The 72,089-nt window shown below is 32.4% G+C and overlaps 1 protein-coding gene across 3 annotated transcripts; it reads left to right on the plus strand.

The window, feature by feature from the left end:
- Positions 1-15,545: 15,545 nt before the first annotated feature.
- LOC105788062 (ras-related protein Rab7) lies at positions 15,546-18,492 on the plus strand. Of its 3 annotated transcripts, none has more exons than XR_001131856.2 (8): positions 15,547-15,831; positions 15,973-15,999; positions 16,088-16,187; positions 16,427-16,573; positions 16,653-16,733; positions 16,867-17,012; positions 17,789-17,925; positions 18,183-18,492. XR_001131856.2 is itself a non-coding variant. In XM_012614764.2 (7 exons), exons 1-7 carry the CDS (start codon positions 15,779-15,781, stop codon positions 17,856-17,858), a joined length of 624 nt encoding a protein of 207 aa, XP_012470218.1. In that variant the 5' UTR covers positions 15,546-15,778; the 3' UTR covers positions 17,859-18,164. The 3 variants fall into 3 exon arrangements, 1 of the variants encoding a protein (XP_012470218.1); XR_008192471.1 differs by having other exon boundaries at positions 15,548-15,808; XM_012614764.2 differs by lacking the exon at positions 18,183-18,492 and having other exon boundaries at positions 15,546-15,831; positions 17,789-18,164.
- The last annotated feature ends 53,597 nt before the right edge of the window (positions 18,493-72,089 follow it).

The raw sequence follows: 72,089 nt of genomic DNA on the forward strand, positions 1-72,089 counted from the left end.
AACAAAACATAACATTTCTGTTCAGTTAAACCATAAGAAAAATAAGCTAATTTCGTATGGCTATTAATTATATATATATATAGTACATTAAAGTATGACTCCCAAAATATTATCTAGCTTATACATGCCATAAGTTAAAATTTAAACATTTCAATACCGAGACAGTAGATAGAGTGATGATCTTCGCTAATGATCACCGAGTCTGCAGCTTGATTTTTATCTATAAAACAAATCGACAAAAACAATCAAAGTAAGCTTTTATAGCTTAGTAAGTTCATAGCATATTTAAAATACATATAAACTAACATATGTATAAACATTATATGCTATAAATCAAGTTACAAACATAATCATTAATTGCATATACTTGATTGCTAGTATACTTATCATTTGCATTTCATCGAATGCATATCTATGATCTTTCAAATACATATGTCAAAAGCTTATATTGGTACTTATCAACTACATGAGCCAAATGCACATCTATACTTATAATCCACATATGCCGAATGCATCATATATTCAACAATTTTCATAACAACCAATATATGTTCCTACTAACTAAACACAAAGATCCAAATGTTTATATGCTCATCAAATACATATAAACAAATGTTCATATACTTGTCCATTACATATAACCAAAATCATATATATATATCAAATGCATATAATCACTTAATTTAACAGATTCACCGGCACTTAGCCTGCTAGGCTTCTAGCCTGATTCAGATCACCAGCACTTAGCCTGCTAGGCTTCTAGCCTGATTCAGATCACCAGCACTTAGCCTGCAAGGTTTATAACCTGATTTAGATCACCGGCACTTAGCCTGCTAGGTTTATAACCTGATTCAGATCACTGGCACTTAGCCTGCTAGACGTATTGTCTGAATAATTTCACTGGCAATAAATCGATTGGTACTGACCTTTAACAAAAGAATCTCAATTCACAGAAGTTGTATCTCATATTTGTATATAAAATCCACATAAAATTCAGCTCAATATTCATAACTTATATCATTAAAACACATGGATATATATAAATCCAAATCATCAAATCTAACTTAAATAATTCAATAATTCAACCGAAACACATTTATATATATATAACCTCATACTTTAGATTCCACTACTAATATCATAAGATTTAACTTATAATATACTATGTACTTTTAACATTTGAATTCCATATATATATCTATATAATTTCATATACCAGTTCAATACAAGATCTTATACATGTACATATATACATATTCGAATCTAACAAATATATATTACTCTATGCTTATATTCAAACAAGAACATATACCTATATACTCATACATATTCAAATTTAACACATATATATGTATAAATATAATTTCATACTTATACTCAATATAAATATTTATTCATAAGTATACATGCTTATTTGCTCCAACTTATACAAATATTTTATACTAAATTCACACCTTATTCACACATACATGCATACGTTCAATATATCTCATACCTTTGTAATTTCATACCTAAATTCAATACAACAAAATTTACCGTTATACACATTTATATTCGAATATAATTTATACATACATATATGTTCATACCTAAATTTATTACAAGGACATTTATATGCATATTTGCATATTCATAGTCATTCGAACCTATCACACATATATATATAATTTCATACTTTCAATTCGAATTTTATACTTTTAAATTTAACTCAACAAAAATAAAATTGATATACATACACATATACTAATTTAATAAAATAAAATAGCTAATAGACTTACCTCGGATATCAGCGGACACGATCGACTATTCAACTACTTTCGTTTTTCCCCGATCCAAATCCGTTTTCTTTGTTTCTCGATCTAAACATATTCAAATTTAACCTTTTTATTCATCAAAACATTCAATTAAATCCAAAAATACATAAATGGACAAATTACCATTTTGCCCCTGACATTTTACAATTTTTACAATTTAGTCCTTTTTGCACAAAACACAAAATAAACAAAATTTTCCCACACTAAGCTAGGGCCGAATGTTCCTATACTTCATACAAGTCCACACATTTCTTTTATTTCACATTTTAGTCCCTCAAAAATTTATTTTCACAATTTAACCCTATATATTCAATTTCATCAAAAATTCAAAGACAAAACATATTAATCTAACATCTATATTTCATATTTCATCAACTAATATCATAAAATTCAAACATTCATCAATGGCATATTCCAAAATCATCATCAATTTACAAAATTGAAACATGGGTTTTGAAGTACACAAAGCAACGATTCCAAAAACGTAAAAATTATCAAAAATCGAACAAAGAACTAACCTCAATTAAGCTTCAATATTACCGAATAGAACTATGTTTTCTTTATTTTTCTCTTGTTTAGTTTTGGCTAAGGAAAAAAATAATAACCATGGCTTTGTTTAATTTTATTATAACATATATATTAACAATTTATTAGTTTACTAACTTAACCTTTAATATAAAATATATATAACATATAATTCAAGGTCTTTCTTGATCATTGTCACCCACTACCAATAAAATGGTCTAATTGCCACATAAAGCCTCCATTTTATAAAGTCAACAACAATTAAGTACTTTCTTATTTAACCATCAAATTTTCATTTTACACGATTAAGCCGTTTTTATCGAATTGAACATTCAAACGATTAAATTTCCACACGAATTTTTCACACCTATAACTTAACATATAATAAACACTAAAATAATATTAAAATATTTTTCTGATTCGAATTTGTGGTCCGGAAACCACTATTCCAATTAGGGTCAAAACCGAGTTGTTACACTTAATGTCATGACATTTGTATCCGATACATTCCTAATGTTTCAACGGGACTTTTTAACACTGATTCTCTATCATCTCATACTTGATTCAACATTAAATAATTTCATAAAATAAGTACATAATTGATGGAAAATAACAACATTAATAATAATTATTGAAATATTGCATTTATTTAACGTAAACTTACCTCGGTACAAAATACGATCAAATCTAGCAACTTAGTCCTCAACCTTTTTCTTTCCCCGGTCTAACTCCGAATTTCGTTCCTCTTGATCTATAATAGCAAATTTAGCTTATTTAAAACTCACAATCATCAAAACAGTCCTTGACTCGAACTTTGGAAAAATTATGATTTTGCCCCTAAACTTTTGCATATTTACACTTTTTCCCCAAAGCTCAGAATTTAAACTTCATTCCTTATTCTTATGTTTTATGACATGTTGAACATCTTTACCTTCTATGGCAACATCAAATTCCCACTCTAACATTTACTTATGAACATTAGGTATTTTTACCGATTATGTCGTTTTACTCGTTTTCACTTAAAATCGCCTAGCAAAAGTTATTTAACATAACTTTAAGCTTCATATTCTATCATAAAACATCAAAATAAACACATTTCACCTATGGGTATTTTTCCAAATATGAACCCTAACATGAATTAATGGTAGAATAAGCTAAATCGAGCTACGAGGACTCAAAAACGTAAAAAAAAACATTAAAAACGGGGCTTGGATGCACTTACTATGAGCTTGATAAAGTGAAGAAACCCTAGCTATGGAGTCTCTTGAAATTTCGACCCTTATGGAGAAGATGAGCACATTTTTCCATCTCTTTCCCTTTTAATTCTTTTTATTACCAAATGACTAAAATGCCCTTCATTAAAACTTCAATTATTTTTATCTATGCATGCCCATTTTTGCCCATGAAATCTAATGGTGTAATTACCATTCAAGGACCTCTACTTCAATTATGCACTTCTATTAAATCATTTATCATCTAAAGCTCATATTTACCCACTTTTGCAATTAAACCCTAATATGCAATTCAGACATGCAATCGTTGAAATTTCTTTTCGGTATTCTAACACATGCACCCTATCAATCGGTAAATCATAAAAATTAATCATAATAAAATTTTCTATCTCGAATTCATGGTTTCGCAACCACTGTTCCATGTAGGCCCTATTTCGGGATGTTACATTGGCTATGCAAAAGCGGTGTTGCAACATCCAACTCTAGTGTTGCAACATCGATTCAGTGTAGCGACACCCATGACAGTTTTGTTTTAGGACTTTTTATTTTTGCTTTTGTGTTCGCTGTCACGACATTAGTGTCCTGAAATTGAGACATTAACATCGGTTTCAACCTGAATGTGCACTGTTAGCTCTTGATCCTTCCTACATAGCCACATAACTTTATTTAGATATCAAAATATTGTAAAAACTATATAGAAACATAATTTAATAAATCAAATGATAAAAACATAAATAGATACTAAAGTATCTTGATTTAGCTTATGAAACATGCTAAATTTAGTGAAAAGAGATGTCAATAATAGCCTCGATCATGGCAGATCAACAAACACTTTAGGCTTATGTGAGACTAGTTGAACTCAGAGTTCATCTCAAATTATTCAAAGGAAATTCTTGCAACTCTCTTCTTTAGTTGGCACTAACTTGAGAGAGTACTTGCTAAGTCATAAGAATTCTTGTTCATAGTCGACTACTAGCAAATCAGCTTCAGCATCATAAATTCTTCCTTTCAATCCCCCATATAAAATTCACCAACATACTTTATTTGAAACTCAGACTGGAAGAAAGTCCAAGTAATCTGATCAGTTGGAACATGTTTGGTGATTGTTAACCACCATTGATATGCTTGTTTATTTAAAAGAGATATCGCACAAGTTGTTGGAGAACTCGTTCTGTTGAATCCACCCATATTTCAGATGAGCAAGGATAAACACCTTTCAACCCTTCGAATTCAATTGCTACATACTTTTAGTTTCTATTATTGGGGCTTGTTGAGCTATAGTTATTGGTGCAGCTTACGGAGTAGCTCCCGCTAATCTTTAAAATACTTCCACTATTGTGTAGAGTAAATTCTCATCACCCAACCCTCTCGACAAGGCCTATTGACTTTTTTTTCAGGCACAAACTTGATCAACAACTTGTTTCTTAATCTCTACTCGATTCTCCCCCTCAATAGATTGATCATTACTGTTAATTTCTTCTTCAATAGCATTTCTCGATTCCTCAAACTTTTTGTCTATAAAATAGAATAATTCACAATCAGCATCCAAATCTTGACTCAAACTTGACTTGACCTTAGCATGTACCTCTAAACTCAATTTTAAGCACAATTTAGTCTGAGAATCAGCTAAACATATAACTCTAATACCACTAAATGTAACACCCTATAACTAACCCAAGCTAAGGGGTCACATTCATTGTCAGAACAACTAAGATCAATTACAATTAGATTAAACAGTTCATTCATGCTAATAAATTCAATACACAATCACAACATGTTATATAATCAACTCCAATGTTTAAACAAGCTTATGAAAGCTCTTTCGATAACCCGAGACTAGTTGAGGATTAATATGTAACATTATCAAAATTATTAGGTTGACGTCGCGACATCAGAGGTCTATGGTCGTGACGCCAGTCTTTGAAGATTTCTAGTTGCAACTTTAAGGGTTTGTCGCCATGATGTGATATTGTGTTTTTACAGTTCTTGTTAACATAATATCACAACAACCTATTTACAAGATACTTGAACTTATCTAAGTTCATATAGTGTACAATGTTCCATTTATATGCATAAAGGAAAGAAAGAAACAACCATCAAGCTAGTAACCATGCATCCGACCATTCAAATTTCTTAAAGTAACTAAGTTATTTTCTTGAAGTTTATAGATTTATTATCATGGGAGCTTGATTTAGCTAGCCTATATATCAATTTCTTCAATTGTTAATTATTTACCAACTTTTCATTAGAACGAACTTGATGATTTTAAGCTTGATTTGAAGAAATTGGTAGCTAATAAGTTTAGATTTTGATAAGGACTAAGTTAGAAATTAAGTTAACCTTGTTAGATAACTTTGTGGCATTAAAGACTAAATTGAATAAATTAAAACTATTATGAAATTAAGTTATGGATAGAAAGTATAGGGTCCCTAATGAAAGAATGTGAAATCGGATTTTGATATGATGTTAGATATTGAAAAATTATGAGTATCTCAAATTTAGGGACTAAAATGAAAAATATGTTGGTTATGTGATTTAATGTGATTGGGATGTTAACTGAATTTGTTATATATTTAAATTATTGAACGTAGCTAAAGATGATAGCGAGCCATCTCGAGAGAAAGAAAAGATGAATCATAGACGAGTGACAAAAATTATGGTTCGTACTTTTATGATTTGATTGGAATAAATACATACATACATGATTGTTGTATATTATTTGTTCAGTGAGATTATTACTTGTCTTATGAATTGAATTATGTTCGATGATATTAAATGCCAAGAATTGAATTTTTCTAAACATAGTAGAAACAAGCATGATATGAATTAATAAATGATAAATGACATGAATTGATAAATGATATATGGTATGAATTGATGATGAAATGGTATAAGATCATGATATGTGAATCAGTTTATAATATGCAATTGAAACATTGATTACCCTATTAGTTGTTCGGAAAGATTCGATTATAATTGCCATGCCACATGGTAATTGAAATAGTGAATTTAAGCCACCATTGTTGTTGGGCAACCCGGGATGGTAGAATATGCAAATAGTGAAAGTCATTGTTTTCGAAAAACTCGAAATGGTAGAATATGCAAATTCCAAATGTCATCGTTGTTAGGCAACCAGGGGTGACATAATGAAATAGGTAGTGTCATTCAAATGTAGGAAGGTTATATATTTTTAGCACACTAAATCTAAGTTGTTCAAGCGACTCCATGTAACACACCAATTCATCTCATCATCCGATACGAATGAGAGATGCAATTGAAACATGTATTGATAAGAAATCTTCAAATATAATTTTGGACTTAAATTTTTTTTATAAAAATCAATAAACTAGTTTAAGGAATTTTAAAAGCTTTAGAATCAATTTAAAATCATTTAAGAGTGATTCTGGGAAAAACAGAGGTGTTCGAGACTCAAAACAACCAAGACAATGCAGTAGGGGACAATATGGTGCACAATGTAATGACATTATGTGAGGTCATGATGGTACAATTGACATGGTGACATCACATACTACTTGTGTAATCCCGGGACGGTACGAGGGGCGACGTCTTGACGTCATAGGTGAATGCCGCGATGCTACAAAAGATGATGTTGCGACTTCACTTTCTAAGTTACAATGTCACAATGTTGTGAAGGGCAATTTCATGACTTTGTAGCATAGTGACCCCAAAACACACAATAGTATCCCCAAATAACGTCCAAACATGACATACCTAAAACATGCTTAAAGATTATATAAATAAATATTAAAGTTATCCCCATAAAAAGCTCAACCATACATTACAACAAGAAATATTTGAAATGATACTGAAAACATAATAAAGCTACATGAATTCATTCAAAACAAGTTTAATCTTCATCCAAACGTAGCCAATATCAAAAGAGAGATATATGCATACATGCATGCCTGGAAAATATTCAAACATCCCAAGTTTAAACTATCCAAATGACCCTATCTCAATGAGTCACAACCAAATATTCAAGTATTAAATGACATATGATACTAACATATATAAATGCTTGGCACCTTAAGTATTTGTCGCAATTACATATGCACAAATTTCATACTCTTAGTAGTCTTGATGATAGTGTGATGATTTGAGGTTGAGTTGGGCTTTAAGAATGCAAAGGTGAATCTACATGCATGAATAATAGCACGAAAGTATAAAATGCTTAATAAGTTCAAAGAGAAAGACTATACTTACCTTGCCTTGAAGTGAAAAACCAACCACAAAGCTCAACAAGATTATCACTCATTTTAACATAATAGCATGACAAGATAAAAGCATATAATTTACCCAATCCTAGAGGCATGTAAATATGCTACATGTGTACCCATTAAGCATTCATGTGTCAACTTAGTTCACATCTCCATGATTTATAACTAATATTCTTTCAACTTCAAAGTAAAGACAAAATTATAAGTCATTAAGGTCATGTACTTTATAACCACACTTCCATTTTGTTATTAATTTTTTTATCAAATTTGGGATCAACGCCCACTGTAATCTTAGTAAAATAGGACTTAGATACTACGAGAAATCTATATACACCAAATGAGCACTAAGGAGCTATGCTCGAAGGCAACAAAACTCTAGATATATCATGAGAGCCTCTAAAGAGGTAATATATGCCTAATGGTCAGCATAACATTCCCGACCTAGGGGTAATACATTAGAATTCCAGGTAAAATCACATAACTCCAGAACCCCCTCATAAAACCAGTATAAAACTCTACTAAAATATACACATGAGACTTTAATTGGCATGCCATCGTATGCTAACCTTTCTAGTTCACATAGACTTTAAGGCAATTTAAATATAAATGCTATAATTTTCCTATGTCCCTATCAACCCAAAGGAAATCACATCAATTCAATTTATAACCAAAATGGGAGTCATTAAACCTCATATTTCTCATTTTCATATCTTATTATAACAAATTCATGCTTTTTGCTAATGTCTCATACATAACTCATCATACTCATAATTAAATTTTATTTATTACATTATAGTTATGCCCATTAGGCTTAGTAATATAATCAATCAATTCACTAGCAAGCATACCATATTAAAATTTGCCATGAAACATATTTCACATAGTGTTAAACATATTTAACACATTTAAAACCATATTAAAACACACAAGCAATGAAGTATAGTACATTTCATAGAAACTTACCTTTCAAAATGAGAAAATAGGAGAATAGCTTCTCCAATAGCTTTTAGTTTACAATCTTTTCTTTTCCTTTGCTAGAGCCCTCTCTAGAAACCACTTTCTCTTTACCAACTATACAAAACATCATAAATACACGTATTCAAAACATGATATCAACATTTAATGATCATTTTAATGGCTTAACAACAAAATAATATCATATATATAAAAAAATTAGATGACAAGATGCTAAAATGACAAGAGCTCTTACCTTGCTCACATTTTCTCACACTAGATTAATATTCTCACGCTAGAGCTCAAACCTTAGGTGACTGGATGATGGAATTGATGATGATGATGATTATTAGTGGATCGGATATGGTTTCCATGAGTAGATTTTACAAGAGAAAGAAGAAAATTATTGAAGGTTTGAAGAAAAAATGAGTAGAAAATGGTAAGGAATGAAGATGGAGAGATTTTTCCCACTCTTCTTGTTATAGTATGCCCAAAGATCAATCATGAGATGGTTGTAATAACATACTTTATTTATCATGTTTATTAATATAAGACGTTACCATTATTATTTCAGTTTCTTTTCTGTGTGTATAAATAAACTGTTTTATAATAATGTCCTAAGAATAATATGATTATTCTTAAAAGATCCTTAGTCAAGTATTATTGTTGGATAGGACAATGATAATGCATTAAGACTAACATGCAGTTGATTGATGATAAAGAGTTGTCATTGATATGGAATGTCAGAATCGATGCATGAATATGTGTGTTAGAGAACAACATATTGGACTGACCCATTATGAGTATGTTTCTTGGATTATTATGTAATTGTCACGACATTACTCGTTGTGATTAATATGTATATGATCCTCAGACTTGAGATCATCATAATCCCAACATCGTGAGTAGTATATCTTGATACAGTCAAACATACACCGTAACTGGTTGTTCTATAAAGGCTGATGTTGGATATACCACAATCGATGTAGAGGGATATGGTTGGTCGATATAGAATAAGTCACTCCTACATAATGGGATAGTATCTTAGGCCACTTGATTAAGTGAGAATAGAAATGCATGGCCATGCTCAAATAAGTTGATTTGAGATGTCATACTTATTTGTATATCGTAGTCTGCTTAAGATATCAAGAAACATGGACTGGACTATGCAAGTGTGACTATTCCATGCCTTGTGTCCAATCCAGAGATAAAAGACTTAAGGATTATTGCATAAAAGGTTAATCATAAAAAGGTTATGTCGAATCATGATCTCTTGTGACTTAGGTAGCAATGATGCATTGCTAGATGCCACTCATTGTTTGTAACATTGGAATCGTTCTAGTATTATCGCTAACGTTACAGAACCTGTGGTCACACCCTATAGTTGAAATGAACGGAATAAGACATAGTTGGTATTGTTTTTGGGGGTCGCTTGAATTAAATTAATTATAGAATTAATTTAATTCGATAATCAAATTTCCAACACATTATGTACAAGGTTGTTGTACGATAATGAGGACATGAATTTGGTTAGCATATGAATTCAAATAAAATATGGTTTATCAAATTATATTATAATTAATGTAATTATAATTTTCGATTTAAAATATTATTATATTTATTTAATTCCTAAAAAAACCCTAAAAATAAAAGATTTATAAGGATCCCGTTTTTCCTTGGCTTGGGTCTAGTAGCCGTCAAAGAAAATCACTTTCAAAACTGTTCTGGGGATTTCTTCCGTTCGTAGTCAACTGGGTGGATTACGTAGAGGCCGAGATCACGATAGATTGTGGCTTGGTTCGACAGTAGATCAGACTACTCATTGTTGAGGCGTTACTGTCAACTCTAAATAAACATTAGGTAATTTCGCAACCTTTTCACCCCGATTCGTTCCTCACACATGGATTCCTGGTTGGGATCGTCGAATTTTTATTTTTCCGCTGCGCCATAGGGGTGCTGGCGATCCAACACTTCTATGGTGGCCAACTAGTTATAGAGAAATATGGGGGGTTATTCCATCCATTTTATCATTTTAAAATACATCATACGGTCAAAAACTTATAGTTTGTGGCCAAAATTAATTTTTATGAACATGAATGGAGTCTAAAAGTCAAATCATCATCCAATCATCACTCTCACATATAACCTAATATTTAATCATAATTTTGTCCTAATTGACTAAAATAATCTTGATGTAAAAATTACCATTTTGCCCTTTAGCTCATATTTTTATTCAATTGAGCCCAAAATTCATAAAATGACTTAAAACACTTACTCCAAAATTTTCAATAATTAAAATATAAATAAGTCAATAAAAACCATAATTTTATATCAAAATGTTGGCTAAATTTTAAGGAAAAGCATTGTATGGTAAATAAAGAATTTTGGGGTCGTTACACTCAATCGAAAGTCTAACGACTCAACTTTTACCAGTGTCAAAAAATGCAGTTTCAAAACCTCATTTCCATATAATGAGTCTATATGGAAGAAATATAAAGATTAACGAAGTTAATATGAAAAGATATTGAAGATCAGTTGAGCAATTTAACCAAGAAAATTGTTAATTAAAGCTTAGGGACTAAATCATAAAAGTCCAATTGCTAATGTTAGTGCATACAGACTCAATTGTAGAATTAGCAAAATTTGAGGAATCAAGTGGATAATTAAGCATAGCTCTTAGGTGCAATTAGCCCAACATTTAAATTAAGGTAGTAGGAAGCTTTAACCAACTTCATTAATATCCACTAACTTTTCTCATAAGTGATTATAGCCATTAGATGAGATAATTTAAATAATTTTTATTTGATTATTAAAGGAAAAACATAAAGGAAATATGAAAGAGAGTTGGTTCATTCATATTTTCCCAATGACAGAAAAAGAAAGGAAAGAAAAATTCTCAAGTCTTCTTCTCCATTGTTGTCGGTTTCAATTCAAAAGGTTAGTATTCTTTTCTTTAAAATTATTTTTAGATTAATGCTTAAAATGATAGATATGAGTGAACTCGTTCAAGTGAATGCAGGATTTGATAAGAAAACGCTTAGAAAGTCTAAAGAGATAAAGCTTTGGTTATGAATGTTTAGTAGTTTTAAACTTTGTTCATGATAGGAATGAGTTTTGAGTAAAGAAAGTAAACTAAAAATGAAGTTAAAACAAAATTATGTTAAGGTTGTTTTAATGGCCATTATTGAGCTTAAGGGAGCTTAGTGAGAGAATGAAAAGAACGTTGAGCAATGAACATGTTTTTGGATAGCTTGAAGTCCTTAGATTATATTTTTAAAGTCGGAATTAGATGGGAGAATTTTGAGTTATGTGAAAATTAGACATTAGGATTTTAGATAGTCAAGTTAAACTAATATGTGTCATGTTTGATTTTAATGATGTTTTCGTATAAATTTGTTACTAACTTTGTTTTAATATTTGAAATATCAAGTAACTAAAGACGTAGCTGAGACCTCAAAAAATAAAGGAAAGGAAAAGGCGATTTATGAGTAACGATTATAGTTTGTGCTAACGTAATTTGCTTTTCTTACATGATCTTAATAAGTAGTTAAACTAAGGAATTAGTAGTGATGATTGTTGGTATAAAATGTATGACTATGCTTAATGACCTTGGAAATGGTTGGTGTTATGTTAAGCATGAATATATTTGTGATTATAATACCATGATGAAAACTATAATGAAATTTGTTTTGATGATAAATTATATTGAGAATGTTCTATTATACGATGTCAGATAGAGTTTTGGATATAGTTGGCATGTCATAAGATTCGTTTGTGTCAAATAAAGCTTTAGTGCTTGTGCGCATTTTATTAAAATCTCATATAATACTCTAAGAGTAGGAGTGATCTCATATAATACCCTAAGGGTCGAGAATATATTACTCTTATTTAATATTGTTATACCAAGCTTTATTTGATAATTTTTATATAAAAATTAAAATGTTTGTGAATAAAAGCTAAAGTTGAACCAAAATTGGCAAAATTGTATTTCAAATGTTTCTAAGAGATATAATTTTGAACTTACTAATTTGAACTCTTAGAAAACTTTTTGAATCAACTTTTAATCAAGTTAAAATGGTTTCAATCGAGTTAAAACTATTTTAAAACAATTCAATATTGCTCGACTTTTTGGCCTGCATCAATAGTTTCTAAAATATCAATACCTCTCCAAAAATTGATACTAAATTGACATTCTAGTTCTCAAAGATTTTAGCCAAGTATCGATCCATTATCGATACTTTTCATGTGGTATCAATAAAAGTTTACCGCTGTTGATATTTCTAGCTCCAACTATCACTGAATTTTGCATTAAATGCTAAAAATATTGATACATTTTTTAGCAAGTATCGATACTCATGGTTGCAAGTGAATTAAATGCATTGGTTATTTCATCCCCAACAACTCTATTAATTTCTCTAACAACTACAACGGTTGAAAATCAATTGGAGGGTATAAATATCATCTTTCAAAGGCCCTACAACAACAAGAAAGATTATCAAGCTTAAAGATAAATCAAAACATCCTTGTGCTTTCAATTCTCAACAGTTTTCTTTATACACACTTGTGAGCTTACGTTGTATTCATTCAAATCAAGTGTTTCTCTTTGTATTTGTGCTTAATTTACAAACACTCTGATCTTGTAAGGATTACTTCTTAGTTTGTTATTTGTATTCACTCTTTGAGAGGGTTTTGTCTAAAGGTTTGGGTAGAAACCTTAAGAGATTTTGTAAGGTTCAACCTTATCCTCAAAGGTTGTCAAATTAGAGAATTTGGAAAAATCCCTAGTTGTGGAAAACTAAGGTAGTGGAATAGGCCATTCTGGCCAAACTATTATATACCATAATGTTCATCGTCTCTATTTATTCTCTTAGCTACCAAAAATTTTTAAAAGGCTAACTCACCCCTTATTGGCAATTTCGAGTTGATTAATCGAGCTAACAAATACCTTGAGGGTCAAGAGAATATATTTGGTGTGTTGGTGGATAAATCTGTGTATCCATTCTTAAGTCTTTATTCGGTTAATAAGGACTAAGATATGACAATGAAATGTGGCAAAACAAAATAGTTCAATGATATAATGATTTGTGATATGAATTTTTTAATGACATTGAAATATGATGTGTGTATATGTGTGTATAAAAGCTAATTGACAATGTTTGAATACCTTGAAGATGAATTCATAGATGTTATTCAATTATGTGTTCATATGATGAACTTTGGGAAAAGTGATATGTGAAAGATCATGGATAGTGCAAGTTCAAATACATTAAGGGTGACATGATATAATGATATGTTACCATGTGTTTATGGTTGGATATTATGAAACTTGATTTTATGATATATTATAATGTTATGTTGGTATGCTTTAGTTGTTAATACTTTTATGTTTTGAAATCAAATTATATTAACATTACTGAGCTTTCAATGCTCAATGTGTTAATATGTTTGTTTCGTGTGTAGGTGTTGAGTAGACTTTTTGAATTTCTCATGATGTTCCACGGCATCCAATGGCTCATGTCTCAGTTCAACCATATGATTGTAAAGTCTAGTTTCAAAATTCTTAGTAAATGACATGTACCTATGTTTATGGAACTATATGAGTCTTATAAGATGCTTTTAATTGCTGGAATGGTATTTTCATATGGCATAAATGAAGGTTATGCTTTGTGTATGTAAATGTCTATATGATGAGCATGTTTGAGATAAAAGATGGTTCAATTTAAGTAGGTTTCATGAAGGAATTTTCCTTGTAATTGGTTGTTCTTTAGCATGTTTTATGTTCATTTTGTTTAAAGGTATTCTGGTTGGTGTATTTTATGTTTTAAACTTAATTTTTGAGTCCTTTAAGTTCATATTTTAGCATTAAGCTCCTAGGTATCAGAACAAGTGGGTTTTAAGGCAATTTTTGGCTCCAGGGATAGAGGTGTTGATACTAGTCCCTTGTTTTGAGTATTCTTGACATTTCCAGACTCGTTTTTGGTTTTGAACACTTTCAAACCCTAATAACTTGATTTTAAATGGTTTCAACATTATTTTAAAGTTCTATAATTGAATTTATTAATTTTTATGTTTTTATAAAAATATTTTAAAATTAATTACTAAACTTGATGAAATGGATGATCATCGTCTAAGTTGCTTCGATAATAAATGTGACATCTTACATTCAAATTTATCATTAGTGTTGAGTTTGGGGTAGAACACATAATTTTGTACCTCAACTTTTATAATCTAAATATTTTATTTTAATTAAAAGGTTTAAGTATACATGTCCAAATACATAGTGTTTGTTTCTTCTTTTTAGATTAAATAATAATGGTCAATTTTCAAATTTAGTCCCTATGCTATGTTCAAATTTGAAATTTTATCTTTATACTTATTTTTTTACATAATTTGATATTCAACTTTTCTAGCTAGTCTAAATACTTTATTTTGATTAAAATATATTGATGTGAATTTTAAGAATTGACAACACTATAAAACTTCTTTATTAAATTTAAGCCTATTACAATATCAACTTTTTTTTATATGGTTGTCAATTGAGTAATATTTTTTTAGTTTTTAATATGTTACACCAACGAGTTTAACAAAAAACTTGTAGCGGTGTTAACAAATGGACTAAAATTTTAAATCCAAAAATTAAAATACTAAATTTCTAGAAAATGAAACTATTGAGATTAAATTTAAAATGTAATCAAAACATATTTTTACCTTTAAATATTCGGTCTATAATTTGGTAAAAAGAATCAATCCATCCAACATGAAGGTTACTGAAACCATACTAGTTTTTTAAGCGAATGCAAATTAGATTTCAAATAGGGGCATTTTTGGAAAAGAATCGAGTTTGGGTGGCAGAAAACTGAAGAACTTGTAACTGTTTGCAACAGAATTTGGATTTTTTTTGGAGGAAAAGATCACTCGAATTTTCAGTTCCTCTTAAGTTTCTCTGAAATTATAGATGTTATTAAAAATATATATAAAATACTAAGCTTAATAATCAAAGTCGAAATTGAATCCCATGGCTTCTTGTCGGCGTATGCTTCTAAAGGTCATAATTCTCGGTAACAGTGGGTAAATCTTATTATCATCTCACTTTAAGTCTTAGATTTATTGTTTACATTAGAATTTAACTTTTTATTAAATTTTCATTGATTTCCATTTTGATTTTGATTTTTGTTGACAAGCCTTTTCTTTTGATTTTTAAATTTCTAGGGTTGGAAAGACATCTCTCATGAATCAGTAATCTTTAAAACTTTTTCTTAGGTTTTTGAAATTTAAAATTGTTCGTTCTAGTGTTCTAGTTATTATTATTTTTTATTTGAATTAGGTATGTTAATCGTAAGTTTAGTAATCAGTACAAAGCGACGATCGGAGCCGATTTTTTGACAAAAGAGGTTCAATATGAAGATAGACTGTTTACATTGCAGGTAAAATGTTGTTCTTTTCGAAATAGAAACAACTTATTTTCTTGTTTTTACAAATAAATAAGCTATAAATATGTTTGAGTGACATTCACGATAGACACTCACTTCTAAGTTCATATAACACCGGTAGTAACCAAGCCAACCTTTATCTCTTCTTTGTGAAGATTTTTATTTTGATTGGAAGTATTGAGAATAAGCCTTCTTTACATTTGTTGGCATTGATTCTCTATTTGTGTGTGTAGATATGGGATACTGCTGGGCAGGAAAGATTTCAAAGTTTAGGTGTGGCCTTCTATCGAGGTGCCGATTGCTGTGTACTCGTGTATGACGTAAATGTAATGAAGTCCTTTGATAATCTTAATAATTGGCGTGAAGAGTTTCTGATTCAGGTAACTTTCTACTACATGACGTGTAGAATATTTTAATTGGAAGAATGAAGTAATAATGTTGAGAATGTTAAATGTTCAGGCCAGTCCATCTGACCCCGAAAATTTTCCGTTTGTTGTGCTGGGAAATAAGGTTGATGTTGATGGTGGCAATAGTCGAGTGGTAAGCTGTCATGCGCCCTCCCCATATGCATTTCTCCTCTCGGCTTGCACCTAAACCTTTCATAGTGTCAAATAGGAGTGTGTGACTTAGTTTTCTGACAGTTTAAGAATGTGATTATTTCTTTCTGGTTTAGGTTTCTGAAAAGAAAGTAAAAGCATGGTGTGCTTCAAAGGGAAACATACCGTATTTTGAGACCTCTGCAAAAGAAGGATTCAATGTTGATGCAGCATTTGAGTGCATAACTAAAAATGCTTTGAAAAATGAACCTGAAGAAGAAATGTAAGTATCATATGGGTCTGAATATTTTAGGCTTTGTTTTATTGGTGTTTTTTTTCTTTTTCTTTTTCTTTTGTAAATAGAAAAATAGTGAATAGAAGGGAGTTCTGTTCTTGTACTTATGTTCTTTGTCTTACTAAGAGATGTTTGATTTTCGGAAGCAAATTTTGCAGAAATCAATGATGTTCCACAAAGAAACATGTATGCTTAATAAAATGTTAATGCTGATGAGTCAGTTTTCGGAGAAATAAAATAAAATATTAAAGTAGAAGAAGATGACAAATAGAGTAGACTTGCAAAAAATATGTGAACTGATTTTTCTATGATGTATCAATTTGTACTTCAATTACCGTTGAATGCTTTTTAGATGAAGACATTGCTCAGCAAATTATGTGGTAGATTCATCTTGCATTGTGACTTATCCACGCCATTAATTGAGTAGCTTAATTCCAGTTTTGAACTACTTTGTTGTCTAGATTCGTCCTCAGAGAGCTCTGATTTATGTGCATGAGATTCATTTGCTTCCCTGTACTCATGGATCATGGGTTGTTGTTAAAGTTGAATAACAAATTGAACCCTTTATAGTTCCGCGTGTAATATGCTGAAATAGGATATTTCAGTGACCAGTTTGATAAAACAGAGAAAAATGTGATGTTCATTTATATGTGCGATTAGTTTATAGAAAAACATTATGAATATAATATTAAGATGGGTAACCACTTTTTTTGTTGGATTTCTAATTGGTTGTGTTCCAATTGTTGTTTTGATCACGGCCAAAGATACATTCCTGAAACCATTGATGTTGCGGGTGGTGGACGGTCACGGAGATCAACAGGGTGTGAGTGTTAAGAGTCGTGGACGGGTCTCTTTTTTATTCGACTGCAAAAACAGCTGGAGTGGATATCTTCATTACCAGGTTAGTGGTGCAGTTTCTCATTACTAGCTTGTGTCCGGAGTGAAGGTCAAATGTCTACTTGCTGTTCGCTTGGTTATAGAAAGTTGCATTCATCCGGACGACTTTTTATTTCTATTTAAAGACAACAATTGATTGTTCATTACTAGTAGAAAGTAATTTTACCGCTGTTCCTACTTCCTCTGTCTTCATCGCTGATGTTCTATTGTGCTGTAATAAAATATAGTCTTTGTTGCATTCCTTATTATCTTTGTTCTCAGGTACCAAGTAATTGTATAGCCAAGTGGAGTTCAAGCTGCCCTGAAGCTTGGGTTGAGTCGATTGCGATAAAAAACCAAACTATTTGAGTGACCTCACTCAATTAGATTAAGATAGTTTTACCTAGGAAAATATTATTGGCTTTCTATCTCACTTCAAATTTAATTATCTATACTATTATTTAAATATATGACTGAGTTGAAATCACAAATTAATTTGTACTAAAAAAAACAATAACTCAATACCAACTCTTCTTTCCCTGTGTAAGTACAAGCTTAATTAGAAGATTATTGATAAATATCTTGAGACTGAGCACATCTATTATTCATTTGGAGATTATCCTCATAAAATCTATCAAAAAGAATTCTTGAATTTCTTTTTATCCAAATGGCTTGCCACCACATATTCTAACTTTGAAAAAAGATATGTTTTTTTGTCATGCTTTTGAGGAATATAGATCTAAAAGTTGTGATTTGTTTAGATAATGTGATAAATGTTTGACTCGACAATTGGGGGAGTTCAAGTTTTTTACATCATATCTCAGTAATGTTAATCTTCCATTTCGAATCAGTAGAAGGCAATTTCTCATGCGTTTGAGTTTTGCTCTTACAATAAATAAATTTTAAGAACAAACAATCCCAAATGTTGAAATTATGTTTTTAGTCATGTACAATTATATGTAGCATTGCTAAAAGGGATGTTGTGGAGATTTCAAAGTCTACAATAAAGAAATCTTTGGTTAAGAAGGGCATACAAAACGAAGAAAATATTTTCTTCTCAAAAAATATCGTGTACATAAATACAAATTAAGACTTGCATTATGGAGAGTAACTTGAAATTATTCACGATTCACTTTGAAAACCAAAAGTGATAACAAGAAAGATGAATATACATATTAATTGGACTTTTTGAATGTTTGGTGGGAGAGATTGGAATGCTGAATATATGATATTATGATAATCTAAATAAACAGAACTAAATCCGATATTATTATTACTAGCTTAAACTGCAAGTTAGCCTTCAATCCACACGTCTTTTAAGTTGTTGCTAGGTTCAAAAGCAAATTTGGATATTTTGTTGGTAAGCAATGCAATGCAATCCACTTTGTTTCTCTTTTAAATTCCAATCCAGGCTGTGAGTGGGTTCTCACAAACATTTCCCGAACTTCTATGGTCGCTAAGTGCTCCTCCGATTCTGTCTTGTTTCGCCATTTTGTTCTGACGGAGGCTCTCCGTCGGCTTCCGTGACAGAAAAGGGAGGTGATGATCGTCGGCACACTATTGGATTCTAGTCAAGCCTGATGTTCATTTTATTTTAGCAGCCGACTTCAGCTTCGGACTTATTTTGCTTGAGTTTAGCCCCTCAATTTGACATTTCTTCTTAGTTTCCTTTTACTACAGTAATTCCACTCTATAATAGTTATTCCCTTTTAACAACATTTCGTTATAACAATCAAGTTTTTAATAAAATCAACTTTTATATTTTATTTTAATCAACTGTAATAATTTTTTACTTATAATAACAACATATATAGTTATGAATTACATTCACGATTAAATTAGTTCTCTATAATAATATATTATTTAAAATTTTAAGTAAACTTATAGTTGTTTCATATAAACATACCTATTAAATATAATTTATTAAAAATAATTTTAATTAAAATATTATTTTATTAAAATGTTTAATTTTCAGATGAAAAATTCTATTAATAATATTTTATTAAATGAAAATAATCTTCAATGAGTGGAATTAAAATATCAATTTAAGAAAAGAGATTGTATGAAACTATTATTTCCTTTATCTCTTTTTAATGGGAGAATGATAAATAAGATTTTTCCTCTTGCTTTTCAGCTTTTTCTTCCCAAAAAATTCAAATCCAACTAAAACTACTAAAATTCAAATCTAATTTGTCATTCTCTCATTGGAAAATGATAAGGATGACGTGGAATCATAGTTTCATACAATTCTTTCTCATCAATTCAATAAACTATTATGTTTCCTAATTAAATATTCTATCATGAATTTGAAACATTATAAATTTATAAATTGATTACTTTAATTTAACAACTCGTGGTAAAATAAAATATGCATAATAGCAATAATGCATACATCTATTATAATCTTTCAATTTTATTGATTTGATTCTCACATTCTTTTCTTTTCTTTTCTTTAACATAATTCTCATTTCCTTTATTTGATGTAAATTCACAATACAAATTTTATAGTAGGTTTGCAACAATTATCTCTCTATAACAACATATTGTTATAGATGTGTAATATCTACCTCTTTATAACAGTAAAATTTTGACAAACAAATAAAACTATTATAGAGAGAGTTCATTATATATAAGTCAAATTATTATTTTGTTGTCAATTGGTTAAATTTTAGATTTATTCTTTACATTTTAATTTAATATAATATAAAAAATTTATTTTTGAAATGCCATCAGATAGCTAACTTAATCAATATAGAATTCTAAAGTGGAGTATTTTTTTTAAAAGTATCATCTATTTTTACACATCTTGCTAACATAAATTTTTTTATATTCAAATGATATTATAAATTTATTCAAATTATATTATAAAAGTAAAAAATTAAATTATACCAAAGTTTAAATATATACATTTAAATTTAAATTTGAGTATAAAAAAAAACAAAAAAAAAATAAAACCGTAGTTTTACCATCAAGTGAGCCCATGTTATAATGGTAAGTGAAATCAAGCCTTGATTGACACTATGTTTGGAGAATCCCCCTCCCCTCCCCTCCCCTTATTAAAAAAAAAAAAGACCTTAATTTCACTTAAATATTTTAAAATTTTCATACTCGTTAATATTTTTATTTTTAGATTATAAACCTAGAAACCTATAAATACATATGGTTTAATAATGACTATGTAATTTAATTTAATTTATTTTATTTTTGAGTAAGGTTAATTAAATTAAAACTTTCATATCCCTAGATTAAAAAGTAATTGCCAATAATTAATTAATTTTATAATCTCTAAAACTTAATTGATTTTGTTTGCATCATGAAAAGAAAACTATGAATACCTTGAAGATGGAATTGTAAAAATCTTTTGATATTATGCAGACTAAAACTTTAATATTGAATAAATAATTATTTTAAGATATTTAAAATAATATGATTTTTATAAGTCTAAAAATTATGTGATGTAATATTGAAGTTGGCTATTGAGCTTGACAAATAAGAAAATCACGATAAATTGATTTCTCTCTTAATTTACACAAACCCTAAGCGATGGAAACTATAATTTTTATGTGTTGTGTGTAACCCCTGATAAGTAGAGCAGGGATTAAATTATAATGATCAACATTTAATCCAATACGTCCATCAAGTAACTGAATGGACGGATAGAATTTAATTTCTATTAAAGTAAAATTCTTATTCCCTTTAAATTGGGCCACATGATTTTTAACTTAATTGGGTCCATATAATGGGCTAAAAATCTTATATTCTTCTACTTAGCCAATCTGATAAAAATAAACTTTAATAGAACAATCATCAAATTCTCATAGCAGAATAACACTAATCATTATTACCATATTATAGTGAATTGCAAATGTGAGTTATGATAGCTGTAAATTGTTTAAGGGCCCCTTCAGATGGCGTTTACCTCCAGTGCGATGCATTTAACTTTCTTTCTGTCTCACTCTATAGTATCTAATCTCACTGCTACCACTGTTTTTACACTAACCGTAGGTAAATGCATCGCCTATCCAAAGGGGCCCTAAGTTACATACCTCTTTTCATATACTATAACATTACAACTAATTAATAGGTTTTTAATTATCTAAGTATTTTCATATTTTAATTTATTTCAAAATTTTGTGCAGATAATCATAATAATTAAACAAGAAATATGTCAATTTTTTTTTTATTCTAGAAACACAATAATTGAGCTTAAAGTGTCACAATATCATAAAATTTTAGTCATCAAGACAACCAAGACCAATTCTATGTACATGTTCTTTAATTGTCTTTGGTTGTAATGTAACAACCTGAAATTCAGTGGTGTTGAAAAATGCTGTTTCAATCACTGGGTCCAAGCTACAGGATGTCACATTCGTTCCATAAGAAACTACAATCAACTATAACAAATTTTTTGTTGATTCAATACATTATAACCACTAACATGGTCATTAAATCATTATGTTATAATATATTACCCTATCTGGGGTTTATACGAGCTGACGAAAGCTCTTTTCAATAACTCAAGACTAATGAAGGACTAAACAACAAGGTATTAACACTTTTTAGGTCGATGTCGCAACTCCATGGTATGGTGTCCTGAACTTGAAGATAATAGACTAGCTTCACACTTTTGAAGACTAAAATGTAAAGTTTCTAAAACTTTATCGAGTTAATGTCATGACATCAAACAAGGGACGTCACAACAATAATGCTTGGTGTCGCGACTCCATAGGCAAAATACAAGAATCCGATTTCGCATTGCTTTCAACCTAACATATAACAACATATGAATTATACCAAGATTCAACTTGACAATTCAACACAACCAATAATTTCAGTATACAACTTAAACTACATAGGGACCCTTTCCATGCATGATACATTACCATTTTTATTCATTCAATACTCAAATACACAAATTGACCATTTTCTACTCAGTAACCATTTGAAATATATACATGATGGGCGTCGAAACCACAAAATATAAATTCCTAAGACAAATATAACAATAAATTGAAATATAGAGCAGTAGGGTCGAATCCACAGGGGCTGGTTTTCTAATTTCGCCTTTTCTTGTGACCAGATTCGCTGTCGCGGTCACAGTCGTGCCCACGACTTGTATGTAGTAGTGCTGAAAAAAAAGAAATAAAAATGGGGGTTTAAATTGATTAAGATAATAAAATAAAGAAATATGAAGTGTAATAAAATAAAATAGAAACAAATTCAAAAATGCAAAAATAAATTTAAGAAAATAAAATAAATTGGTAAATAAAATATTTTTAAGCTTACTATTTGCCTCGGTGTACTCCAATTTTGAATCGATCCTTGAAACAGGTTTTCCCTTCCAAGCGATAAGCTGGTTATAGCAATCGAAGATCCCTCAAACTGCCAACTCTTCCTCTCGTAGTTGATCTCGGTATCACTTGCAAATCAACCCTTTTCGAATTTCCAACCACGTGGAACGTACCCGTAATTTAAGACTTCGACAACCTTGTGATTTGAAAAGCCCAACTCAAATTAACGGCCTCAACTGTGTGGGTCATTTAAATCTGATCACTATCTCCCTCGACGGAATCCATTCCAATTGAACACGCCAATTTGTTCGCGGGATTTTGAATATAGCACTGTCGACTCAACTTCCCAACTGTACACCAAAGATTTCTACCCAACGCGTGCTTTTTGGATTGAAATCGAATCAACTTTGAGAGATGAATTTGTACTATCCTAAATACCGAAGAGAGCGAATACCGAATTGCAAAGTATTTAGTGTGGGTTCATATCTTACGATTACTTTGTCGGCGTGATAATCGAGCTAAGGCTAAAAAGGATTTAGCTAATCCTGAAAAGAATCATAATAAATGGTTTGAATGGAATTATGGAAAGTGGGAAGGAAAAGGGCCTTGGAAGGTAATTAAACCTAACGTTGAAAGTAAAAGAAAAAAAAATTGAAAGAATAGAATAGGGGTGACGAAAGAAAAAAAATAAAGAATTTATTAAATCCTAAGGTAAAAGTGTGTTCAATTGGCTGTAGCCACTAGGTATTTATACATACCTTTAATGCTAAAATTTAACTAGATTTTTCCTAAATATTATCACTAAATAATTCAAAATTTAAAAATCAAATTTAAATTAGAATTTAAACTAGTTACAGAGTTGTAACAATATAAAAAATCCTTCAATCTTTATCCAACCACTTTTTTAAAAAAAATCTTCAACCCTTCAATCTTTATCCAATCATCTTTGAATCTTCAATCTTTCAATCAAGCCCTCCTCTTTGCTTTTTGTTCCAATTTGACCCCTTTTTGTAAGAGTTTGAATTCAGCACACCAACTTCATTCTTGATAAAAAATCCAAATTTGATAGCATTTTATCCAATAATTAGCCAAAAATAAATACATTAAAAATACAAATTTATCTTGCTATCAAATTTCCCCTACTTAGTTGATGCTTGTCCTCAAACATGATATCCACTAAAAATAATTTGTCAATCCTTTTGAAAATCAAAACTCCCTTTCCTAGTCAAGTATACATCAAACAATTAGGTGAATAAAAAATAAACAATTGCTAAACTCAATCAATAAGCATTTTATAAAATCTCAAACAGCATGTCAAATTCAACTATTTCACCAAAATTTAGGCTCAATCAAACATGCGAAATGGTTATGCCCAATATATGCTTTTATTTATATCTATATACATTTTTTTTGTTTTTATGTTTTTTAAATGTAGTCAAGTGTTTTGACGCGAAGTGAGATGACAACCAAGCACCTCCCCCCGGTTACTCAACTCGACACTTTCTCTTTATTTATTTTTAACGAATTCGAGATATAATCAAACATTTTTACGCAAAATGAGATGACAACCCAAGCACCTCATGCCGGTTACTCAATTTTATATGTCCCTAATCGATTTATTTCAAGGCGAGCTTCAATGCGATGAAGTTGTTCGTCTACAGCTAAAGGTGGTTGCTCCTGGAAAATAATACGATCAAACGAATTAAAATAATATCTTATTTAATTCTCAAACTAAACTAGAATTCAAAATTAAATAAAATAAATGTAGGTTGCCTCCCACAAAATGCTTTTGTTTAACGTCGTTGGCTCGATGACCTGAGTGTTACTCGTTTGGTTTTTCAAGAATTATCTCTTCCATTATGTGTACTTTGAATTCCTCCATTATTGGTGGATTAAGGCATCTTTGAGCTTCTCTGTTCGGGTTTGTTTTTTCCTTTATCTGAATCCTTAAATGTTCTAGTAACGGTTTGAGTTCCAGTTCCGAAGCCTGCAAAATAGAAGGCAAGAGTTTAGTTTCAGAAGGAGAAAGTTTAAAATATTTACCTTGACTTCTAGGAAATTGTGGAGTCTCCAATAGAATAATGGTTTCACTAATCGGTTCTTTGAACGTCATTAACTCCTCCAATTTATCCATCATATCGAGGTCTAAACTCTTGTAAAGTATAGTTTGTAACCCGTCCTCTTTATGATACTCAAAGTGAAATTTCGTTAGTGGTTCAATAATATCGACACTAGAAATATTCGACATTGTACTGGGTTGACCCATCGCCTCATAAACATTAAATTTTACTACATCACTGTCAAATTCCATAATGAAGGTTCCACTTCAAACATCAATCTTTGTACGTGTGATACTTAGGAACGGTCTCCCGAGTAGAATATCAGAAGCATTTCTTGAATGGTCGTCCTCCATATCGATGATGTAAAAATCTATAGGGAAAATTAGTTCATTTACCTTTACGAGGAAATCTTCCAGCACTCCTTCTAGATATACGCATGACCTATCTACCAATTGAATAATCACCCATGTTTCTTTCAAAGGACTTGTGTTTAGCAATTTAAAAATAGATAAAGGCATTATATTAATAGATGCTCCCAAATCACACATGGCTTTCTTTATGCCAATATTACCTATTTTGCAGGATATAAAAAACATACCTTGGTCCTTACACTTAGGCAGGATTTTCCTTTGTAGCACTGTAGAAACATTTTCTCCCACATTTACCCATTTGTTTCCTTGGAGCTTCTTTTTGCCCGTACACATTTCTTTCAAAAATTTTGCATAGCGTGGAACCTGTTTAATTGCATCAAGTAAATGAATATTAATTTCAACCTTTCAGAATGTCTCAAGGAATTCTTTTTCCTCTTATTCCTTTTTAACTTGGGTGAGCCTTCTAGGGTATGGGGAGGTGCAACAAATGGTTTATGAGGCGCCAACTGAGTGGGAGCTGTTGGTTTGGCTTACTGTTCAATGTCGTGGTCATGGCTCATGCCTGACACTAGTTTTGACTCTTTTCCATCCTTTGCAGTCACAGCACTTGCATTTGGACATGGGTTCGGCTCGGTTTGAGATGTTAATTTTCCTTGTTTCTCCAAACGACTAACCGTAAGAGCTAACTTACTTATTTGTTGATCCATTTCTTGAAGATGCGCTTGAGTCTTTTGTTGGAAATTTTCAGTGCTAATGGATAACCTTTCTACTATGGTTTCGAGAGATGACTTTGGAGGTTGATACTGTTGAGGTGGAGGTGGTCTTGGTTGATAAGGTTGATTATATCGAGGGTTCGATCCTTAGCTTAGATTTGGGTAGTCCTTCCACCCTAAATTGTACGTGTTCGAATATAGATCATAACACCTTTGAGGAGGCCGTGGGAAGTTCTTAACAACATCTACTTGTGCAGTTGTGTCTTCAAGTAAAATCGGGTACGAGTCGGTAAGATGATCAGGCTTAGCACAAATCCCGTACAATCGAGCTAGGTTCATCTGTCCTGCAAGCATATTTTTAACCACATTAGTGAGTTCATCAATCTTATTTACTATAGAAGGAGTACTTAGCTCATGAACCCTTCTCGTAGGTTCTATAGGTGGTCGATTCTATTGAAAATTTGTAGCCATAGTCGAAATTAATCCCTAGCTCTTTAGGGAGCCATGTTCACAAAAGCCCCTCCACTAGCAGCATTAATCATCTTCATTTCCATTGGGAGTAACCCCTCGTAGAAATACTGTAAGAACGACTGTTCAAATAGGCCATGTTGTGGGCAACTTGAGCACAACTTCTTGTATTGCTCCCAATATTCATAGAGTGACTTTGTTTCCTTTTGTTGTATTTCGACTATACTCCTTAATTCAGCTGCTTGAGCCGCTGGGAAAAACCTTTCAAGAAATAATCGAGACATATCAGTCCAAGTATTAACAAACCCTGAAGGTAAATAAAACAACCATTCTCTAGAAGAGTCAGCTAATGAAAAAGGAAAAGCTCGTAGTTTTATTTGATCCTCAGTTACTCCTTCTGGTTTCATGCTTAGACAAACCATGTGGAACTCTTTCAGATGAGTATGACGATTCTCGTTTTTAAAATCGCAGAAAGTAGGCAATAAATGTATTAATCCTGACTTCAACTCGAACGGTGTTTTGTCCACTGGATAAGTTATGCATAGCGGTTGTTGTTCGTCCGGAGCAACTGCAAGTTGACATATAGTTTGATATGCCATGTCGTCTGGATCTTTGGATGAGTAAATATATTTTGTGTAAGATCCTTCTTCAAAGTTATTTTGTGGTTGTTTATTGTGCCGAATAACTTCTATTTGAAGTGTTTGAGCCAACTTTTCTATTTCTGGTTCAATGCTAGAGTCCTCAATTCTAACCTGGTCATAAAGAAAAACAAACAAAAATTACAATTTTTTACCAATCCCCGGCAACGGCGACAAAATTTGATGGGCGTCGAAACCATCAAATATAAATTCCTACAGCAAATATAACAGTAAATTGAAATATAGAGCAGTAGGGCCGAATCCACAGGGACTGGTTATCTAATTTCGCCTTTTCTTGTGACCAGATTCGCTGTCACGGTCATAGTCGTGCCCACGACTTGTGCGTAGTAGTGCTAAAAAAAAGAAATAAAAATAGGGGGTTTAAATTGATTAAGATAATAAAATAAGGAAATGTGAAGTGTAATAAAATAAAATAAAATAAAATAAAAACAAATTCAAAAATGCAAAAATAAATTTAAGAAAATAAAATAAATTGGTAAACAAAATATTTTTAAACTTAGCCTTAGCCTTGGTGTACTCCGATCTTGAATCAATCCTTGAAACAGATTTTCCTTTCCAAGCGATAAGCTGGTTATAGCAATCAAGGATCCCTCAAACCGCCAATTCTTCCTCTCGTAATCAATCCTGGTGTCACCTGCAAATCGATCCTTGTCGAATTTCCAACCACGTAGCATGTACCCGTAATTTAAGACTTCGACAGCCTTGTGATCTAAAAAGCTCAACTCGAATTAACGGCCTCAACCGTGTGGGTCGTTTAAATTCGATTAGTATCTCCCTTGACAGAATCCAACTAGCTTTTTCCAATTGAACATTCTAATTTGTTTGCGGGATTTTGAATACAGAATCGCCGACTCAACTTCCCAACTATACGCCAAATGATTCCAACCCAACGCGCGCTTTTTGAATTGAAATCGAATCAACTTTGAGGGAAGAATTTGTACTATCCCATATATTTGAGAGATAGCGAATACCGAATTGCAAAGTATTTAGTATGGGTTCATATCTCATGATTACTTTGTCGGAGTGGTAGCCGGGTTAAGGCTAAAAGGATTTAGTTAATCATGAAAAGAATCATAATAAATGGTTTAAATGGAATTTGTACTATCCCATATATTTGAGAGATAGCGAATACCGAATTGCAAAGTATTTAGTGTGGGTTCATATCTCATGATTACTTTGTCGGAGTGATAACCGGGTTAAGGCTAAAAAGGATTTAGTTAATCATGAAAAGAATCATAATAAATGGTTTAAATGGAATTATGGAAAGTGGGGAGGAAAAGCGCTTTGGAAGGTAATTAAACCTAAAGTTGAAAGTAAAAGAAAAAAAATTGAAAAAACATAATAGGGGTGACGCGGGAAGGGGAAAGAAAAAAAGAATAAAGAATTTATTAAAGTCTAAAGGCAAAAGTGTGTTCAATTGGTTGTAGCCACTAGGTATTTATACACACCTTTAGTGCTAAAATTTAGCTAGATTTTTCCTAAATATTATCACTAATAATTCTAAATATTATTACTAAATAATTCAAAATTTAAAAATCGAATTTAAACTAGTTACAGAGTTGTAACAATATAAAAAATCCTTAAATCTTTATCCAATCATCTTTGAATCTTCATTCTTTCAATCAAGCCCTCCTATTTGGTTTTTTGTTCCAGTTTGTCCCCTTTTTGTAAGAGTTTGAATTCAGCACGCCAACTTCATTTCTTATAAGAAAAATCCAAATTTAATAGCATTTAATTCGATAATTAGCCAAAAATTAATACATTAAAAATATGAATCTATCTTGCTATCAATACATATGTATATAAGTCATAAGTATTGCAACCTATCATGCGCTTCAACTATGTGCCAAACTCAATTATACGAACCAACCATTTGACCATTTCCAATTTACCATTTCTGATTTCAAATGTTGACATGTTCACACATTATGCAAAAACTGACTCAACTTAGGTACATGTCATATATTACACAAAAAAGGGCTATACAAACACTACAGAGTTGAGGACCAAGGACTGGATGCTGAAATCACTTCTCGAAACTTCAAGTTCCACCTATACATGAGCACAGAATAAACAAAGATACGTTAAGCGATAAAGCTCAGTGGTACTTTCATTATTTAAGATAATATAACTTTAGCATTAGTAAATCATAAGGAATTCATGCTTAATGTCTAACCCATTTACATCCTATCATGCCAAGTAATTCCATTATCATGTATGTGTGCATACATATAAAAAAATGGCAATACAAAACCATTCAACATTTGCAATAGAATTGACCAATTCATGTTATTTGTCAAGTGCCAAAATTTATGTCATTTAAACATTCAATACTAGTTATGAATCAAACATATATACCTTTGACATTAAGCCATCCAATTCCATGTTCAATCAACATCATTTAACCATTTAACTTACCATTTCAATTGAAATCATACATGATAATACCTTACCATAATTTGGTTTATATCATTTTCAGATTTCTAGATTTGATTTCAATGTTTCGCCTAGTAGAACCCTAGTAAAACGGAGTCAGGTACACAGGTAAACTACATCACACCAAGATTGCTCATATGAGCAAAACTATACCACACCAAAGCACCAAAATGCCAAGCCCGTAGGAATCAAATGCTTATTCATATGCAAATATATCCCTCCACTACACCAAGTTCTCCACAGAGAAATAATACTCGATAATCCACAATAGATCCTAGATCTTAATATAACCTATGATAATCTTCATATCATCAAATATCCCGTACAAGCGTGCATAGGACCTTATTGGCATTTATTAAGTTCATACGGGCATTGTATAATCATATTTGCATTATTATACCCTGTAATCATTTACATTTACCTGTCATACCTTGCAATCGATCACATTTTCATTTTCATACCTTGTACATTGTACTATCACATAACAACCATTTATCTCATTTCATTTTAATCCGATTCATATATATATTCACATTTAATTTCAAAATCACATTTCAATTCATCAGCAACCCACAATATCTCATATCATATAGCATGTTTCAATCCATTCTCACATTACAAATCATGTCTCACTAAATCATACTAATTTCCATTTTATTTGATTCAGTCCACTATCTCGATATTAAATATCAATCATAGTAAATCAATTTATACAATCATTATTAACTCACCTCAATACTTAATCATGCAAAATGACATGAATATGCAAAGAAATAAATTGATCTCGAATCATAAAAGACCAAATCGAGATCTTGTGTCACTCGTTGATAATTCACCCTTTTCCTTTCCCTCTAGACAACTCAAAATTTAGTGGTATTAGGGCTATAAGTTTCGCTGATTCTTGGACTAAAACGATCTCCGAGTTGAGTCTAGTGGTACAAGCCAAGGTCGAGTTGAGTCTAAGTAGATATTGGATGTTGATTATGAATTATTTTGTTATATAATTTATAATGTCAAGTGAATTGAGAAATGCTATTAAAGGAAAAGTTAACAGCAATGATCACCCCATTGATATACAGTGGTTTTGGAATTGCTTTACTAGAAACCCTATTTAATAAGTATATAGTGGTTTTGGGTGCATGCATTCATTATGATATAGGTAATGAGGAGCTACTCATCATACTTCTAACCATATCCAATAAAGTTTGATTATACCTTTATGTAACACCAATTTGTTAAGGTGCGTCTGGCATAGTATACTATGCACATATGCCATGACTTTCAAGGAATTTTGCAAATAGACCTGAATATTATCCGGATTCAGTAAATCTTTCAGAAAATTCACCATCTCTATTAGATCTCATTATTTTCACTTTTCTATCAAATTTTTCATAAAATAATTTTCTCTATTAAAAGATGGAACATCCAAAGGTCCACATATATCAATATGTATTATCTCAAGAAGTTGAGTGCTTTTTGTGGCACATTTCTTAGTATGATTGATTTGTTTTCCTTTAATACAATCTACACATACACCAAAACTGGTAAAATCTATATTTGGTAGAATCTCATTCTTTACTAATCTTTCTAGCCTTTCTTTGGATATATAACCCAAATGTTTATGACATAAGTAAGAAGAATTTTCATTTAGCATACTACACTTAATTCCAACATTGATATGATCAACAAGTAAGGATTCTACAAAACATTATCAAGTTTCAATTTATAGCAACCATTAGTGAGGTTTTTAGAACCTATAATAATGTTATTCTCAAAATATTGAAACAACCATATCCAAACTAAACATTAAACCCAAAAAGATAAAGTTTTGAAATAGATATAGGATTCTTAGAAACTGAAGGTAGATAAAGTGTCTGAAATAGGTCTAAGTGATATCTAGTATCCAAGACCAAATGACAAGTCCCTATGCCTTTAATCGAACCCTTCATATGGTTCCCAATGTATAGGAAATCTTTAATTGGGTTTGTGGGTTGGATCGAAAGGAATCTTTGCATCATGTTGGATACATTAGTAGTAGCACTAGAATCAAAGCACAAATTATTATTAGAAACTTCAATTAAGTTTCGATATGAAACTTAAAAAAGTATAAATTTACCTTTTTGATATGAAACTTAAAAAAGTATAAATTTACCTTTATTTTAGAACCAAGCTTTGCATTTTTTACAAGCTTTTTGATAATTTCCTATTTTCTTATAGAAGTGACACTTATCTGCCATTCATTCCTTTTTCTCACCATTAGAGGCATTGATAGGTTAAACTTCTTGGCTTTTTTCCTTAGGTCCTTTTCCACCTCCTTGACCCACAAGGTTAATGAAATTACTTTCTTGAATCTTTAATCTTGTTTCCTCCTGAACGAGCTCACTAGCCAGTTTATTAACATCTCACTTGTCTTTAATAGTGTAATAGTTAATTTGAAATGACTCATAATTTAAAGGTGGTGAGTTCAATATGAACTCTACTAAAAAGGAGTCATCCACCGTCATCCCTAAGGTCTTTAGCTTTGCTGCAATGTTAGTCATCTAGATGCTATGTTCTTGCATTCCCCTTAACCTGTCATACTTCATAGTCGTGAGTTGTGCTATTAAAGTACCAGTGAGTAACTTTTTGCTAAATGGCATCATTGTTTCTTCCATAAACATAAGATTTACTTTCACTTTGTGGAATTGTGGTCTTAGTGTTGTTGGTAACAGTCATTCATAAAAATATAAGGCTTAATTTGTTTGATCATTCCTATTTATTGTTTATGGTAAAACATCTCTTCCTCACTACTTAAGTCAATAGTAGCCGTGAGTTTATCTTCTAATATTGTCAAATTGATCGTCGCCAAATGCGCGCGAACGTTAGGACTGGAAATACTGTAGCAAAAAGATATATAATAAAGCAGTGATGTCCGCAAGTATACGGGTTAAATTGTAATATAGTATTGTACAACAAGGTACAATAAGTACTCCAAGGATCGCACCCAAGGGAGAATAGATTAAGTCCAAAATAATTTCGACAATAATAAGTCTAATCAGTATTCAACAAAAATCATATTACGATAAATAATAAAGAATATTAATATTATGAAATAAAATAAAATTACTATAAAGAAACTAATGAACAAAGAAATCTCGATTAACAGGAAAAAGATTAGCTCGCTTTAGTGGTTGTAATTAAATTCAAAACTTGGGTTTTAGTGAATTAACTAATAAGTAACCAATTATCACCTTTCGCCCTGTAACTGACTAATTAATCAATAAATACTCAATTATCTTTCAACCTCACTTTCTAAATCGAAATAAATACGATTTACTCGACAAACTTATCTTTCGACCTTGTTTTACCTAGATCACTTCCTAGGGTCGTCAATCCTAGGGTTAAAGCATACAAAATTTAAGCCAACTAATTCTATGGGGAACCCTATCTCTTTCATTAATTACTCCCACATCCGCTCGTTAACCTTCCTAAATAATTTAGCTAGTCATGAATCTAGAGACCATTTTTCTAAGAACTAATTTAATCATGCAAAAAAAAAAAAACTAAAACGAAAAGAAAATAGAAATTGATTCGTTTGATAAACTAGATGCGCTCGGTTCTGCAAAACCCTTTAACAGCTAGTGAGTATCGATGTTGACAAGAAAAAAGTGAAAGAAAAATATAAAACTACTTAATAACGAAGTCTTGGACTCAAATCGAATCCAAGTTAGAACAAGAAATAAAAACTATTTTGAAAAGAAAATAAAAACCTAATTAAAATCCGAATTAAAACTAAGACTATAACTAAAACCTAAAATCTTGCCTCATTTGCTCAGCATAAGCTTTGCTATTTATAGACAAAGTTAGCTGCTCAAATAGGTCAATTATAAGCCTTAATTATGCTAAATATGGATTGTGCGGATGAACTGACCGTTAATTAATTTTTGCCCACCGTCAGACGTGTTGGGACAAAGGCTTATGCGTGTCGTGTCACACAACTTCGAACTTGACTTTTGGATTTTGTTCAGGTCTGTCGCGAGCCCAGAAGCTAGTGTTGTGACCTAGTTGTTGTTCTTGATGCTTTTTGGCTTGAAAGTAGGTATCTTGCACACTCAATTAACTCGTTAAAACTACTTTAAGACCTGTATTGGCAAGAGGTCAACTAACTCAAAATTATGTGTAAAAATACTTATTTTGCAAGAAATTAAATCTAAGCTTCTAAAATTGAAAATGCAATAAAATAACCTAAAATGACTTTAAAACAAGCTCGTTAAGTTTCAGAAAGTATCTAATTTGCCAATACAAATTATGGTAGGTCACAAGTCAAGATCCAAAACACCTAAACAGAACATGAATTGTCTGCTCTTTTTAGAGAAGTTTAAACCATCAAATAAAGTAATAGATGGAGTTTACGAATGAAGAGAAATAGTTGCAAAATAATACATAAAATAAAAAAAATACATAAATGTTCAAAATATCGAATTCGTATGCAAACAATAGAAGTATATCCTAGTAATGCTTTGTATAGATACTAGAATATACTATTATAAATAAATGCTAATAATCTTAATGGATAAATAAATATTTTTATCAAATGTACACGTATTTGGATATTCACATATATATATATACAAAAATATTAATTTGCACCATAATATTCACTATTCATAGAATAAATACTTTACCTTTAGAAAATTTTAAAATTGTAATGAGTAGTGAAAGTCAACTATCTATTTCTTTTTCCATCATAAACATTTAATTAATTAATATAGATATTGACAATTTACCCTACATAATTCAATTAGCATCTATAAAACTTTCTAATGTGACCACTCCAGTACATCATATAGACATCAAAATAAATAAATATTTACTTTTAAAAGATAAAACCTTTAATGCCTTTTATGTAAAATAAAAAATAAAATTAAAGGCTCCTTATGTATCCTCAATTCTCACCATAGTAATGTAATGGATAGCGACATGATCTATATATAATATAATTAAATAACAAACTTTATTAACGAATATGAGCACATACAATGCAATTATCCATACATCATTTAACAATATTTTACCAAACCAACAATTGTCACCACCAGGCAATGTTTGACAATATCTATGAGAAAACCCTTGTAATCTATTTATAAGAAAAAACACTAAATTGGGGTTTTGTCCGGTAAATCATTTGAAAGCAAACTTATCATCAACTGATGTGAAACACTGAAACAAGATTTCGATTCTTTCACCATGATTGAAAGCAAAACAATATATTTTGACAAAAGCAAAATCTCATTACAATTCTTAAAAGCAAAATAATTATTTAACTTTCATTTTCATAAGGCAATATTAGAATAATTTATAATCATCAACATTTAATTTATACACCCATCAAATAATTAAATAAACATATAGGGTTTAATTCCCAATAAATTAAAACACTTATTCCCTTTAAACTAGCCACATAATTTTAAACTTAATTGGATTCACATAGTTGGACTAAACATTTTCTACAGATTCCTAAATATTCCAAGAGGTTTTTGGCAAAATTGAAACGGTGGTAGAGCTAATCATATCATTGAATTTTGGTTTAATTGGTTTAATCGATAGATTCAATTTTAATTCAACACATTTAAAATCAAAATAAAATTAAAAATAAAAAACTGGTTCAATTGTTTTTGAGTGGTTCACTCAAAACCCGATTCAAATTCAATTCGATCCTTTTTTAAATCGATATGCTAATCTGTTCTTAATCCAATCAGTCCAACTGAATGACCAATTTTAATAACACTGGAAGTGATTGTATATTAACCAGAACTAAACACAAGTATTTTGCTACGCATTCCTGGCTTGGTTTATTGAATTAAATAAATTGATATGTTATTTTTAAAATAATTCTTTTTTCAATTTATAAACAATAAATTAATGTCTTATATACTACAAAAGCTTACCAAGTACCATTAAGTTTGATCTAATGTATTATGTTATACATGAATTTTGTTTTATGTGATTTTATAAATGAAATTTTAATTTAATTTAATTTTTACAAATCACTAACAATATTATTGAATTGACACCATTTTACATTGGTATATTATATACATAGATAATTATATTAATTCAATATGAAAATAAATGTATGTATTCATTTATTTCAATGTATAGAATTAAAATCACAGTTTCTTGAACATATATGAACCGCAATTGCACCAATCAAAATTTATGTATCAAATTGCAATTGGATTAAAAATCAATTATAAATTTAATATTTATCCCAAAATAAAATTATTATTAACTTTTAATAATTTTGTGTCTCGTATGATTATTTAGTATATTAACGCATAAGATAAAGAAGAGTAAGTTTTATAAATAGCTAAAAATCTCGAAACGAAATTAAATTATCGCAAATTCATGTATTAAAACATAATATTACCAAACGTATATTGAAATTGATATTTTAGTAGACAAAGTAAAGGCATAGCTTGTCAAACAAGGGGAAGAAAACTTGTGTTTTTTCATAAATCAAATTCATTTATAATTTTCCAATGCTTCTTGAAAAACATGCATGTGGACCATGTTAGTTTGTGGTATCTTCTTTTCGAAGATTTGGAAGTATAGTAATTCCAATCTAGGTAATTGTTTAAATATCATGCTACAAATTAAGATTGCTATTCTTTTGACGGCCGAATCCGAATTTTATTGTATTTGTAAAAATGGTATAATTCAAAAATTGGTTCAAATCATCGTAAATTTATAAAATCTTTAAAATAAAATTATCTATATTTAAGACGCAATTTGGTTCGGATATCCAATATAAAAATATGTGAACTCTTTATTTCCATAAACCAGAAATATGCACATTTGCTATATTTGTAGCTCAAAACCCTATAGCTTTCACAAATTATGTCTAACTTTTTTCAGGTAAAGCCATGGACAATTCTTCTCAAGGAAGAAAGGTGGGTATGTCGGTTTGTTCATAATTGTTTCTTGCTCGAGATGAAAACGTGAAGCCAGTTCTTTTACAATCACATGAAATAAGATAGTGTTATCAAACAATTCCTCCTGTTGGTCATGTGGTCCTACTTTTTCATTGTTTCCTTCATTTTAATTTGTTTCATTGTATAAAAGTAATGCCTCCAATTCTATGAATCATCACTGTTGTTTTGTTCGTTGGTGCCATCTTCTAAATGAAGATTGGGAATGATAAGTACTAAAGTTATCTATTGATTATGACTGGACGAAAATGGGATCTCTAATTTGTGCAGAAAAAGGTCATTTAAATGATTTGGATTTTAGTCCCGATAGTGTTCATTCTTCAGCTTGAAGATTGGCATATTTATATACAACTTATTTTGGTATATCAAATTCTCCCTCAAATCATGGGATCACTTCTATTGTTTTCATAAAATAAGTAATAATTATCTTTTATGTATTGTATCATATACTAGATAAGTAACTATAAAAATCTAAAGTTGAGTCCAATTAGTTAATGCAATTAGATTAAATTCAATAAATATGTAGTTTGAATCTTAGCATTTGTATAATTACATCTTCTTTTGTAGAGAGAGGAAAAATACACATTTTAACAAGACTCACTGAATGAATCAGCCATACTAAATTAAGTTTTACGTTTGGAGCCAATAGAGTCGAGTTTAAATGTATTGTTAGGACCAAGGCTGTCTAAAACTAATGATTCAACTTTTGTTCAATCAACCTGTTGAGGCAAGTTGTGGAACAACATTTTGAGAGGCACTCGGTAGTGGCCACTACCATTCATCCGTACAAGAGAGTGGGAAAATTTTTCATATTTAGCATTGACGATTTATTGAAACAAAATCTTTGGGCTATAACTGTGTTGATATTTTGAAGATACAAAAGCCCAATTATGTAAACCAATTCATTGCCTTGTGTAGATTGGATTGAATCGGATTGAGCATATACAACCCTTTGATTATGGAGAATCATTCGGGATTGCATTGAAGATTATCTTGAAGAACAAATCTCCTTTAGATCATGTTTTATTAGAATTTATTAATATATTACTTTTTCTATTTTGTAGCTACTGATTTTAAGGGGATGCAATGTATTCAACCAATAGTATGTTAGCAAGCCTAAAAACATATATGTTAAGAGGATTGTATAGGCTTTGCAAGAGAGTATATTAAGAGCACTTTGTTTGTTAATTGAGGAACATATTATGTGAGTGCAATTAAAGTGTAATCAGTTTGTGTTTATAGTCTAAATTCTGAAGAGGAAAATTTAGAGGCAAGTCTTCTAGACTTAGCTACAAAGGTAAGATCTATATACCTAGGGAGTGATATAGTGTGATTCACTTGTTGTATTGTGAATTAAAAATAGTGAATTACTCACCAAGCTAAGCTCCGTTAACATAGGAAAATCAAACTACGTAAAAAACTTTTATTTTTCGTTAACATAGGGAAACCGAACTACGTAAAAAAATTATTTTCTTTGTTATTTTTTACACAATTTTGGTAGTGCCGAGCCATAGTGGCCACTATAGTTAGGCACTTCTGTTCTACTAAGACTGTTCAAGCAATTAACGACTTTAGGTCACAATATTTGATATTAGAGTCTAACACTTTACGTATTTAGTGGTGATTCCTTGTGTTGTTTTCTAGCAATTGATTAATCGTCCCTTGTGTTAGAAAGTAGTAATTATCCCTATTGGAAGGTTAGGATGAAATGGCATGGTTCTCTTGTTGGAAAAAATCTGGTTTGAAAACAATTTTCTTGCATAATAGAAAATAAAAATTATGAAAATTGATTCAGTTTGTGATATTTATAGCAATAAACCCTTCACCGAAATTGCACCTGTGTTTTTGGATAGTGACCGCCTCCGGATGTACTAACGTTCAAAGTGTGAATACTACAGTAAAAGATATATTAACGAGGTGGTATCCGCAAGTATAAGGATTTAGTTGTAATATAATTACAACGGAGTAGGTGAGTGCTCCGAGGATCGTACCCAAGAGAGGCGAGTGCTAGATTAATTTTAACCTAAACGTTGAAATATCTAATTAGTACTTTAGTTTAGTCATAGGACAAAGGTAAAATAAAAAGATTTTATAAGGTTTTTATAATAATAAAAATAAAATAATATAAAGAACTAAAATTAGAGACATTGAATAATAGAAGTAATCAAATATGACTATGGATGATTAGCTTGCTTCGGTAATCCCCATCAATTATCGCTTTGGGTTCTTCGTCAATCAACTAGTCGCAATCCCAGCAGTATCTTCCAATCTTCTACTTGAATAACGAGTCGGCAAGAACTAATTATCTTCTGACCTCACAGTCTAGATAGATTTGGGGTAAAGGTGTTCACGTATTGGCCATACTAATCTTATGTTAATTCCCACCTTGATGATTTCCCAGGGTTGTCAGGTCTAGGGTTTGTTTTAAATTCTCCCTGTTCCAAATAGCCGATCCATTGAGTATCCCTACAAAATAGTTAACATATCATACTTCCACTCGTTAATCCCCCATAGAAGGATTAGTTCCTTATGGTCTCCATAGAAAATATAAAATTGATATAAAGAGAAGACATGCTAAATAAATTGACAATATAGAGTTTACAAAAGAACCTGATTGTTTTAAGATTGATTACGAATCCTCAAGGTTTGATTGTCTCCACAATATGGATCTCTCAAAATAGAACAATAATGAATGAAAATAAATCTAACCTAAGAAAAGAGAAAACTAAACTGAAATTAAAAGAATAATTCTAGGCTAAGTGATTAGTGTACATAACATGTGACAAATGAGCCTATTTATAGATTTTAGGTGGTCTTCGTTTTTAAATCTAGGTTAGCTGACATTCCCAAGATTTAAGTTTGATTGTGCTGATAAAAATGCCCCCTATCTCATGTTTTATTTCATCTAGAGTCGGTGTTGCGACACACCAAGACCTGTGTCGTGACATAGCAGGGAGTGTACTCCTCCTCAGATATCTTCAGGAGTATGTTGCGATACCACTAGTCTATGTCGCGAATTTGAATGTATTCTCATGAGTTCTCCATTCTATTCCCTATGTTACAACATTAAGCCTTTTGTGTTGGGACATAGTGACCAGCATTGATTTAGTATGCCTTCTAATGGTCTCTTGCACACTTATAGAGTTCATTAACTCACCCTTAGGCCTCATTCGACCCCTAAGGTCAATAAAAGACTCAATTTGCACATTTTTTTAACTTAAAAGAAACTTAAGACAAAATAATTAAAACTTAATGAAAATACTTGTTTTCAAGCTCCTAAAGTGTGGAAATTAATTTAATTTGCTACCCCTAATTATGGTAAATCAAACTCCCCACACATAAGTTATTGCTTGTCCTCAAGCAATAAGAAATAAAAGTGACGACCCTTGAGCAAATATAATACAAGTACTGACTTCAAAGAACGTGAATTAGGCTTTTCAAATTCACTAAAAACTTTAACATGATGAATAGTTGATTTACCAGTTTTGACCACAAACAGCTAAGTTCAGTATGTTACAAAGTATACAAGTATTAAGGGTCTCACCTATAGGAATCCATGAACAAATCATACAAGTAATTTGATAATTTGAGCAAAATAAAAATGGTCGTTTATGTGATTGTTCAGTATAATGTACCTTCATGTATGAGGATATTTAGGTCACATAGGACTTTTCAGCTTGTATCGTTCTGAGGCTTAGGACAGGTATGTAGTTTAAAAATAGTAAGCAATAAGTGGGTTACAAACATGAAAATAGTTTGACACATTGTATTGATCCCTATTCTTCCCCTTTTAGTGACCCTTACCTACTCACCGCCTTATTTCTTCTCTCACCTTCCTTGTTTCTCCACATAGGAAATCATAGCATAACTTAGTAACTACGGCTAGCCTATGAGTTTTTGTGTATTAATGAACGATTTTTTCTTATGCTTGTGATTTTGTGATTTTTCTCTTTCTCGATGCATCTCACTCATGAATGTTTTTTCACTGTTTCAAGACTTTTTCTACTCGTACTACTTTTTCTTTTTGAATTTTCTTTTTTTTTTTCACTTTCAGGCTAACTTATAGTTCCATATCACACCAATATTTCCTATTTCACTCTATTTTTACAAACTCCACCATGATGTATCTACTTAACCCTCAATACGTATGGCTAGACATCTATAATCATGCAGTATAGGACCAAATAAAAAGGTTAAATACAAATTAACGATTTTTGGCTCAAAGTTTGTGATGAGGTTTATCAAGAAGTGTCAATAGGCTCAAAAATTGGTGCTAAAGTTGAATATGAGTAAGGCAACTTTTTGGCTCTGGATGTGTTCCAAATAATGCCTTAGGTCATCCCTTAATATCTCAATATGCACAAATTTAATCAACCAAACAAACTCAAATTCAACCATTTATCATTCATACTAGCATGCTCATTTCCTTGTATTTTCTATATCATTTGGTACAATTGATTGCTTAATGCCTATTTACAGTGTAACATATAGAACTTAGTAGTCTAATAATAAAAAATTTAAAATCACCTATCATCATGCCAAATTTATTTGCAAACACAAGCAACCTATGTACATGCTCCTAATCATCACTTGTATTTCTACAAGCTCAAGCACACAAAAGATAAGAAAAATCAAATAAAAACAAAAAATTCAAGACAAATAAAAATTTTCTATGTTACCCCCCACACTTTAGTTGACATATTGTCCTCAATGTGTAACCCATAAAAAGATAAGGAAAGAAATTACCCAATTGGTCGTGATCGCTCCAACTGCTAATGGTGAGTATTTCCTCCTTTGTTCGTGTAAAGCTCTAGTTTTTTGTGTCTCCTTCGTGCTGGGTTCCTACATATAAAAATTTAAACAAAACAACTAAAAATTCTACGATTACTTCTACTCCTACTTACAAATAAATTAAAAATCATTCATAAAAAGTAGTACAATCCAGTCAAAAGTATCAATAAAATTGAATCCTCTCCTAAATGATTCAAAGGAGAAGCACACATCTTCTCCGTTAGTTCCTTACCCTTTCCCAAAGTAATGTTGATGGGAGCTCCCACCTTTCGAATGCATTTGTCTTGCAGAGCTTCGGATAATAGGCCCTTTTATAGTTGAGTATTGTGGCTGGAATGATGCCTCATACTCATTTTCCATCCTGGGGTACTGAGCTGAACATATTGTAAACTTGAAATTATATAGGGTTTTTCTATATATTTTTACCACCTTTTTACTCAATAAATATGTTTATCTTGAGTAATTGTTACTAAAATAAGTGAATTTTACTTAATTAGTAATATTGGGCATGAATTTATAAATTATGTGAAATTGTACTTAATTGCATGATTTTTTTACTTATTTTATATTATTTCATGTTAATTTATTAATATTTGATTTTTCACTATGTAGGAGGAACTTGAAGATGTGATTAACGTGAACGAAACATGGACATGCAGAAATCAATTCAAGTGGACGACAAGACCATGCAACTTGGGTCATAAGGTTGATAATTTGACTGAGTAAAAGATGTGCTAAAAGATGGACATGTCGGCTAAATTATTGGACTGAGAAACCATCCAACAAGGGGGAACTAAAGCCCAATTTCGGCAGAAGTAGATGGTTGCCCAAAAGCCAGCTTTGGGGTATTTAATTGAAGGTCATTATAGTTGGAAAATAATTAAAAATCAGCCCAACAACTTTGCTGTTGAAACCGTCCACCCTATGGCTATTAATAGCCTTGGTTTGAATTCAAAATGAGGAGACTAAGTCATCCCCTTCTCCTTGAAATGTGGCTTTCCATGTGATAGAAAAAGAAGGAATTCAAATTCTATTTTTAGCAAACTGTACCCCTTACCTTCACCTATAAATACCATGCATTAATCAGTGAATCACTTAATCCCTCATCCCTCATAACTCATTTTTCTTCTCTCATTAACATTTTCTCTATATTCTATTTCCCTTTTCCTTTCCCTTGCATAGCCACCCATTTCCCTTCCCATCCTTTACCCAACATAATAGAGTTTACTCTTTCCTCTTGTTATTTATTTAAATTATATTTGCTTTGAGTTTATTATTTTTGACATTAACTATGTTATTTTAAATCCTATTTGCTAGGATGATTATGTTAATTCAATAAGATTTATTTTATTCATGTTTAACATGTTTGTGCCTTAGTCAATCATGTTTTCAATTAGTATCATGATGCATTTCATTCATACGTGATTGGGTGCATTTAGATTAGCTGAGCAATCCTACCCAGACGACGACTAGTAGACACATAATTGAAAAGTGCAATGCTTAATTTAGATCATTAAACCCAATTAAGTTGAGGTTCATAATATCTTTAGTTAGCTCTATTATCTTGCATAGTTTTTAGGTTTATGTGATTAAACTGTTGCAAACGTAAATGTCCCTGTAACCTTGCATAAATACTAAGAAACCCTTAGTCGATATGATTAGTAAAATGAATATTTCAAGTAAAAGGTTCGAGAGGACTTAATTTGGTTTCCAAACTCATGAAATATTAAGTTGCCATGGAAGTATTTCTGAACTTTGTTAAGCATGATAACATAAAATAAATTGATTAATATAATTATCCTAACCCATTTAATGTTGATTTTTTTTGTTGCTAAAGCCATTTCATTCATAGATTAAGGTAAATTGCATCTAGATTAAAATTGCATTAGGGATCACTCATTGCATTTAGTTAATTTAATCATCACTACCCAAAATTATTGAGTTTTTACATCAAATTGTTATTTATAATTTTGTAATTAGTCGGTTAAGCTTATATAGCCCCTGTGGAGATGATAATTAATTTTACTTGCTCATTACTTGAATAACCGTGCACACTTGCACAAACCATGTTACACATATCTGGAGGGTAATTTAGAGCCCATAACCCATTCATTCTTGTGAATTCTTGGAGCACTGGTCATGTTTCCTGCATCCATCTGATCATTCCATTGAGCTTTGCTTCTGTACTGCAATGGGCTCCCTTTCTAGCCTTTGACTGCTCTCGTTGTTTTAGCGATTCTGGAACGTCCATCTTTTCCTTCCTCCTTTGGTTCAATTTGGTAATTTTCTTTCGTTGAAGCTCAATGTATTGTGTATATAATGCATCCCCAAGTATACATCTTGTTAGCTTCATGAATTTCTTGTTCTCACTCATTGGCACTCATTCCTTCTGGCATAGCGCTATCACAATATGTGGAAAAAAAAGCCCAGCTTTCTGGCTCTATATGCATCGCTTCATTTCTTAGAAGATCCAATGCCCTAAACAGATATGTTTACGCTTCAAAATACCATAGAACATAATAGCTCGAAAGACATTAACATTAGAAACATTTAATACGGGTCCAATTCTAGAGTCGATGAATTGCATCTAGATTTTGGCGAAAGGAAACATAATCGCTTGATTAAAATTTGTTGGTAGCCCTGTATCTGACCTATAGTTCCAATTACCCGTACCCTGAGTTAAATATTTTATAACATCTTTCATGTCAATCTTTTGCAATTTGTCTAAGTCTACACCATCAATAAAGTATTTTTCATAATATGGTATGTTATAAAACTCGCAAATATCACTAGGGGATATTGGGACTTCCCCCCCCCCCCGCGCTGTTACCTCACTTATGGCCTCACTATACCTGCCCCTAAGTATTTGATCCTTGAGGGATGCATCAAAATCATGTACTACAAGTATGACTAAGTTGTTGGTGGGAGTGACAAAACTATTCCCATTAATGGTACCGCACCAAAGTCCAAATTTCTTTATAATGGACCATGGAGGGTTTGAACCCTCGTTCTTGAATTAATGGTCTCCTTTGCAATTCCAAGAAATATTTTTCTAGAATTAGATTATGGAACCGTTTTGGGTCCAAACCATCAAATGTTTGCTGCATCGTAGTTCTCTTAATCTTACGCGGAGGCATTCTTTTATTGTTTAATTTAAAAGCAAGCAAATAAAAATCAGTGGAACAGTAGAATAAGTAAGAGATTACATAACCTTGAGTTCCTAGTGAATGTTTCCTTTGTTCCTCCAAGTGCTTGATGAAAATCCACTAAAATAACGCTTGAGAAATTGCAATGAAGTTTGAGAGTTTATGCAACACCCCTAACCCATTTCTGTCGCCAAAATAGGGTTACAGAGCATTACTGTACAATCAAAAACATTTAACATATTAAAATTTAAATAAACTAAACATACTATAATCCATTCAATCACATGCATTTTGTCCTTAAATCGAGTTTTCATGGCCCTAAAAATAGCTTAAAAGCAATTCGAGACTAATTTTAAAAAACAAATGTTTTAAGAAAAAGTTACAAAATTTTGAAAACAGAGGTCACACGGCCATGTGGCCAGGCAGTGTGACATCACCCCAGGCCATGTAACTTTCGAACAAGGGACACATGGCCGTGTCTCAGCCTGTGTCCACACTTGTATAACTCATTGAGATGCCTCACATGCCCGTGTGCCAGCCCGTGTGCTAGGACGTGTAACTCACTAACTTGAAACACTAAGAAACTCTCAGATGACGCACAGTCCTGCCGCCAGGCCGTGTGATAGCCTGTGTCCCAAGTCGTGTGAACCCAAAATTTACCTAAAATCAAGCCATTTCAAAACTAAATCATACCTAGCCATTCAAACCATTTGGGCACACATTTAAGGGATTCAAACACCATCCAAACACACATAAAGATGTCATTTTGAATAACCTAATTCAACGAACCAATATTCCATTCAAAGGCACCACAATTATATCAAAACATCAACTATCAAAACATGCCAATGTTGCCTTATTTCATGCATGATAACCTAGTTCAGATATGTACGAAAACATACCACAAATAACCATTTTCAAACCATTCTAAGAATACCAAGGAGAACCTTATTTACAAGCATTTGTAAGTGACCAAAATGACAAAACTTGGTAAAACATTAAAGTACACCAACCAAACATAATCTTCAAAGCATAAACATATCAACACACAATTATAAAACATCCTATACATTCCATTATTAACCTTGGCCAATAAACACAAAAACTACCGAAAAGACTACTGGATAATGTGATAGGTCTCTGACGAGCTTCCAACCAATCGAGCTTCCGATAATCCATAAAATAAATGAAAATAACTATGTAAGGAACAAGTGCTTAGTAGACTCGTATAAACTAAAACATAAGTTACCATGTCATTTATACAATTCAAAGATTAAACATAATTCATCACTAATGCCATAAGCTTAGTAAAAGCCTAAACAACATCACCAACTCACAAGTTAGTATACTTGTCCATGATAGAAATGAAATCAACCATAAGATATGTAAATTTCCATATGTACCAACATCATTTAGTTCATAAATCTTTCCGTAAGTTCATGATTCAATCCATTTGCGTACTTACCATTTCGTTCTCTTTTCTTACCCGTTGAACCATCTAGAATTACATCGGATACTCGGGAAAGCTCACACATAGTGTGCCTTTACATATAACTGTAACATTTCCTTTACATCAATGCTCACAAGAGCTGTGAAATGGGCCTACTCACACGAGTTGTGGATCAGAATGTAAGCTACACGATGATGCTCACACCAGCTGTGGAGAGTCTACAACAAATGCAGGACCTAGCCATTGGTAGAACATTCAAGACGAGCACTCGAAACATGAAATCCCTAATGACATGTAATTCTTATCCTAGAATTCTTAAGGTTCAACTAAGACTTGATAGCCGTCAATTCATCATAGCATTGATACATTTATATTCAAATTCAATTATATTAAAACAACATAGTAAATAGTTAATTTGACTAACATTAAATCGGTTGCAGTTCATATGAACTTACTTCGATAACTAGGGCGTAGTATTATAGTCGAACTAATTTGAAGCTTTAGCTTTTCCTCGATTTAAGTCCAAATGTGGTTTATCCTGATCTAAATAGATATTTTCAATCAATTAAGTACTTATAGTATTCAATTTAATCCATAATTCATATTTATATATAATTATGAATTTTCCCCTAACTTTTTAACTTTTCACAATTTAGTCCTTAAACTCAACTTAAAATCTAACCATTTCAACTTAATTCCAAATTAACCCATGTTGCCAGGGACCTCAAAGCAACTCATATTTATAAAAAATTCACAACAAAACCCATAGATTTATACTGTAACTATTTAATCCCTATTCTAAAATTCATCAAAATCACGTAACAAAACATGTTTATTTTACAACAAAGATAAATAATCAATGAACTAACATCAAAACCTATTCAAAAAACTCCATGGAAAGTCCCTCAACCTTTAACAATTTTACAAATTAACCCTTGGGCTAGCTAGATTAAGGTAAAACGATCTCAAAAACATAAAAATCATTAAAAATGAGATAAAACTACATGCCATGGACAAGAACAAGGCTAGTCAAATACTTTAAGCTCTTTTAATGGTGTTTTAGGTTTTCGAATGAAAGGATGAGAAAGATGATATTTATTTCATCTTTTGTTTATTTAAATTTTTATTTAATTATTAAATTACCATATTAACCTTATTAAATCATTTAAACTACCATAAAACCTATCCATCTATTGTTTCCTTGTGCTCAGTCAACCATTCCATTCCAAGGATTATGTCAAATCCATTAAAGGGTAATTCCATAATATCGACGAAGAAGACATGTCCTTGGACCATTAAAGGACACCTACAGTACACTCTATTGACCAGAACACATTCACAAAATGAACTAGTGATGGTTATACCTTTATCAATGTTTCCTACTGGAATACCTAACTCAGGCCAATTCGCCCAAAACGTACAAGTTTGTAGAACTAGAAACAATCAAAGAAAACATCAGAATAGTTCGCAGAGTAAAGGTACCTATGATGACATCGGTCGTTCCTTGTTCTTATGTTTCTTTAACAATAAATAATCGTGCGAGCCCTCTTGCCTCGGTCTACGTTAAAATAGTGTAACCTAGAGTTTGTTGCCCAGCATGTCTTGTATCACAACCTCTACCTCGACCTTGATCGTGAGCACATGCTCGCATTGGGTAGGGTTAAACCCTGAATTTGAAGCCTCTCTACCAGTTATAGGTATTCCCTTAACATATGTTCTTTGGATTCACACTTGAAGCATCCCCAAGTCAATTTTCGGCATTATCCAGGATGCTTGAGTATGCAATGTTCATAGAGTGGCCAACTCGACAATCTAGGCTAGCCTCTATTTACAGTCTCGGTGTTACTCTGCTACCATGACTGATCTGATCAAAAGCTGCGTCAACGTTTTTGCCAAATTTGTGCAATTCGCGATCCTTTTTGGACTTTCATCCTAACTATCTAAACATTGGTTTCACAGACCCCATTATAGTTCGTGCAGCCTTTACCCTTATCTTATCGACAACCTTTGCCTTTTCAACTAATTCATCGAAGCTTGTCGTGTCATGGGCTACCAAATAAATTTGGATGTCATGATGCAACCCAGAGTGAAACCTTCTGCAATGATCCCTTTCTAGAAAAACCATCTCAGCTGCGTACTGGCTCAGCCGCTCAAATTATGCTTCATACTCAACTATAGACATTTCACCTTGCACTAGGTTAATAAATTCATGCTTGCAAGCTTCCATATATTGCTCGTCCATTAACTTCTTCTTAAACATTTCCAAGAAAAAGTTCCAAGTCAAGCGATTCGCAACAATTCCCTACTTCATAATGTTCCACCAGTAATAGGCTTCGCTAGTAAGTACGGGCACAATACATCCCAAATTTTCTTCCTCGGTACAAGCTATTTCCTCAAGAATCCTTTCAACACCCTCAAGATAATACTCATCCTTAGTAGGATCAGCTCCCTTAACATAACTGAATTCCTCACCACCTAGAGCTCAAAGGCATTCTAGTGGCAATCCTCTATTGGCAGGAGCAGCGTTGGCACCAGTGATTTGTTGGGAAGCCCCAATCATTTCTTGTACCAATAGTTCAACCCCTTTTTCCAGAATATTTTCCCTGTGAGGTCGTACAGGTGATGTCAAAGTCTTGTCACCCTTTGGAGGGTCCGCAGCTCCATTAACCCTGTTCGTGTTTACTCTTTTGGGAGGCATTTTAATAACTTTAAACATACATAAGACAAGAGTTTAAGGAAGAAAACAAGCATATACAATTATGCGTCTAAAGCTCGACAAACATAATTGAAACCATATTTTGCCAAAACATATTTGCGAGCATAGCTCGCATATCACATCTGCGAGCACATCTTATTAAAACATATCAGCGAGCATAACTACTAAGAATGTGAGTAGCGGAAAGTGATCCAAGGATATTTGTGGACACCATTTGGGTGCCTCAAGCCTTTTTGCAAAAAAGTTCTCTACTAGGGTTCCTATTGGCCTACCCTCCAAAATTATGCCTTGGAATTTGTAGCCAAGTATGAGTTATGATAGAAATTCTCACCCATACCCTGCACACTATTCGAGCCCTTGTAATTCATATCTAGCCCCTAAACTTTTGTAATTTAAGGATTAGATGTTGTGTGTCTTTTTCCATCAACAGTTGCCCAAAAGAAATATACCATGATAACCATTGGGTACTTCAAAAATTGCATAGAAATGAAAGCATTAACCACAATCACAAAAAAAATAGATGAAGAATTTCATGTGGAAGATAGTGATGTGTCGATATAAGGTTCCACTCTTGGTCATCACGGATAATGGCACTCACTTCTGGGGTAAGTTCGAGGAATTCTATGGAAACCTCTAAAGTAACCTAACTCATCGTTTCATGAAGACCCATTAGACAAACGGTCAAAGGGAGGCTACTTAGAATAAGATCCTTCATGTACTTAGAACATAATTGATGAGTCAAAATGAAAGAATTACAAGCCTCCTATGGGCCCTCTTAACCACCTCCCACACAGGCATTGGGGGAACCTAATTTAACCTAATGTATGGTTCGAAGGCGTACATCCCAACAAAGTTTGCCATAAACATGCATCGAATCATCAAATATGCAAATCAGACCAATGAAATAATGCTCCAAAAGAACTTGGATTTCTTAGAAAATAAAAAATATTGGGTTAAGATCCTTCTAGTGGTTTCTGCTCAATAAGTTGGCAACTATTACAACACTAGACTTTAAAACAAATAATATCAATTAGGTGACCTAGTGATAAGGAACACAAAGGCCGATCTTTTGGTGAGTTAGAGAGGAAAAATAACACCTAATTTGAAGGTCCACACAAGGAAATCAAGAAGATTGGGTTTGGAGCTTACCAATTACCAAACTTGAGTGGGAAGCTAGTACCACACATATGAAATGCTAGACACTTCAGGAAGTTCTACATTTGATCCAAGGAGTACAAGTTTAGCATATTTCTATAGATAATTATATATAACCATACTTGACAAAGAAGCTACATCTTTAACGTTAGTTGCATGTTTATAAGTTCTGTAACACCCCATACCGAGTTTGGTCGTCGCACCCGAACTATGGAACACGATATTAGCCACTTAGATGACTCTCTAGTTAAACAACAACCGTATCTCCAACACATCGCACAAAACATGTTCAGATTTAAGAAAACACAAGCTCGCGAACTCAGATCGCTTGCTTCATGGTATGCAATAGTATGAATATACAAACCTACATTGCTTGCAAGTTCCTGGAAGACATAGATATTTGATAAAAAGAATTTAAGAACATGCGAACCCTAAGTCATGGAAAGTAATGTACCCTGCAGAATATAATAATTCAACTTTCATGTTGAGGTTCGCATTCTAAGTCTTCGTGATCTAAGTCTCTTTGAATAGCGTAGGTATGGCGAATGCCCCTACATGTTTAGATTCTGCGAACACCTTTCGCAAGGTCTCCACATATCATAAGTTATTAAAGGTTCGTAGGTAGTAGTTTGCCAATTTTCAGGGTTCACATTGCACACATTTTGACAACCTTATCACAACACAACAACTTTGGCGAACTCTATATAAGTTAGTCATTGATTATTTCTTACTTTTGTTTGTGGTGAACACTTTGTTAGAAATTAATTACTTTGGCAAGAGCTTATAGATTTAGAAAGCATCAAGCTAGTCTTTAAACTATATGCATAGACTTAAAATTTAGGTATGTATATATAGTTTAACCGGTTTGCAACAAATATTAAATAAAAATAAAAAACTATGTCTTAGACGAATCAGTGAAGTCTACAGATAGAAAGCTATCTCTAAGACCAAGTGGAATCCAACATTGCTTTTAAGTCCAAATTTCATTTGTACCACCTATTCAGTGTTTATGCCTCACCTGGATCACTCGCTTCACCGCTCCACACCATGTGATCTAATTGTCTGCAGTGTTTAGAAAGGAATGTATGAGCTCTTGCAAAGTGATTAAATGTATAGGAAAACCACATAGTATCCACAAAAACATAAGTTAAACAAGATTTTTAGCAAAGTTATTGTTCTGTGAACTGGGTTCTCCATATTTATGTGAAGCCTGGTTTGCAGTTACCTGCTATTAGTTAGCTTAAAATAGTAAACATAATATTTTGGAAAACACAATTTTATTCGCATGTTCTTTCTAGTTGGACAAGTAGATCTCCTTATAACCCCTTAATTTGAATCAAAGAGTCAAACATATCCCATAAGTGTAACAATAAGCTAACACTCTCCAATACACCTACATATCATTTTGAATGGAGCTTGGCTCGCCATTCCATTAGTTCCCTTAACTTGTCCTACGGCCTCTCACCCAATTCAAAAAACATAAATTTGAATACTCACAATCCTATGGCATGCTATTATATCCAACGATATAAAAAAGATTATAGGGTTAATAAATTTACTTAAACTTAGAGCTCACAAAACATGAGGAGCTTGCAAAACACTGTACATAAGTAGCTCGCAATATAAAGCTCGCATATCACTGTTCGTAAAAACACAACTTTAAACACAATCAAAAAATAGATTTTAGTGAAGACTTACTTTTGGAACATAGGATAAAGCCCTAAGCTCCTGATTAACTTTATGGTTCACATATACAAGTAGCGACCCCTAAACACTCACCAGTTTCCTGAAAGCTTTAAACAAGCTTCGTATTTCCCTTGTCTTTGCTTGTAGACGATTCTGTTAGGTTCACAATTTTACAAACACACACAAGTCACTAACAGTTGAAGCACATTAAAACTTATACATAAACACAAGCGAACGTAGGTTCGCACATGCTATTCTTTTGGTGAACCTAGTTTCCATTATGTTTGATCTAGTGCCCTTAGTGTAGTATATTTGTAACCTCCCTAACTCGGCCTAGACGTTATGGCTAGATTGAGAAGGCTACATTAGCCACCAAAATGGCTAAGCTAACTTACGTTACTTTTGAATATCTTTACTCATTTTAGAGAAAATCGTAGTTGTACTTTGAGTTAGCTTAAAAGCATTCATTCATTAGGTTGTGTATACTTAGGATTCATTTTATTGTTGATAATGTTGTTTTAGAAAAATCATTTGTTTGTCGCTCTTCTTTAAAAAAAAACTCAATATTAAACTAATGCAACGGAAAAACCATTTTTGAAGTCATTTTGGAAACTTAGTTGTCTTATCGATTTGTTTTTTAAAAAACGGTTCCTTTGCAATGCAACAAAAACTAGGGAAAAATATCAAATTTTTCTTAAGCCTAATATCATGCATTATCCGGTTATTATGCTTGAGTAATCCATGCATGTAAAAATCCCAGAAGAAAAGTTACCAAGTGACAGACCAGAAGTCATTAAAAATTACAGACCAAAACCAATAGAGACTGATTAATACTTATTAAAAAAATAATTTGAGGTCCAAGGTGATTCTCCTAATGTCGAGTCTGGTCCTAATTTTGAGGTGTACCTGAAAAGTTAAACACTATTGAGGGGTGAGCTTATGAAAAGCTCAGTGTGAGTTGAACAATTATTTAATCAGAAAAAAAACATAATTATTGAATACACTGAAACATATTAGCATTAACAGAAGAACACATAACCATTATTGGAATTTCATATCATTAATTAGCCATTATCAAATTGATGTCAAACGGTGTATAAGCATGATTCATCATTCATTCAAGCAACAATCATTAATTTCAATACCATTCAATACAACACAACATAATACGTAGCATAAATCGATAACATTCGAATATGACGTGAGCATGATGCAATGCAAAAAGGTTCCTACCTATACCATCCACTACACACCACGTGTTCCCCAAAACCCATCATCTGAACTCCAAAACATTATGGGCTTAAGCCCGTTGTGGTTAAAACCACCAATAACAATATGCAAAAAATTCTGCCAATAAAAATGCAAACAAGCTGCCAGTAAAAATGAGATAAATTGCCATTCCCCTTGGTACTCCAGGTGTAGTGCACTAACTGTGAATAATGCGGACTTAATATGCCACTGGTACTCCAAAGAGCTCCTCCGTCAACCACAAAATTCCAACCCAATGCATATGTAATATGTCACACAATCTCATACTAAATCATATCTCAATACTTTTCACATTCATTTCACATGCTCAACATATCTTTAATAATCACACACTTTTAGTAAATGGAAACAATTTTCCAATCTTTCAAATTACCATTGTGTTGGTATCAATCAATATCGTTCAATTTCACATACTTTACGGATTTTCATTGTGCACAAATAACACTCTTTTCAATACACAATATAACAAACATCTTATGCGCTTAAATATTACATAATCGTAATATCTCAACATATAATATCATTCAGTCAAACATTCTCATATCTAATAACTCAAATATGCAATTAAAAACTCAATTAAACATTCATACTATCAAACTAGCAATTTTGTGAACATGTCAATCTTTTAAGGCTCAAACCAGACCTGGTTCGGTCACTTACAAAATCAATAATTTGACTATTAAGACAATCCAATCAGCAAGCTAATTCATCAAACATAACATGATATTTAACATTTTCAAACAATTTTATGAGTTTAGTACCCACATCTTATTTTTCGCTTCCTCGTAGCACACTAACGAATCTTCTAATTTTCCTTAATAATTCCTTAAACGAACCTAAACCAAAATTCAGTATAAATTCAATTAATTTACCATTAAACCATACCCAAACACCCACTTATGATTTCAAACCAATTGTTGAAATTATAACTATTTTATGAATCAAAACTAGTTAGATTCCTCACTGTATCGATGCGAACCGTACGTACAATCGTTCTTCACCTTTACGGGTGACTTGGGGCGTTTGGGTTAGCACCAAATTTGATAATATACTGGAAAATAAGTAGCTAATAATGATTAAATTCCTTCATTTAATCAATTTATATCCTTTACGCAACAACTATGTCGAAATAACAAACTAGTTATCTTTAATTGCACTTATGCTTCACGATTTGTGGGATCCGATTGGCTAATTGATCAAGAACGTCTCTCTCTAATTAACATGTGATTAAAGACTTATTATAAGGGCTCAAAAACACAATTTAATACTATAAAAATATTTTCAAGACCAAAGAAACAAAAAATCCCCCATTCTTGCACATAGGCGCACGCACCACCACCCGCGGTGGCCAAAAGTGGAGCTGAATTTTAAAACGGTTTAAGATCTCATTAAAATATAGAAAAATACCTTTGAAATAATTTAAAATTCCTAAAATTCCAGATCTAGAAATTTTGGTTTTTAATTGACAAGATTAATCAAGAAATTGAAGAGAAAAGAGATCTTACCCAAGCTAGTTGAAAGAACTGACAATGACACTTTCTTGGCAATGTTTGGGATCGATCTTGGGGTTCAAGATTTCATGTTTGGGGCTGATTTAGATGAGGATAAATGAAAAAAATAGAGTAAAAGAGATGGTGCACAATCTTGATGCAAAAATAAGAAGAAAGATATGTTAAAATGGGAGGTGTAGGCGACAACAACAATAAGAGAAAGAAAGAAAATTGAAGAGAAAAGAGGAGAGGAAGAGGGTGAAACGCTAGGGTAGGTAAAAATTGAATTAGAGGCTAAAAAATACAATAAGAAATTAAAGAGAAAAGAGATCTTACCCAAGCTAGTTGAAAGAAACGACAATGACACTTTCTTGGCAATGTTCAGGTTCGATCTTGGGGTTCAAGATTTCATATTTGGGGCTGATTTAGATGAGGATAACTAGAAAAAAAATAGACTAAAAGAGATGGTGCACAATCTTGATGCAAAAAATAAGAAGAAAGATATGTTAAAATGAGAGGTGTAGGCAACGACAATAATAGGAGAAAGAAAGAAAATTGAAGAGAAAAGAGGAGAGGAAGAGGGTGAACAATTAGGGTAGGTAAAAATTGAATTAGAGGCTAAAAAATACAATAAAAAGTTGTATCTATACTTATATGGATGGTACACACATTAAAAAATAAGGGATTTTGTAGATTTTAATTATTTTGCAAGGGAAAGGATTCAAACTTGGGACCTTATTTTAAAAATAAGGCATGTCACATACTAGGGTTTAAGACAAAAATTGCAAAATAATAAAAATGGTGAGAGAGAAGGGATTTTAACTTGGGTTTCAAGGAATGTTTTACTAACACTTAACCAACAAACCAATACCTCGTATATTTTTAAAAAAAGCATGGATAAACTCAAAAATTAAGACATGACCACTCTCTCTCGATTCACAAACCCGATTATACTAACCCCTGATTTTTGGGATGTTACAATATTCATTTACAAACTTGTATTATTCATGAATTGATTAATAAAATTATTCATGAATTAAATTAATATATTTTGTATTATTTTCCTCAAATGGTTTTTGCACACAAAGAAAAATAGAAGTAAATGTTGCTCATTTTTTGTTTAAGTGTTTAACTAATACTAAGCGGTATTACCTGGTCGGATTGTAGTATAAAAAGACAAATTGTATTAATAAATAAACATAAATATGTTCTTAGTCTAATCGAAAATGAGCAAATCGATTGAAAAACTAAGATGTCGTCTATCAAGTCCAATTGGGGAGATGCCTTGTGTTGGGCATCAGAGTGAAAAACTCCTAGAAGATTGGTCGGCTATTTAATGTCCTAGCAATAATGTACAAGCGTACACTATCAATACAAGTTTAGTAGACAGATGTGAGTCTGTTGGATATCGATCCTACAGGGCTGGTAGTCTTTTGTCTATTAATGTCAGTGTGATAACTAGATGTAAACAAGATAAATTGTGAGGATAGTTGTCGATGCAATAAATTTAAAAATAATAAAGTAAAATATGATGGTGATAAAATGGGATCCCCAACATGAATCTTCAGTAGAATACTAAATGCTCACAAGGTACAAAAGTATAGGTGATTGTTGATGCAATAAAATTTAATTTATATCTTACCTAGCGTCACTCCTCTATTTAATATGAGACTTAAACATGCATATTAACCTCACCTTCTGATGAATGCAATGCGACGCTATTTAGAACAAGTGGAATAAATTCCTCTAATCCTCACTCAACTTCTGTTGAAATGCTTGTTGGCTCAAACTATCACTGCACTTTTTAGTGTCAATGACTGCAATAACACTTCCGTCTTAAAAAATTTCAAACCCCAAGATTAAACAATAAAAGAAAGCTTGAATAAGATAACATTTAACCAAGAATTCATGTGTAATTCTATACAAATAGAAATTAGAGATTAATCACCAGCATTTAGAAAGAAATACGAAAGAATTGAATGGAGAAGACTATCCCTAGACAACTCGACTAAATCTCTCTTTTCGCTCTTGTCTCGCACTTAGGTCTCCTTGTCAAGAGCTAGTCTGCATTTGGTTTTCACATTGTCTCACCCGTGAGAGGCTTAAGCTGCCATGGCTACAAGCTTCAAGGTAAGATGATGAAGATGATGATAGAGGAAAAAAAATAAAAATATCCCCTTTTTCTTCACGTCCTCCTTTTATGTCCTGTTCCAATAGTACAGGTGTCCATTCCTCAAAATTATTCTAACATTGTACATACAAGTTGGTTATACTAGACTGGACAGCTCATGATGTTTTGGTTTTTATTTGAATAGCTGTTAGTTGCGGTGACAATTCTGGACACAATTTGGGATTAACTCATGCAGTGACATTACAGACAACTTTCAGGTGCGGTGATAATTTTGGATGCAATCTAGAGTTTACTAATGCAGTGATATTAATGCAATAAGATAGCAAAATTAAGGATAAAATAGGCTAGGATTCACTGAGTTATAAAATGTAGAATACTGAACTGAAAATGCTAAAATATATGCTAAAGATAATTAAATGGAGACAAATTAACCAATAAGTAGGGAGAAAACGCATGTTCTTTCTAGTACTATCACAACCCCAAACTTGAGTTTTTACTTGTCCTCAAGTAAAACAGAAACTAGTAAGGCTACATAAGAATTTACTAGAGCAAATGATCATTCTAGCAACTTGAATCACCTAAAATCCCAATGAATGAGTCACATTCATATGACAGAATATTGCATTGACATTACATAAGTATGAATGAATAAGATTACAGCTTCATCAAAACTAGCATCATCCATTAAATCCTAAATTCTATCTACCAATACAACATTTATTGTACAACGTATGTCTCTTTTTCTTTTTTTTTTGTGAATAAAGGATATCATTGCATTACTGTACCACTGTTCCTGATTAGTAACGATGGAGTACAACAAACCCCTAGGGAGTACGTAATTACATTGACACACACTTATGCAGCGACTCCCTTTGGCCAGATTCATTTTTCTAAAGCTTGCACTGGAGTGTTCCCTCTTAAACATTTCACAATACACCCACTTTGAAGTGTCTCTTATTCATAACTATATATATAAGTAGCTATAAAATGCAGATTCATTCAAGATTCAAAGAATGATACTAGTAATCCATTACTAATGTAGTCTAAATCATTCATCAAAGAATTGAAGATACATCATTCAGTCAAATTTATCCAACTCATTCGTTGATAATTCACATGCTTTAAGAATTAAGCATTGAATGTAACAAAAATTTTCAAACACATTTGTGTTAACCACAAATAAACCTTGCATGCTTCAAAGAAAATTTTTAAAATGTGGGTGTAATTCAAAACCTCATATGCATTCCCCCAAACTTAAAGTTTGCATTGTCACCAATGCACTAAAATTAACATGCAATGACAATAGAAATGCAACGACAGTATATACTTATTAAAATAAAACCTACAGCTACATGCAATGCATGAATACTACAACTAAAGCTTAAAATAAACTAACTCAGTTATCCACAGTCGTCAATGTGGCTGTATGATGTTTCTTTTTCCTCCTTTTCTTCTCCTCATTCTTTCCTTTTTTATCCTTAGAACGCTTCTTTTTCTTTTCTTTGGGCTTTGCGCGGTCTTCAAATTGCTCCTCAGTTCCTGGTTCAGCCCTGGCATCATCAATTGCTGTTTGTGTAGGAGAGGCCACTTGGAGTGGTCTACTGTAAACCAATATTACCCATGAATTGCATTGCTTCTTACTGGTTATCTCAGCAACTTTCGCCGATCTCACTCCAGTTTGCTCCAACTTCTCAATATTTGCACCCATAGATTCGGGTGCGGTAACAACCTTCTCAACAAAATATTCTTCTTTTTTTTTTCTCCTTTTCAGTAACTTCTTCTTCTGCAGCAACAACTTCTTCTTCTATAGCATCAACTTCCTTCACAACAACATTGTCCTCTTGATCAACAAAAATGCCATCCTCAAATAAGCTATCAATATTTAACAAGCATTCGTCGAAGTCCTTGGATTCCTCTTCTTTCTTGGTATTACAGACCTGCACAATGGGTGGGGATGCCACTGATCTATCTTGACCTTCTAAGTCGTCATCTGAGGAAGAGAGGTCATAATTATGAATGATTGGTGGAAGCATAGGGAATTTTGGTAGTGGGGATGGGCTTAGTTGGCCTAAAATAGCTACATTAGAATTGTTCCAGGCTCTGGTATAAGTATAAAACAAATTCTAGGATCGCTCCATATCTTCTACTATAGCGACAAGCTTGATCTTCCTGTAGTTGATAGAATTTACCCTTTTTTTGACATCCTTCAATTTGCGCCATAATGATGTCTCTGCATTCATGCTTTTTCCTTTTCTGTCAAGTTTGGCTTTTCCCTTTCTTGTCTTGCTGGTCTTCGCCTCCTTTAGTATCGGTGTATGGGGCATGATTCCTCTTTGCTGGCACAATAACATCACTAGGGATGGGAAACCTAAGATCCCAGTCTGCCTTGCAGTGCATTTAGCTATTTAATGGTGAAGAATTGTGCCCACATCAATTTTTTGGCCCTTGACTATAGAATGTATCAGGCACATTCTATCTAGGGAGACTATGGTGCTGTGAGTGGAGGGCTTTTGTCTGTAGTTTTCAAAGTGAAACCAAATTTTACCTTGCAGTGTTAGGTAGCGGTGGTTCATCGTATAGTTCTTTTGATGGGAAGTCATCCATGAACTCGGAGTGTTTGTCAACATCGACATTGGTGTTGTACAGCTTGTTGATGTTTTCAGCATCCCATGGTATTAAACCTTCTCGAACGAAAATAAAATCTAACTCATGATTGTAGAGATTGGCATAGAAACACGTACGAGTGAAGGCGAGTAGCTTCTAGGATGGTTGCAAAAATTTTCCCACTGTAACTTCGAGATGATTTTGGAGACTTGTTTACCCAAATTTTGTTGTGCCGAAAGAGAAATTCTGCTCAGGATGAAATTTGTGCTTCAATATGTTGTTGTGAAATCGTTCCTTTACCGCTTTATTCAAAAAGACTACTGGCTCATTTGCCTACACTGGCCTGGGGGATTTCGATTCATGGAATGTGGTAACAGAGAATGCATGATCCCTAGCATATTTGGTGGCTTTCTTGACTGAGCCTCTTGTTTTTGCCATCTTTTGTTGAGGGAAAACGATTTAAAGGTAAAAAGATTGGATTTTTAAAAGAGAAAAGAAATAAAAATTGTTGCTTAAATGCATTACAGTTGGTACGGTGAGGGAGAATTTATAAGGAGTGAAAGAGGAAGATAGAGAGGCGTGTTGTTTCGTAGAAAGGTATAGGGTTGGCGGGAAGAGTTGTGTCCAATAAAAATTATGCCTGCTTAGAAAGATCAAACGGTTGAGTGAGTTTTAATCCAATGGTGGAATCGAAATTTCTCTGAATTATAACGAGCTATAAATGGTAGTGCATACGTATGGAATGCACTGACAAAAAGATTTCAATGTGTCAAAAATGGTACCTAATTATTCTACAAAAAAGAAGGAAAAGAAACTTTAACAAAACATAAATAAAATAAAATAAACTAAAGTTTTTGACCAATTTAATGGTCTCTGCCTGATTTTGATCATTGTTGCCAAAATAGTGTTTTAGCCTTTGTCCATTCACTTTGAACTGATGTCTGTCACGCAAATCTCAAATTGTGGCTGTACCATGTGGAAATACGACGACAACTTCAAACGGTCTAGACCAACGTGAACGCAATTTACCTGGGTGCAATTTGAGTCAAGAATTGAATAATAAAACTTGTTAACCCTCGAAAAATTGTTGCTGTAAAATAATCTTGTCATGCCATCGTTTGGTTTTTTCCTAGTAAATTGCAACATTTCATAAGCATTTCTCCTAATCTCCTCCAGTTCAGCGATATTCAACAATATTTTCTTTCCAGCTACTTCATAGTCCATGTTCACTTGTTTAATTGTCCACATTGCTTTGTGTTCCAATTCGATTGGCAAGTGACATGCTTTCCTAAAAACCAATTGATACGGTGACATCCCTAAAGTATTTTTGTATGCTATCCGCAATGCCCATAAAACGTCATCCAATCAGGAAGACCAATCTTTTAGCGAAGCGTTTACAACCTTCTCAAGAATGTTCTTAATTTCTTGATTAGATACTTCGGCTTGTCCATTGGTTTGCGAATGATAAGTAGTAGCCATTCTATAATTAACTCCATATCTCTTCAATGCAGTTGCCACTTGGTTGCAATGAAAGTGTGTACCCTGATCACTAATCAATGCCTTTGGTGTGCCAAAGCGGGTGACTATATGCTTGTGAAAAATTTTTAGCACTGTCTTTTCGTCATCCTTTAGGACTGCAACAGCTTCCACCCACTTCGAGACGTAGTCAACAGCTACTAATATATAAATATTTCCAAATGAACTCGGAAGCGGTCCCTCATAAAATCCATACCCCAAACATCGAATAATTAAACTTCCATAATTGGTTGTTGCAACATTTCATTGCGTCAGGATATAGAACTAGTGCGCTGACACCTATCACATTGATTCACAAAATTCTAGGTGTCTTTTAATAGTGTCAGCCAATAGAATTTTGATTGGAGAACTTTAGCAGCAGTTCTCATACCACCGAAATGACCTTCATAAGAAGCATCATGACAATGCTTCAGGATTGAATTATCTCATCTTCCGGAACATAACGCCGAATGATGTGGTCATTGTATACTTTGAATAAATACAGCTCATTCCAATGATACTTCATTACGTCACGAAGAAATCTTTCTTTTTTATGGCTTGTGACACCCAATGAAAGTTTTCTACACACTAGATAATTAACAAAATCAGATATCAGAACTAAAAATATATAGGATTTTTCCTATATATTTCATCACCTTTTACTTAAATTTGTTGTTAAAACCAAGTAATTGTTTAATAAATTAATTAAATATGTGAAAATATGAAATTAGAACATGGAAATTATCAAAATGTGATTTTATGCTTTATTATATAGTTTTCATGCATAAAATGGCTTATTTTATATTATTTTGAGCATATTATATTTTTAAGCTATAAAGTGGGCCATGCATGATTAAATTAAATAATAAAATATAAATTTATATTTAATAATTCATTTTAAATATTTCATTAATAAATTTGGTTTTATCTAAGTAAGTAAATTAATTAATTGAAGTGGTTAAAATTATATTATTTGGTCCTCTAAACTATCTACTATTTTTGGACAGGTTTGAGAATTTTCTTCTAATTGCAAAACCGTCCAAATTGGGGACCAAGTCAACCCAATTTTCAGCTACACATGGCTGACTATAAATCAATTTTTGGTTTAATTACCCAAGGTCCTTGAAGCGTTAAAGAAATTAGAGATTTTCCCGAAGATTTGCTGGTGACCGTGTCTTAGTCCTGAGTTGTAGTGACACTCAAATTGACCAAGAGAAGAATCAACCACATTTCCTCAATTCATGGCCGGCCATCCGTGGAAGAAGTTTCAAAAGATGGACACTCCTATTTTTAGCAAACTAGCTCCCTTGCCTCACCTATAAATAAGAGCTCATTTCTCACTTTTTCAATCATCCCTCACTCATTCATCATTCTCTCCTCTCTCAACTCTCTTAGCTATCTTTCCCCCTCACGCTTATCATTATCCTTGCATAAGGATTTTTAGCAAAATTAGCCTCTGAAAGAACCCTTGGTTGGCCACCTTGGAGAACCATTAACAAAGGAGCAAAGAAAAGAAGCGAAGGAGCCTCGCCAGTTAGAGTCTTGGGTGACAACAAGTCTGAATTGTGTTTAATCTTTCTTTTCTTTAATTTAATATAAATATGTTTGCTATATGTTCTTTGTTCTTATTTAGAACAATGTTAGATTAATTTTATTTAAGCTAGGATGATTGTTTTGATTAAATAATATTTATTTGATTCATGCTTATAATGTTTATGCCTCAATCGATCATGTTTTCAATTAAAATCAAGTCTTTATTTCATTCATACGTGATTGGAATGCACCTAAATTAGCTGAGCGATCCTGACCAGTCGACGACTAGTGGACACATAATTGAAATGTGCATGCTCAATTTAGATCCTGACCCGATTAAATTATAGGTTGCATAACAACTCTTACCAAGCTTTGTTATCTGCATAGCTTTTAGATTTGTGTGATTAAATTGTTTCAAACCTGACATGTCCCTGTTACTTTACACGAATACTAAGAAACCCTTAGTAAATAAGGATCAGTAAAATGCGTATTTACTAAGTAAAGGATTCCGAAAGGACTTAATGTGGTTTCCAAACTCATGAAAGATCGAGTTGCCATGGAATGTTTTTCTGAATGTTATTAAGCATGTTGATAATAAATTGAGTTTAATTAAAGTAATTGTCCTAGTTTATTTATGTTATAATTGTTGCAAATTGTGTTTAATTTTACTAAAATCTATTTCAATCATATAGTTTGCATACTTAGGATAATTGGCATTAGGGATCATTGCATTTAGTTTAATATATTTTAATCACCACTTCTCAACTATATTATGTTTTTATTTACCAAATTGTTAATATAATTTTACAAATTAAGTGACTTAGCACAAATACAATCCCTGTGGAGACGATAACTCGATACTTACTTATTACTTGATAACGACTGTGTACACTTGCACAAACCTACGCGTTACACATACCAAGGGGTTGTATCTAGCACAAATAACTTCTCATCTGGGAATGCATCGACAATTTGAAGTAGATTTTCGTCTTCACTGCCAACTTCTAGTTAAGACAAATGGTTTGCAACTTGATTCTCTGAACCCTTACGGTCTTTTATCTTGATGTCAAATTCTTACAATAACAATATCCAACGTATCAATTTTGGTTTGGCATCCTTTTTCACAAAGAGATATCTCAATGCCAATTGATCAGTGAATATAGTAACCTTTGCGCCGACAAGATAGGAATGAAACTTTTCGAAAGCAAAGACTACAGCCAGCAATTCTTTCTTTATTATGGTATAACTAAGTTGAGCCTCTATAAGAGTTTTTCTAGCATAATAGATGGCGTGAAATGTTTTTCCCTTTCATTGTCCTAGAAATGCACCCACGATAAAGTCGCTTGCATCGCACATAACTTCAAAAGGTTGAGACCAATTTGGTGCAACAACAATGGGTTCATCCACTAGCTTCTTTTTTAATTGAAGAAAGGCATCCAGGCCAGCATTGTTAACAAAGAATTTTTGATTCTATTCCATCAATGAGAACAAGGGCTTTGTAATTTTCAAAAAATCTTGAATAAACTGTCAGTAAAACCTCGCATGTCCTAGAAAACTGCGAATACCTTTTACGGTTGTTGGTGGAGGTAATTTCTCAATGATTTCCACCTTACCCTTTTTCTACTTGAATGCCTTGACTGGAAATGTGATGTCCTAATACAATCCCTTCAGTTACCATGAAATGACATTTTTCCCAATTCAGGACAATATGTATGTCTTCACATCGCTTCAGTACTTTATCCAAATTGTTAACGCAATGATCAAAATCATTCTCATATACTAGGAAATCATCCATAAATACCTTTAAAGAGTCTTCGATCATATCTGAGAATATTGCCATCATGCACCTTTGAAATGTGGTTGGTGCGTTGCAAAGCCCGAAAGGCATACGGTAAAAAGTGAAAGTACCAAAGAGGCAGGTGAAGGTTGTTTTCTCCTGATCCTCCAGTGCAATAGCAATTATATTGTACCAAGAATAGTCATCTAAAAAGTAATAATAGGCCTTTCCAACAAGCCGATCTAGCATTTGGTCGATGAAGGGAAGTGGAAAGTGATCCTTCATTGTGGTCGCATTCAGTTTGCAATAATCCATACAAACTCACCATCCCGTGGGAATGTGTGTAGGAATTAATTTGTCCCTATCGTTGCGAACCACAATGATGCCACTCTTTTTAGGCACGCATTGCACTAGACTTACCCAATTGCTATCAGAAATCAAGGGCATCAAGCCATTTTATGATTTTCTTCTTGACAACTTCCTTCATCTTCTTATTTAATCTTCTCTGATGTTCAATCGATTGCTTGCCTTCATCTTCCAACTTGATCTTGTGCATGCAAAAATAAGGACTAATACATTGCATATCGGCAATAATCCAAGTAATAGCTCGTTTATGTTACATGAGAATATGAACCAATTTCTCTTCTTGAGTTGTGTCCAGTGTAGCGGAGACAGTACCTGGAAGAGTACCTAGAAAGACATATTTAAGATGAAGAGGTAGTGGTCTCAATTCCAGAGTAAGAGCTTTTTCAATAGATAGTTTGAAAATTGGGGTTGTTCTGTTGGCTAGGTCTAAGGATTCAATCTGTGATCCATGCTTGAGTTCAAGATTATTAGCTTTAACCATGTTGTCACAATTGTCTAAGCATTTGGCATCAGATGTCACTACAAAATCTTCAAAAAATGTTGTGCTTTGGTTATTGAATTCTTCCTTAATTAGATCATCTAGCACATCGAAAGTATGACATTCTTCTTTGTCCTTGTATTGAACAAATTCAAAAACACTGAAGGTAACTTGCTCATCATTCAGTTGCATGGTTAGTTCACCATTATAAATATCAATGAAAGTTTGGCCGATGGCTAAAAGTGGTCGTCCCAAGATTATGAGAACCTCCTTGTCGGCCTCGCAGTCAAGTATGATAAAATTAGCCGAAAAAATGAATTTATCCACATGAACTAAGATGTCTTTTATTTTCCATTCAGGTTGAGCCAAGGATTGACCGACTAGTTGTAATGTCACTGTAGTAGATTTCATGTGACCAATTCCTAACTTTCTGAAAGTAGATAGTGGCATTAGGTTAATGCTATCTCCCAAGTCGCATAAATCCTTACCCAAATAATGATTGCCAATTGAACATGGGATGGTAAAGCTCCCAAGATCTTTCAATGTAAGGGGCAACTTGTTTGTCAAAATAGCACTACAGCCTTCTGTGAGTGTAATAGTTTTAATATCAGTGAGCTTCTTCTTCTTGGACAATAGGTCTTTCATAAATTTTCCATAACTCAGACTTTGTACTAGAGCATCCACTAAAGGAGTGTTGATTTGCAGTTGCTTCAGTGTGTCCAGGAATAGCTGATATTGCTTGTCATGCTCATTCTTCCTGAATCTTTGTGTGAAGGGTAAAGGTAGAGATATATCTGCTTGTGCCGACACCTTTGATTACGTCAAAAATTTTGAAGGTCAGACAGTAGGCAGATAATTGAAAATTAGTGGAACTTCTTTTTTTGATGCATCAAAAAATTATTCAGATTCAACATTCTCACCAGTGATCAATCCGTCCGTATCTTGAGGTGCTACAGTAGAGTCGATAATCGGTTCACTAGTTTGTTTACCACTCCTAAGAGTGATAGCCTTACAGTGTTCTTTTCCCTTTGGACTAGGATTTTTCGTGTCACTAGGTAATGAACCTGGTGGTCGAGTATTCAGATTTGAAGCAATTGTCCTAATTGTGCTTCTATTGCACGAATGGAAGATGAATTCTCTTGTACGATAGCTTCCGTGTGAGTAATATGCTCCCACATTAATGCCTCAAGAGTTGCAATGAGTCAGAAGTAGAAACTTTAGTGTACGGTTGCTGTCGATGTCCTTGAACATGTTGATTTGGTATTGAAGCGTGTTGTGGCAGCAGCGGATTTTGATGTGGATGTGTCTGGCCTTTTTGTGGAGGCATCTGATTGTGCTAATTGTAACTTTGCTACTGTTGCTTGTAATTCCCTTGTTTGGGATTATAATTTCCCTGAGTAGATAAATTCTCATATTTGAATGTCGCAGCATTTTGTCCAGCATTCTAGTTCCCCAAAATGGTTGGTTGTGTGCAGAGTTGTTGTAAGAATTTCCATAAGAATTGTTAAGGATGTTACTAATATAACAGGCATTCTCAGCATGTTGTGGACAATCTTCGTAGCTATGGTTGTCACTATAAATTTCGCAAGAAAAAGTAGGAACATCAACTTGCTGAGCGACTTGTATAGGTGCAACGCCACTCGTCCCTTGCATATTTTTAATCATGTTTGTGAGAGAAGAAACTTGAGCACTTAGTGCGGTTATTGCATCCAATTCAATAACTCCTGGAGTAGTTTTTGCTTGTGCAGCTCTGGAGATAGGGTATTGATAATCATTTTGAGCAATTCTCTCAAGAATTCTCACAGCATCATTATAAGTACAAACCAACAGAGGTCCATTGGCTGATGCATCGACAAGATTCCTTGTATGTAAATTTAGCCCATTATAAAACATCTCAATTTGTGTTTCTGGTTGAATTTCGTGCTTGGGACAACGTTGAAGTAAAGATTTATAACATTTCTATGTGGTGTAAAGATTTTCATCATCCAACTGATGATAAGCAGTAATATCATTTCGAAGACGAGCATTCATTGTCAGTGGGTTAAATCGCAAAACAAATTGTGTTGCCAGTGCATCCCAAGAAGTAATTGATCTAGCAGGTAGTCTGAAAAACCAAATGTGTGCTCTTCCCTGTAAAGAATAAGGAAATAATTGCATCTTCAAGGCATCATCAGGAACACCTTGTTGACTAAAGAAAACACATATCAATAAAAAAGATTTAAGATGTTCTCTCGTATCTTTATGTGGTAGCCCAGCATATTGTCCATTAGAATTCAACATTTAAAACATTACTCGCTTAAGTTTGAAATTCGCAGCTTGGATTGCTGGCTTAGTAACTCTTGGCTGTAAATCATCCAAGACAGGTACTACAAAATTGCGTATAGTCCTATTTTGTATGCGAGCATCTTGCGACAACAATGGGTTATTTACATTTTGCTGTTGTATCGGGGGTATGGCTATATTGTTCCCTGGTAAAGCCATATTTCTTTATTCTCGAAGTCTACTCCAAACAGTCCTTTCAATTTTTGGATCAAAATTAACAAGAAAATCTAAATTTCTTCGAGTTAAAAAATACTTAAATTAAAGTTAAAGAAATAACAACAAAGAAAAACCAGTTAGTGAATACTAAATATTATAGAAAGAAAATAAAATGCAAAAAATGTACAAAAACAAAAATAAACATCAAACAAACGCCATCCTCAGACAACTTACGGGTATAGGTTGGTTATATCAAACAAAAATTATTCTATCCTTGTACATATAGGTTGGTTATACCAGACTGGACAACTTACGCAGTTTTAGTTCTTATCCGGACAAATTGCCGCCATGCAAATGCAATTCGACGCGGTCTCGATTAACTCATGCAATGACATTGTGGATAGTCACAAAAGCGGCAAAAATTTTGGATGCAATCTGGAGTTTACTCATGCAGTGATATTAATGCAATAAGATAGCAAAATTAAGGATAAAATAGGTTAGGATTCATTGAGTTATAAAATTTAAATTACTGAACTGAAAATGCTAAAATATATGCTAAAGATAATTAAATGGAGACAAATTAACCAATAAGTAGGGAAAAAATGTATGTTCTTTCTAGTACTATCAAAGACATAGATGTGGCTGGTTGGACTGATAGTACATTAGACAAGAACCAAGAAGAATAGAACCTGAATCTGTTTATGGGTTTATTCACTTGTGATGTTCATATTATGGTATATCGAAATCCTGAGTGGATGACAGACTATGAATGTGTGACTCAAACACTTTGATGTAAGTAAAGGCATGAGATCAAATAGATAAGGCACCGAAAGTTGGCATGCTGGGTGTAAAACTTTTGTAGTATGTAGCCTTATTAACAATAGTGAAATTCATACCCCAAAACATATGTAAATGATATCCTCTCATTAGCATTACATGGCTAATAAAAAGTAAATGTGGCAACGGGTCGTCCGTCTTTGTGATGGATAACTTGATCAACATTTGATAGTGATATAATTTTCATTAAGGAAGATGTAATGCTTACCATGAGATAAAATATGATCATATTGGGAGAACAAATTTTATCCCAAAAAGATCAAGGATATCCTATGAGGGTAACACACTAACGATAAGGTTATTGAAAGAGCACTAAGTACTTTCTTTCGTAATGGTATGTCATTAGGGAGAGTTCAATCATGATACTATAGTGGAACGACTTCATGACTAAATGAGTTTATAATTAATAGGCGAAAAGTCGAAACTTAATTATAAATCATTTGAGCCTCAACTTCATATGTCCAGTCAGTCCCTCCGCTAGCTCATTGAAACCATAAATGAATTGTGTGTTCAAATAAAAATGAACAGAATGAATAGAAAAAGAGAAATGGAAAACATTCAAGAATGATTATGGTTTTCACCGAAATGGAGAAATGAAATCATTTGGAAATAAATGTAGGTTTCCAAAAATGAAAATGGAAATTTGTAATCCTATATAGGATTACATAAAAAATGATAAAAGAATGAGTTTATGTTTTTGGACCTGTTTTGAAACCTACAAATGAAAATAAATCATTCGGTCATAATGATCATGTTGAGTTGTAACATATTGAATGAATTTTCTCGAATTTTATCGGGGTAAAATGGTTAAAATTTTACCACGGGTAAAATTATAAAAAATTTTACTAGTTTAATTTGGTATGAGAAAATGATTTAATATGTAAATATTAAATTTTATTTTGGGAAATAGAAAAACTGAACTAGGTTGGTACGTATTACAAAGTATTGGGTCAAAAAGGCCTAAGAAGTACTTGTAATTGGACCCGATGTGAGAAAGGCCCAAAACTCGTCATATAACATGAAGGGGTGGCTACCCTAGTAGAAATACAAGGGTAAGTCATTCACCCCTCTCCTACTCTAAGCACGATGTAGTTTTTCTATTTACAACAAACCTCTACAACACTACAAGGGTTCTACATTCTTTTCTTATAAATAGATGACACCGGTAAAGCTATTAGCACAATTTTTGAGAGATTTTTATTCTGTCGAAAAATAGAGAGAATTGATTCTTGACTTATAAATATATTTTTCAGAATAATAATTTTACCGGTTTCTGTTAAAGAAAATAGAATTTTTGTTTTCACCCTAAAAGAGAAACCTTTTGTAGTTTTGTGTTTTGATTCAATTTTTTTTAGCCCACACTCAAAGTAGTTCATGGGACGAGAATGGTGGAGAAGATCGTTTGGTTGAAAGCTAGAAATCATCAAGGATTCGCTTATCCAAAAATAAAAGTACGAATTCGGTTAAGGTTTATTGCTATAAATATCACAAACCATGTCGGTTTTCAAAAGTTCAATTTTCTGCTGTGCAAGAAAACTGTTTACAGGCCGAGATTTTTCCAACAATTGGTATCAGAGCCAGGTTGTGCTATGTTTATGGTGTAAACCTAGGCGCAATCTTTCTCTTCATCTTATTTGATCAATATTTGATAAAATGTGACATTCTTGTAATTATTTGCATGTTTAAGGAAATATATGTGAATGAATACAATATTATATATATTTTATATAATTATTATTTTTTCCAAGGTTGTGGTTTTTTGGAAATAGATCGTGGACTATCATCTCCACATAGGATTTTTTTATTTATAGAATTCTTGTGAGCTAGAAACAGACATAAGACCTAAATGTAATTTTTCTAAAAATGAGTTCATAATGGGGAGAAGATTGAGTGATGGTAGTCGAAGACATAAGGAATGCCTTGTGTGAAAAAAATATGTAATTTTTGGTTTTTTATTTATTTTCTAGAAATAAACTATGAAAACCTTTGTTGCCAATTTTATTTTATTACTTATCTCTTTATATATTTGTTTAATAATTATTGATGATATAATTGTGATATATATGTTGAGATGACCCATAGTTGATCTATCAAATATAAGAAGTGTGGTAATGAGAAAACACACGTGTTGTATCGTTGTGTTCACTTCTTCATGTTATTCGACTACTATGAGAAATGTGGTAATGAGAAAGTGCATGTCTAGGATTGGATCTGGTAAGGAAAGACTTGGTTTTAAAGGTGTCAAATACAAGTCACCTCCCTTTCCTAGGAACTTACCAGGTTCACGGTTCACATTCACTTGTTTAGTTTTTCCCTTAAAAGAAAAATTGTGGAGAATCAAAATTGTTTGATTGACTCTTGTGAATAATTAATGTGAATATTATAAAATTGTCATAGCATGTCATGCATACATGACATAAGCATGCCATATAGTTTAGGAAAGAATGTCACATGTACTTTAAATGCATATATTGATTATAAATGAATGAAACCCAAAATGAAAAACCTTGCATGTTTTTAACAAATTGAGTGGGAAAAGGTTCCTAAACAAGACCCACGGCCTCCATCAATAGTCTCTTGTGATGTCATGCAAAGTGCACTACCTCACAGTAGGATTGCTATGTCAATTTCATTGAGGATATTTCATGAAAGTAAGAAGAATTTTCTTGTGATCAAATGATAATTAGACTGATCCTTATGGTAGGCATTATCATGCGATAAGTCAAGAAATTTTTTCTTCAAAAGAGGACAACTAGTCAAAGCATGATGTGATAGGTGGAGTCGATGGTTATACACACAAGATCTTCTAGTTAAGTAACTCCCTATGGAGCTCAACTTAATTTTCAATGATGGTCAAACGTTACATGATTATTAGTTCATGTGAATGCCTAAGGAATTAGGTTTATGTACTAACTAGATAGAAATCTATGTTCTTACTAGTTGACCATGACCACCCCATGGTGGCTTGATTCAATAGGTGTGGGAATTATCATTGCAATGGCTTACAAATTTTTTCAAGGTTTAATGTAAGACGCATACATCATCTTAGAGCATATCGAATGTTGCAAAAAAATTTCAAACATTTGTTTAATAAAAAGACATTAATATATGAATGTTTTCTTTTCAGTTCAAAAATGACACCAACTCCCTTATTGAACATACTCACTAAAAAAAATTGAACGAAAATAACTATAAGGAATGGAAAAGGAACCTGATAATTGTCCTGAGCACTGAGAAATTTAAAATAGTTCTTGATAATAAGTGCCCACCGGCCACTCAACCTAAGGCTAGAAAACGCTGGGAAGTGTCTGATGAGATAGCTCATTGCTATATCCTGGTAAGTGTGACCAGTACTATACATAAGCAATTGGAGAGCTGTAAGACTACTAAAACGATTCTAGATAATCTAGAAGACATGGTTGGAGGTCGACAATCAGCCATAACTAGCTTGATGAATGCCTAGCAAAAGCTCGACACTCTGGTCAAAGACTACATGATCATTTTTACGCACTACTTTACCGAGGCTGCAAAAAATGAGGCCAATCTAGACAAGAGCATTCAAATTGAGATGGTGTTCAAAAGCTTGTCAAAGGATTTTGTTGGTTAACCTTCGCAACAAAAACCTAAGGCTTACACAACTCATGAAGGAGTTACAATCCTATAAGTTGATTTTGAACAGTGGTCAACAGGTCCAAAAAGCATAAGCAACTATAGTTGTCACTTCTTTTTCAAAAGGGAAGGGAAAACACACTAAGAAAGGAAATGCTAGGGTCTCTAGGCCACAACAAGTGGAAAGGA

The sequence above is a fragment of the Gossypium raimondii genome, chromosome 2 (genome assembly GCF_025698545.1).
Source record: "Gossypium raimondii isolate GPD5lz chromosome 2, ASM2569854v1, whole genome shotgun sequence".
Lineage (NCBI taxonomy): Eukaryota > Viridiplantae > Streptophyta > Magnoliopsida > Malvales > Malvaceae > Gossypium > Gossypium raimondii.

Excerpts from the sequence above, each read along its gene's own strand:
- LOC105788062 (XM_012614764.2), top strand. The coding sequence starts at position 15,779 with ATGGCTTCTTGTCGGCGTATGCTTCTAAAGGTCATAATTCTCGGTAAC. Across the intron at positions 16,000-16,087 it reads AAGACATCTCTCATGAATCA|GTATGTTAATCGTAAGTTTA; the intron begins GTAATCTTTAAA and ends TATTTGAATTAG. Across the intron at positions 16,574-16,652 it reads GTGAAGAGTTTCTGATTCAG|GCCAGTCCATCTGACCCCGA; the intron begins GTAACTTTCTAC and ends TTAAATGTTCAG.